We start from the raw sequence: 57,995 nt of genomic DNA, 5'->3' as shown, positions 1-57,995 counted from the left end.
AACTTTCCCAACAGAAAAGTTAAAATTGTGTGGTGTGTGGCGCCACGTTTTGAAATTTTATTTTAAAAATTTTTTATACTTTCAATTATTATAAAATGGCAAAAATCTTCATTTTGTGCGTAGATATCGGTTTCATAAAAAATTATAAATGCTAATAACCAGTAAAATCATTTCGTTCGACTCTACTCGACACGCGATTGATGATCTCCCTCTATCCCCCTTGATCTTCATCTTTAACCACCAAAAATTTAATCTCCTAATACCAGGGCTTTGGAGCGACCAGTTTTTGAGTTGCTCCGCTCCAGCTCTGCTCCGGTATCAAAGTATTTGCTCCAGCTCCGCTCCATGCTCCGGTTAAAATATTCTTATAGGAATTACACTAATTTTGTCTTTGGTATATAAGTACGCATAAAAAAACTTGTTTATTTACAACTAATTTATTATTAAAAAATTAACATATAACCTCATTGATTTTAACAAATAAACTGGGGAGTCATGAAGGGGAAGGAATAGCTTGGTCAGGGGATAGTGGAGACTGGAGAAAGAGGTTCCCACCTTTCACATGGGACATATGTGGAATGGATATAAAATTAATCTGTTCTTGTGATCACCTTTCTTTTTAGTTCAATTATTGTATTTTTAACATTTGTAAATATTACAACTTATGCGACTTCCATTCTCATTGTCTCAAATATTAAATAAATATATATATTGGAGCAGTGGAGCACTACAAATTTCCGTGCTCTGGCTCCACTCCTGCTCCGAGTAAAATCCATTGCTCCACCTGCTCCATGCTCCAGCTCCAGCTCCGCTCCAAAGCCCTGCCTAATACATATATCTCCGTGCAAAATTTCACAAATTTTCGAGAAAAAGGCACGGGAGTTATTAGCCTGGAGGATAAAAAAAATCGTACCTCACATATATACAATTTAACATCCACACATAAAGCAAAAATCTCTTAAATAGTAAATAAATAATAAAACAATGGAATCGGTTATTCTAAATATTAAAATAATATATTCTAAACAATTTTTCTTTAAAAAAATCTTTAAAGAAATAACAAGCGAAAATTACTTTCTTTTTCTTTTTCTTTTTTTCCCTAAGTCTGGACAAAAAAGGAAAAATAAAAATAAAGTGAGAAATACAAAATAAGTTTCTAGTCCATCTCTGTTTTTAATTCTATGGAAATCGGATTTAAAAAAGTGACACGCAACTTTTTGTCTTTTTAAAATTTACTATGTTAATTCTCATTCTAAGAAAATAACTCGTGGATTATAAGAAAAGATAAAATCATATACGTTCGATAAATATTACAAAATTATACACTTGGTATATACCGACTACTACCACTAGTTTTCTTGTTCAGTTTATACCCGCTTTTCGTCACCAGTGGTCCACGGACCCCTAGCGATCCGCGGAACTCCGCAAATGTCCGTTGTTCATCGTGTGCGGGAGTTTTAGTGGTCCCTGTCTCGAGAAACGTTGAGAATCACTGGTTTATACAGTGTATATACTTACAAAATGGCAAGCTATAAATGATAGAGAACAAATCCGCTTCTCTTATCGAATCAAGGTTGTTAGGAATTATATCTATCTGCGGAATGGTCGTTCTATTTTTACCGAATTGACTAACATTTGGTGCATTTCTTATCGGAGGCTGCAACTATCCTCATTCCAGAAGCCAGAGAGTTTCCTCTCCCGCTACTGGGCATGGCGTTTGACTAGAATTTAGCCATCGGGAAGAAGCCCTTACATATGTGTATCAAATTTACATAAGTGACAAACGAAATACTAAATTTACAAACATTCTATTGCCAATTTGCCATCACTGTCCTTCACGAAGTGGGGACTTCTGGCAAATTTAGATAATAGTCGTAACTTTCGTTATAGGTTCTTATTTCAATCGACCGAGTTCACAAAGAAGCGATGTATTTAAGAAATGAGCTCATTATATATATTTGAAATGATTAAATCAAACGATAATGATATGATAAAAAAAACTCCGACAGCAGGAAATGTATGTAACCTACTTAATAGGGAAAAAACAGAAAAAGTTTAACACGTAGTGCGGTAGTATACAATAGATAAGGTTTCTCATAATAATTCAGCAGAGTACTTAAATACTTGGCTTCTAGTTTTGTTCTTACTCAATTCTTTGCTGGCAATCTGAATTAACGAATTATAGCAAATTCTTAAGAAATTACAATTAACTTACAGTTAAAGCTATCTTCTTTACTTAGTCTCATCTGTGCCATATTTTCACATAATGAAACGAAGATAAATCCTAATTAAGATACGGTTATTGTATAACTGGTGTATCTAGAACAATGCGCTAAAATTCTTCGAACAAAAATGGTAGCCGAAATTGATGTTTCCATGTTTCTAGTTTAGAGTACGGCACGCACGTCTTTAGATTATGTAATCGTGTAAATGAGCTAATGCATAATAGGATGGTAGATTAATTGTTTTCCATGTTCTGTTCTTCTATAGAATAATGTCATTTTTTACGTCGTCAGTCAACTTTTTAATTTCGTGTCGTATTTTAATTTGGGATTAAGATTTAAATCTTCCTTCTAAATAAAAATAAAATGTAAAAATATTATTATGTTAATGGAATATTAATGAAAATTAATATTCCATAAGAAACTTTGACTTCACATTTCCTCTTATCTTTAATAATTAATTTTATAATACATTGTAGAAAAGTATTTTTGTTTATAATTCTTAACAAATTTTATATTTATGTTTAGTTTGACGTTACTCTCAACCACGGTGTGAGATCATGCTCTTAACGTGTTACTTTTGTATTAAAAGGGATATCGGTTTATATCGTGCAGCTTCCTCCGTATTCATTTCAATTGCGGCCAGGAGCAACGTGCTTATGCCTTATAAAAACAGATACTGTACTGTGAAAAATGACGCTTATATTATCGATATGAAAATTATTAACTTACTTTTTTAATTATAATATAAATCTTATAATTATTTGTATAAAGCGAATGCCATGACCGAAAGTGTTTCAAAAATTATTTATTACAAATTGCATTTTTAATTAAAAACTAAGGTTTATATCAGATAATACTAGAATATATAATTAAATTTTTGACACTCAGCTTAGAAAATTGTTCTCTTTTCGTTCATATTTATCACGAATGAAGGTAATACAATGCAATAACAGATTTTTCCGCTTTTAATAAATTTACGTTTTCTTCTAGAAATAGCCAAGACTTTATCTTCTTCCATCAAATTTAATCAATAACTGCCAACAATAAATAAATTTTAAAGATAAATAATATGAAAACGTTTTATTTTTGCATTATTCTCGCTACATTAGGTATTGTCTAGCGATGTAATTGGGGTATACAAAAACCATTTCATCTCTTACTGTATTCGGTACGCGCCACAAAACGAGTATTATATTCTAATTGTCGAATGGAAGAATTACGATAACGTGTGTAACGTGAGCGTGCAATTAGATACAGTATATCACTCTATAGACATTGGTGCCGTTAACACCGGCATTAAACACTTATTGTTAGTAGATTGACAAGAAATCGTCAAAGAAAAATGCAGGATCAAATTTATATTTTCTATCGAGTGGATTTCATCTAAAATGGTTGTCTTCGGCCAGCTCGTGTTTACATAAAACGAGTTTAAGAACGCAGTTTGTGTCCTCTCGACTGAACTTTAAAAAATAAAATTTGAATAATAAGTCATTCGTGTAGTTTTTGCCCGATATATTACTCGGACTATCTTATCTGTTTTTATAGAATATAGCTGCGTGTCCGGTTTATGACCCAATGTCGAAAAATGCAAAATATCGCGAAGATTCTAAGTGAACACGGCTTCTGGTAGAGGTTAATGCGCTTTTTCCTACCCTTAAAGCACACCCATGGCAAAGTGCAACGAAGGAGCTTCAAATAAAGCCAGTTTAAAGTTAACGAACTCTAAATCGCTTCGAGATAGTTTTATAGGATTTTCAAAATTATAGAGTAGATTGCAATTGTACTTAAGTGGCACGTATTGATACGCATAGCACGTATCAATTACGTATCAATTACGTATAGAAGTATTTATTCATAACACGTAACACAGTGAAACAGAGATAGAATTGTTTTCACTATTATTTACCGAGACAAGAATCAATAATATCAATTTCAATCTGAAACTCAATAATTCAGTCCGTTATCCCGTATTTCTAACGATCTACTACCGTACAGTACGCGCTAAAGGGAGAAGTTGTAAACCCGCAGGCTTACTTATATAGGGAAAAAAGCCCTGACAGGAGTATCGATGGCGATACGATAAGATAACTCGAACAGATAATTATCCCGTCATACCGAGGGTTGCCGACATTACTGGTCCAAACCGATTGAACTTCGGATGAGAAAAGATGACCTGGCACCAGAGTTATAATTATTATCATTAAGATTTGTGACCCCAATTCTTTTAATTAACTTTTTTAAATATATGAATTCGAAACACCCTTAACTGATAACTTTGATATACAGTTTTATTAAGAGCGTCGTAGTTGATGAATAAAATAATTCAAATATTTTTCCAATCGGAAGAAAATTTCCAATTTGTTATTAACGTGTAATTAATATGGTATAATAAACAATACATTATCTATTTTTATAACGCGTGACAGACAGATATTTGTAAAATCTATCTTATACTTCAAAATGTATAAACTAAGTAGAAATGCAATGTTAATGTCATCTTTTGTAAGTCCGACACGAGCAACTTCGGGCTCAAAACTATGCAGTAAAATTGTCAAATTTTTACTTTTGAATCTCAAATATTCATTACGATTGATTTTCACGCAATTTAATTAACACGATTTTTACTCCGAACCGAAAGAGTAATTAAACCATTAATTTTGCCGATTCAATTTAACCACCAGCAGCCCAGCGAATAAAATCACTAAACACTAGTAGTTGGGTGCCTGACCAGCGGGCTGGGTTTACTGTAACTGTCTAACCCTTAAATTAAGATCAATTATCCTTAGGAAGTATGCCCTCGGCACATGGACTGAATGTTGGGTCGTCCTTTTTCCATCAATCCAGTAGATGTAGAGGTATTCCCCGCTGGTCGATACAAAGTTTTTGCAAAATAGAAATTATAATAAACTATGGTTGTAAAAGGAAAAATCTTTGGAATGAATGTCCCAAATTTACATTTTGATATTGAAACTGCTTTTGTTTATCGCGCATTGTTGTCAGTCTAAGCACGTTTTATTGCATTTTGCCAAGACGTCGTTACAGAATTGCAAGATTAGAATCACTCAAAAGTATAACGAGATGGCTTTTTATACACCGCAATTACATTGCCAGACAAGAATCTTAGATACTTGTCTAGCGATGTAACTATATTTAATGTAACTATTATCGATATAATTACTGCGTAAATAAAAAATATTTTTATCCGCTTTTAAGTAAGTATTTTAAAGAAATTTGTTAATTGTTTCTTGACCGATAAATTCGAAGGAAGACAAAAGCAAATTATACAGAAAATTTTACATTTTTCATATAGTTTGCCTTTAATATTTATTTATTATTGATAATTAGCCATTGAATTTGATTATTAATATTTTATTAAGAAAGTATACAGTAAAGAAACGGGAAAAACTGCAGTTTGGTCCATAGCAAATACGCATGCCACGCCAACGATCGTCACATTTACCGTGAAAATAATAATAATTTGGTTCAATTTTTAAAAAATATATATTTATCTTTCGGAGTAAAAGCTGGTTATTATATTAACTGTTAAATGAATTTAACATCGCTTTTCCTTCGGCGCACGACATTAGCGTTACACGAACAATAATAATATAAAATTTAAATGATGAAAGTATATTATTAATTTTTCATATTATATCAGTCGATAATACTTTTGTGTCCTTCCTCTCGGGCGCCCTCTCGTCCGGGCCCCTAGGCCTAAGATTATTAAGCGTAATGGTTTAAGCTACCACTAAATATAGGGCATTTGAATATTACAAAATAAGGTGGCACAAAAGTAATTCTTCCTGTTTACAGTCTTATAGAAAAACATGTAGTTCGTACAAATTTATACATTACGATTTAATAAATCAAATTATTAGTACAGCCGAGTATCTGCACGCTCGACAGACATAGAAATACGTAAATATCTTATTTATAGAGCCTAGATTACAAGCAATTCTATTGACACGTGTCTAGTTTTTAAATTTGTTGAATATAACAACTCCCTATTTTAAGCTTACCGCTGACACGCTGATTCAGTCGATGGTGTCACATCAATAGTACCGTATTTTCTCGAGTAAACCCCGGGTTGAAGAGCGTGGAAAATATGTTGAACTACTGCGCTATATATAGGGTAATGTAGTTTAGAGTGAGAGAGGTGAAGAGTTTAATTAAAATTCTACTTCTTCAAATTGTTTACAGTCGGATAGCACTTTCTATTCCAAGATTCGCGGAAACATTTTTGGAAATAAACTTATAAATATTGTCGAATATTGAGCGGGGGAAGTCGAGAGCTTATCGGACAAGAGAAAATCAGGAAAACTTTAGAAAGAGATGGTAAATTTGAACTAGAAAATGGTAGTTGAGATCTCGATTCCCTACGACAGGGAAGCAAGCACCGATGACATGAATCGGGTTTACTAGGAAAACTAATTATTTCAAATGTAGCTGTAAGTCATAAATGCATTCAATAAATGGTTTTGATAGTTGAGAACATGTGCGGGTAATTAATATATTTCTTTCAATTTTTGCCCACACGTCTCCTGTTGCACTGTAAAAGTCGCGGCCTCGAAAATACCCCGGCTCTTCAAATAAATCCAGGGAAAAGACACGTTTTAACGATTAACTCTCGGAGTTTAATTGAGGAAATACGGTAGAGAAAAAATCATCCTATGTCCTTATCTTTATTCTTGTATTTATGCTGGGATAAGACACGTACCGGTACAAGTAGTTATGATCTAAACCATTTTCATAACCTTTTCCGCTGTCCACACTCCTTGAATTTTTAAAATATGTTTTTGTATCCTTAAGAAAAGTTCAAGATCTTTAAAGTTTTTCATTTAAGATTAACATGTGTCATTTCTTCACATATAATCTTATAAGCTACTTTAGATTAACTAATTACACATTAAGCGATTAAAAAAAACCCAAAAGTTAAATAGATATAATTTTAAATAAAGGGTTTAGAAAAGGTTACAACAATCAGAATACAGTTTGAAGAATTTCCAAGTTAGTCTTTTCAAACGTTAGACCAGATGAAACTAGAGCAGTCATAGTTGCGTGTCTGGCATTTGGCCCCATCCTGTATTAACCCACTAATAGTCTATTTAAGAAATGTCTTTACATCCTTAAATACAGCAGTATACTTTGGAATAATTTTTTGGCAAAAGTATTAATGTTCACAATAATATTCTTGTCGACTATCACCACTTCTGTTTTTGAATATCGGGAGATCCCGCCTCCATCCATAATCTTTTGGTCAAAATTTGGGACTCGTACTGGTTAAAGTGATGTTGGATCAGCTGTTTACCCTGTGAATTTTGATGATTTGGAACTGGATGCAACATTACTGGCCGTCCATTAGTACAGAAACAAATTCTTTCCAGGCAAAATTTACGAGGAGAATTAAGCTCACTTGTATTCTCTTTGTTTAAAATAAAGTTTCACTCAATAAAGATTACACGAGCACAAGTTCGCTTTCTCAAAGTCCATTCATTAAAAAATTGGCCTGATCACACAAACATAGCAATAACATTGAGGAATTTATTCTTTAGTACAAAGTATCAAAAACGATGCCGTTCAGGCAGAATGCGCCTCTCCCGAGTAACAATAGAAAAGCACCCCAAATAAATGAAATAAAAACAAAACAAAGCAGGAAAACTATTAAAACACAAATGTTTCTTGCATATAAGTTACGCTTAAATACATAAAAGTCACGATGCAAGAGATGGTGGACGTTTTTGACAGAGCGCCGAATCTGTGAAGAAGTGCACTTTTGAGGGATTAAAAGGCCGAGAAGAACAGTAAAATAAGAGAAACGATACTAAATATTAAATTAAAATTTAATATACGCAAGTTAAAATAAAAGGGTAGGATAAAATCATTAAAGTATTTTTGAAAGTAATAATCCTATCAATACAGGCAATTCTGTCTTCAAAACGTTCAAAAGTCCTAGACGAAGACACGCAATCTCGAAGCATTCAGTACGTGCGAGATAGCAAATTTATTTAATACAAGATAGGTTTCAGGAAATTCGGTAATGAGTTTGCTTTCCCGGGTGTTAAAGGCGGAGATCCAAATGAGTAGCCAATAATCAATAATAGATTAAAAATTGGTGAAGTTTATTATGGTGAGGCTGCGTATAATTGTAAAAGTTTGTTCTGAATAACGGAGTTGTGAAATGTCTAAGTAAATTACGTAAGTATGTAAGGTACCGTACTGTACTTGTAGAGCAATTGTCATAAGACCGCTGCCGTAGTTTAGAATCTATATTAAGTTCTAAACTATGATCACACATTAATGGTGTGAAAATCGAACATCTCTTTATATATGAAACCGAACTTTGAAAAGGCAATAAAAATTGCTAATCTACCAGAAACTTTTGTTATACCTTGTATTTGCGATACATAAAACATATCATTAACAACGAAGATACATAAGTATATATAGATTTTCTGCGTGATAATTGAGTATCGGCCTACATTTATGGGATATATTTATGTATTTCTGTACAGTTAACTATAGTATATTAGCGGCTGTGTACATGAACTCAAGGGAATAAGATACAGCAAATTTTTATTTGATATATTATACACATCGTTACACTTCGTACAATGCATCATAAATCTCCCCGCACGAATGTTACGATGTGGTTCTTTTTCCATTTTTTACCCGTTTTTTGAACTAGTAGACAAATCCTGTCTTGGCAATAAACAAACTACTAACACCGAAACACCATCAAACTCGTAACTTCCAGGAAGTGCAAGCAACCGATTTTTTTAATATCCTGTAATTATTCTGCGGGCATTAAACATGCGAAAAAATGTCAAAATTTATCATGAACGAGGAACTAACTACTCAAAATTCGATTTAAGCAAACATGTAATAATTAAACTTATAGATTACTTACTCGCTACCCTATATAAGATCATCACGTGCATCCTGTTAGCATTTTGTAAAAGAATTATGCCATGTATAAAAGATTCTTAACAATTTTCATATAGAACACGAAGATTACTTTATAAACAAGTGGATTTCTTAGTAAAAGACTTGTAACGCATTGTTACTTATACAATTTTGAAATAACGAAAAGCAGAAATATCATAAAAATAAGCAACTAAACGCGTGTGGCATCATTAATAAAATGAATACATTTATAAAAATAAAAACGTAACGCTGTTGTTACGCTGACAATTTAATAAGTCGGACGTTCAACCTTACAAGAGAAGCGCAATTATTCTTCCTACGCTCGTCATCCTTTGAAATCCTGTCGTTAATAACTTTATTTTTAATGTGTAGGAAGTGACGGCAAATAATTGCACCTTCAAAAGTACAAAAATAAGCAACTTCTTGACTAAATTGCCGGTTTTTTGGATCATCGTCTTCGTAAATAACTGGAGAAAAAAATGCGTAATGATGCGAAAAGTGCTTTGAATATGTTGATGGTGTCCTTCGTCAAGTATTTGCTTTTGTATATTTAAATACGCTTTATACCAGTATAGATGGGTATTTGTACGTTTATCTGTAGATATACACGTTATAATTCATATAGTTCAATATAACGTTTATACGGATCGTGTTTTAAAAATGGTTGAGTGCTTCTCTCTGTTAAAATATTCTTTCTCGAATGCTTATCTTGCTGGATAACACGTTGCTTGATATATATGTTTATTGTTTCCGTAATAATTAAATGCGTGCATGTACAGCACAGTAGCTAATTACGTTCTTTTGAGGCCCCGGGCACCCTTTTTTTAATTAAAAAACCAATAAACTCCTTAAATAATAACAAGTTTTTGTAATATACACTTTTTAAACGTTCAGTAAATTTTGAAGGATATTATCTTTTTGCTATGTAATTTTTGAGACGACGAGGCCTATTTGGTAATCCGCCACTGTGCGTGTGTGACATAACGTACAAATTTCTGACTGAGTTTACAGTATTTCACGTGATCACGTGAATTGAGCTTATGGTTTCATTTCTCATAATAGATCGCTATTACCTCATTCGTAACATTTTAACACGAGGTAACTTTCACATAACACTATGAAGGTTACGTTATCCTTGGCCTCTCTCGGCAGGCGAATTGTATACTGTTGTTACACCACCGGATAAACTGCATAACCCACTATTCACCGTATTAATTCGAGAGTGTGCGACAGGTACACACGTTCCACATTTAAGAAAATACGGTTTGCATTGTTATTCTAACCCAAATTTTAAATTCCTTTTAGTTCCCAACATTAAAATTGGGCTTTAAAGTATCTTTAGTTCGAAATATAAATCTGATCTGGTTTTGTTCCACTGAAAAGTTTCGTGTTTCATATCGCTATTCGAGTTGAGATGTACACTTGAAGGCCCTACGTAAAATAAGTGAGCACTTTTAAAGAACGAATTTCATAAAATCTTTGCACACGAAACAACGACAAGTAAATTGGCAGGAATATGAAAGAACTAAAGAAAAGAAGAAAGGTGCATCATAATTATTGATATTAAAATGTCATTTTTGAATGTTTGATTGGATGAATCGGAATTTGTAACAGTGCCTCGAGCTTCTCAAAGAGTTAGTCAAGAATTAAAGCGTTTAACCTCGCATCCTCTTCACGCAGTGGGAGATGGCCCCACTTCATTGGAACACTTAATGAGTTCCAAATTAATATTTTGGTCAAAAAACCGGATTTCCAATGGAATTCGGTCCGGGTTACGGTGCTTTTGAAAGTTGCAGTTTATCATAAATTACTTGTTCCGGAGGATGGATTTTCGACCTCTTTCCTCTTAAAAATCTCCCAATTTACCTATTAGTAGCATCGCTCTGTAGAAAGTAAAAAAGACAAGGGGATATACGACAATGGGATAATAATTCTTTTTTATACAGAAATTGTATTTAGTGCTTAACAACGTCGCATTTCGTGTAACTAACAAAAGCAGAAGTGAGGTCATTACAACTACACGCGGACCACACCCTTGGATTACGTATTGTTCGATATGCGATTCAAATTGTGTAATAAACGTCCGTGTAACTACAGAAAAATTACAAAACAATTTCTCTTTTGTAAAGAAGAGGAAAGCCGTGTTTCTAGTTTAAAAGATTTACATTTTCCCATAGAATATTCTTGCCGTTCTATAAGTAGAAATCTTATGTTTAATTGCAGAAGCAACACGTATGTCCTGGTATAAAATTGCGTTTTTAGCTATATTTTTAGCGATACAATGCAAAATAAATCTAAAATTTTAGTAAAGGGCTCCAAAACTTGTGTTGAAGTATGCTTTTCGTGAAGACAAATCAGACATCCCGTTGAAGACTTTTAACAGGATCTTTCAATCACATTTTCACAATTTTATTTCAAGACATTACAGCCATTATTGAGAAATTATAGGTTTTATATGGCTATAAACTTTTGCTAACTGCACTTTATTCCAGGACGAAGCATCCAATACGATGGGTGTTGAAATTCAATTAAAATTCCAAAAAAGGAAAAAAAATGGCATCGTTGTCACGCTATTACGTCCGGTTACTTCGATTGTTTAACGAGGAAAAGTTGGTCAAAAGGCCAAATTACCAAGGTCCTTCTCATAACCTGTGGCCCACTTTCACACGTAAGTAAAGAAAGTGCAGGTAGGTGGAGTCTCTAATCGTTATCGTTTGTAATGGTCACGATTTGGCACACTGCCTTGTGCCACGTTTGTTTAACATCCAATTCATCTGTCATTTTCTCCGGATAACCGCGATAATCAATGTCATATGGATTTCAAATTAATTATCCCCAAAAATTTCCCATTCATATTGTGTTTAAACGGGAAAATCCCCGACCCGACTTTCGTAATTGCATAATTGGTTTATAGAAAAATCCCTAGAACCCCTCGATTAGATTCCAGCAGATTTTTTAATGCTGCCAGCAAAGTAATTAAGTTAGTACTCCCTATTACGTGTCAATACTCCTTTCATTCTATCAAAAGCATCGATGTCAACACCTCCTTCATGCTATTAGCGAAGTGGTAGCAAGCACCCCGAATTGAACCTCAATGAGGTGAGGGGCCGTCCGGGTATGAATTTTGATGAACTTAAATCTCGTAACTTATTCTCAACAGGAACACACGTGTATTTTTTTCTAAACTGAGGAGTGAAATAGGTCAAATCTGGAGCCAACAATGTTGAATGGAACAGAGAACAGAGACGAATTGACTACCGATAAACACTAATTGTTCGCTCGGCGTGTCGGAGCAACTAGTCATTTTTGACCCTGAAAGTCCGCGAAGTTTCCTTCGTAACCGGGTCACCGGTCCGTCCACACTAGGTGCACGTGACTACTAACGTCCAAAGAGAAAGAGGCAAGCGACGGTCGTTGCTCCAAAGAGGAGGTAAAGCAGCGCATTACGGAAGAAGCGCTCAGAAGGCCGAACGAATTGGAAATGATACATCGCACCTTTCTGTTGCTCGTCTTCTGTATCTTAGGTAAGATCACCATTTTGCACTTAAGTTCTCCTCCATTAACCACTTACTTAATGGTAAACTAGTAAAATAATTCATTGTTTATGGAGTTATTTCGATTTGAAATATATTTTGATGCGCAAAAATTAAAATAAGACAATCCTTTCCTTTAATTTTATCTAGAATTTTATAATTTGCAATAATTCAAAATGACGCTAATTAAATTGTTACACATATTTAAATATTAAAGATTATTTCACTAATAGTTTATTAAAATATTTCTAAATTTAATATAAATATTTTATGATTAAAATGATTATTATTCAAGACCGCTTCTCGGTTGTTTAGATTCATAGAAAATGTGGACGTTAAGTCATTTAATAGTCATGAAATAATAAAAATTAGCGTTTGAATTTTATTATTTAATCGAATTTTAAATGTTGTGTGCATAAAATGCGTTGCAATTTTTCCTCATAACTAAAAAACTTACACGCTTTATAATCAGGTGGAAAATTTGTATTTGTATATGAGTGACTGTCGAGTTGAAAATTCCACTGGAAGACTCTTTAAGAGGGGCAAAATGCGAATTGCGTGAGGCAAAAGGACATATATTTTACGTGGGGATCATACTAAGCAGTTATTACAGCTCATTTAAATGCAATTTTCATACTAAACTTGACTAAAAGAGAGGTAGAGGAAAGCTTTAAGAAGTAGTTATCATTACTCTAAGAGAATTCCGCAAAACTTCTCTAATATCGAGTTAACAAAGCCGGAGGGAGAGTCGAAAAGTCAGGTAATGTTCAAGTAAAAAATAAGAAAAATGTTCAAGTAAATAGTAGGAAGCACGAGTCATCGGTCATGCGTTAAAAAGTATTTTGTACTCTTTTCTTAAACGGATACTTTCAAAACACGCGGCTCTAAGAACCATTGTTGCTGTAATAAATGGATAGATTAACAGTAAATGGACCAAATTCTCTGGCAGACTATAAATTAGGTTAAAGGTAATATTTATTATCCACTCAAATATTAACTAACGTGGCCCCTTTACGTCATTCTAGGGCTACGCCGTTAACGAAGGTAACTCGGTCCCTAACGCCATTACAACAGAATAGTGGCGAGAAATTCGTGTAAAATTTAAGAAAAGAAAGATAAATGGGTACATTTATTTCAAAAAAACGTCATTACGCAAACGTAACAGAACACAATCTCTGTATAGTTTCTAACTGGTTACTTAATTAATTGCCAAGTTAAATTTAACAAAGAAGAAAAATCTTTAATTGCAGGGTTAAATCAGATAAGAAAATGTTTAAGTTAAATAACCTGTTGTATTTAAACAATTCGTTAATGTTCCAGTCGAACGTGTAACGACGTCGTTTCCTTTTCTATACCAGCCACTTTTTTCCTGTAACACTTAATCGTCTTACTATCTTTCTCTCAGGCAACATTCCACTATGGTTTTCTACATGGAAACTTATAGCTCTACATCATGAATATTATTGAGACTTGGTCCGTTTGTATCATACTTACGCGTACTCGAAGACCCTTTCGTAGCTGCACAGTTCTAACATTCCATCAAGCAATTTCTATTGTACCAGTTCGGTATGTCTCATTACTTAAAATTCCACTCTCTCCAGTCTGTTTAAGTATGAAGAACAAGGATTATTATCGGATCAATTATGTATCAACGCTGACAATCATCAATAACTACTGTTAAAGATACGATCTGCTTGCATTTTCACCCCAATTTTTACTCTCAATTTGTTGCGAGTCTCTTTAAATTTCATTGTAACGATGGGAAACCGCAAATTCTACTCCAACAAGATTAAGGAAGATTTTTTTGTCTGCATAATTTCTAATAAGGTGCCTTTTTTTATCGCGAAACTGTCCTATATTTTTTTTCGATCACGCGCTAGTGAACTTATAGCCTGAGGGGTGAACAGTAAGTAAACAAACGACTACAACTGACTTGTGAATAATTGAACTGTGGATATCGTCTGTAAACGTTTCCGTAGGAACTGTATATTGTATATGCCAGAGATTTCCAAAGAGGGCTCTGGAAGGAAAAGCTGATAGTTCAAAGGGGAGAGAAATTAATTTTGAAACAAAGAAACGTGCGTAAGAAATATACATATTAAAATGGAGTAATAGTCTGAAAAGTTTGATAAACACCGGCATACGTTACTACAATAACAACGCATAGAGAAGTAACCGAAGATGTCACCGATGCAGTATAGGCTATATCCGGTTTATACATATATATTTATATACACTGTACTCGGTAGGAAACAAGAAAGGTAAACGGAAACATAAATTTCTCACTGGTGACGATCTAATAGCAGTACCTTATAAAAAGGATAGATTATTGCCTATTGTTTCATTCGTGACGAAATTATTGTTAGAAACAATGAAATAAATGGAGTTACTTTTTTCATTTAGATGTCGTAATTTTCATTCTAAGTTCAACCTTGGCACGATTATATTTTAAAGAAAGGAAGGACGACAAATATTTTGTTGTTTACACTATCCTCTATCCACCATATGTAACTTTCTTGACGAATCCCACGCGTTGAGTCATAAGCCGAGAATTAACTTGACAACTTTTACGTATTTCCGTGTTAGAAATTAAATAATTTATTAAAACTATAGCTAACAGGAATCAGAAGTATAAAATTAGATAAAGGAAATTAATAAAAATATAAAATAGTTTATGTAAATTCTTTTGAATATAAAGAAGCATAGGTAACCTACTTTCTCTGTTATGTAAACAATAGTTTTGTTTTACTTGTGCAAAGGAACAATTTACAAGTATTAGCTGTAAATTGTCGGTTTATCTACATCTTTTTATCGATAACAAAGCGTGTCTAACAACTAAGAAGACAAACTTCTGAAAAAACACCGCCATATTGTTGCAGAAAAGGTCGAAGGTATTCGTATCAGTTCGAGGAACTGCGAGAACGTTTTTCTCACGTCAAATTCGTGAGATACAGCTGTTTTGAGGTTAAAAACTATTTTTGAAGTTTACCCTCCGTACGATTTATTTTCATCGTTAAAATGACCCTCTTTACAATAGGAAAGTAAGTTTAATACCCTCAAAGTTTGAATTTTAATACTTTTAGTGTTACTTTTTCCCTACTCATAATAATTTTATAATACATTCTTAGCCATATTTCATATGGAAATCATGGATATGCAGTTTAATCCACAGAGTGGAGCATAAAATATGGGAAATTTGCATTAAAAAAGCTACTTTAGCTAGATTTCCATACTAGCTGGCACAAATATATGGGAAATTTACATGAAAAACGACCGTTTTAGTTGGCTTTCCACGCTATTTTGTATAACAATATTGAAGAAAACAAGAAAATCAGAACATTTCTTATCTAAGCTATCAAATTTTACCAGTTTTCTCCTAATTAACCTATTAAACTCGTCCGAATCGATAACCTGACACAAACGAAATTTCTCGTTGTAATGCGAAGGCTTTTTAAATTTTATTTTTGACTTTTATTTGTCCGTTTAATGCAAAAAAGAAAAATAATCTTTACAATATGACGATACGAAAACAATGGACGATCCTAGCTTCCTTATTCTTATCTCGACCCCCAGCGTACGAATTTAGGGCAAAATTTTGTCCAGGATGCCTCCAGAGAAAGATCTTTAGGGAGGATAACGACATCGAGTTGGGATTTTGCACGCAGTTTATTTTGCTATTAATAATGATATGTAATTAAATGTTTAACCTAGTAACATCGGTGGCTATACGTAATATTGCTTGGTCTGCCAATAGAAGGACTGAAAAGTAAGTCGGTGTCTCTGTCTGTTCAGAGTTAAAATTTCGGCTAAATTAGAGAGAAATTAAAACAGAAAGTAAAAATAGCAGGGGAGCTTTTGTTTTTTTTCAGGTAATTGAAATAAAGCCATTAGTTGCAGAAAGCGAGAGAGCAAATCTTAGAAAAATAAAGAAAAAGTAAAGTTTGTTGAATTCAAATTTTGTTCTACTTTACTGAAATGACTGAAGTCGCTAGCCTTCCCTTCCGTTCTACATTTCTTCTCATTACGGGCACTTTGATTTACTGGCAATTTCGCTATTCGAAAATTAAAACTCTGATACGTTCAGGAAATTGTTTCTAATATCATTTGAAATGAAAACAATTTAAATGTTACGATGCATTTATCCGCTTTTATGCCAAGTACTGAAGAAAAATAAACACTTTAGAATTGTAAAATTGATTATAGAATGAGCAAATGCTTGGCCAAGCATTAAAACTTTTGCAAAAGCAGACACGCCCGCTAAATCGGGGTGGATGCTCAAAATTTGACATTAATGTTAACAATCCGTTAACCGACTACACTTTCAGTTTTTAATTTAAAAAAATAAAGAAGTTGAATGAATAGGAAGCCCAAAGATTCTCTTTTATCTTCAATCTTTATCGGGTTATTAATAAATCTACAAGCGATGAAAATAATTTCAATGGTTGTCACTCATTTTTATGTATAAGTTTATTCATCTTCTCGTATATTAAATGAAAATGCTATGCCGTTAGAAATTGCATTAGTTTTAATGGTGGCGGCGAGACAACGATGCGTAACGTTTCAATATAATTTTAATTATTTTGCCACTAAACATTTTCGACTTGAAAAATCTATCGTATTTAAGTAATATTTCAAGACGCTTAAGGGATTTCTTTAATCCTCTCCTTCGTAAATAAATTTACAGCCACGTTAAATAACTTAATTATAGATAATGTCGCTCTTAGTAGAAACTCACTTTTTATATAATTTTGTTCTAGTTAAGATTTATACGTAAAAAAGAAGTCATGAGAGAAGCCGATTAACTGAAATCCCACACTCGTTGAATGGGGGTCGTTGACGCTCGAATCTTCTCCCTATTTAGCGCGGAGACGAAATTTAATTAAACTTAGCTTTAGGGCCCTACTAAATATAAACGCTTTATATAGCTTAGCATTGTTTTGTCTCTCTTTAGATGCCCTAGAACCGAGTTGGCGTATTCTCTTCTTCCTCCTTACGTCACGTTGGCAATAGAAGGGTTAAGTGTTTTACAAGTGGACTAAACTGTTCTCTATTAGTAAATCGTGCTGCGCGTAATCGCTTCCATCTCGTGTAAGGTTGGAAAATAATTAAAACACGTTCGAATGGCGGAACTTTTCTCAACGGGAAAACCCGAATGAAATGCTGCCGGAGAACAAAGAAATTGCGGGAACAAAAAGTGGCCTCGAATGAGTTTCGACGGCAAATATAAAAAGCCGAGATGCGAATAAGGACAAGGTTATGTTCGAACGAGGAACATTTTGTCGTCTGATGGCTTTTTTCTTTTTGTCAAACAGTCAGAAATAATTTTCTTGGCTCGTTCGTTAACCTCTACCGAATAAAACTATTTTATTATTACGTGATTCGTGCATTGAAAATCGTTTATGCGAAACGAAAAGCCAGTAAAATTGCAGTTGTCGCCACGTTTCTTCTCAATGTTTTAAACTATTTCGCGCTGTAAAATGAAATCGCTTACATCGAAAACGTGGCCACGAGTCAACGGTTGATATTCGTTTATTTATTTCATTGTAATATTAATTTAAACGATTAGAAAGCAACTTCCACTAACTTATTCAAGCGTTATTTACGATTTTGCTCACTAATTACATAATTTGTATTGAAGTTTTTATCTTGTATGATTGTTTACACTAAAGTGCGACCAATTCTAAATCCTGTTTCCTTTATAAAAAAAAGAAGACAAAGTCTTGAAACCTAAAAACTTGAAAAAATACTCTGTCAAATGCCGTATTATACAATTTTTAATTGGGAATTTATTCCGAAGAACTTACCTTTCCTCATTCTTTTTATTGATAAACCACCGAACGCAGAAGTTGACCCGGAAAAAGTAGCCTCTCGTCCTTGATTTAGAACTCGATTATCAAGTTGCATCGACACGAGCAAAGCTTCCGTTATAGACGGTCCTTTTTTGTCACGTAAAAAGCTATCGGACGAATATTTCAACTCTTATCTTCTGAAACTCTCAAACGAAATTTAATGTCAATTTTCTCCGTGTAGATCTTTGAGTTTCTTCTATCACGACTCGCAAGACTTTTTCAATGCTCAGAAAAACAAGTTTCAAACTACATAACTGCATTGGTCGTAACTGAAAACATAAGGCTGCGTACACACTAGGCGTTTTTAAGCGCGAGTTAGCTCGGCGTTCGACGAGCGTTTTTGGAGCGTACGCACTGACTCAGTTTGGAAATGGACGTGAAAGTAACTGCTTGCGTGCCCCTCCTCCATCGTCGCTATAAAAGACGATGGCAGAGGCAAAGAGAATTTTGGGTGCACCCAATATTACGAGATAGACTGACGCATGGAATGTTTGCGACGTTGTATCCAAAACTAAGGCCCTGTATACACTAGGCGTTTTTCAACGCGCGTTAAACGCGCGTTTAACGCCGAGCTAACGCGCGTTAGCTCGGCGTTCGACGAGCGTTAGTTCGGCGTTTAGCACTGGCTCAGTTTGGAAATGGACGAGAAAGTAATTGATTGTGTGTGCTCCTCCATCGTCGCTATAAGGCAGCACATATATCTCAAAGCGCCCGCAAAGTGCCCGCAAAACGCGCGTTTTAACAAAAATCTATAATCGCGCGTTTGAGTGTGTACGCCTATATAGAACTCTTGGTTCTTTGAAACGCGCGTTTAAAAACGCTTAGTGTGTACACAGCCTAATTCATATATTATAGATTACTCAATTATATTTTCATATATTTTATGGCATATCGATAACTCGAAGAACTGTTCTAAATTTTGTCTACAATCTTCTTCCGAAATTATGGAAATACCCTTAAAAAGCAGTTTTCGAGTTACCATTTATAAACTTAAATTACTTTTTCCTTCTAGGATTCACTATTGCAGCCCCTTATTATGGAACAAAAATAGGCAAATTCAACACCCATTTTCATGACGTAACTGGAGATGTTTACGCTGTCGATGACAAGAGAATATTCGTCAAAGGGTTTACTTACGATGGAGCTGGACCAGGTAAACTAGTATTTTATATAAAGAACTTACGTGATCGAACCAAAGTACAATTTAAAATTTCTATTTCAGATGCTTTCTTCTGGGCTGGAAAGACCTCCAGACCGGATGCCACCGGTTTCATAATCCCAGACGAAAAAGGAGGGTAAGTCTACAAAAAATGTAGTCCGTACGTTGCTAGATTCTTCTAAGTAAACACGTTTTCGTTTGTCTGATAGAACCAAACCTCTGAAAGCTTACCGCAATAAAGATTTGCTCTTGAAATTACCAGAAGGTAAAACACTGAAAGACATCAAATGGCTAGCCGTTTGGTGCAGAAAATTTCACGTAAGTTCATACGAAAATTAATTTTGAATCGTGTATTTGATTGTAGTTACATATTCTTAATTATGACTTTCTTCAGGCCAACTTTGCCGATCTGCCAATTCCTAGAAACTTACAAATACCCAGACCCACTAATATTGGCAAGATGTCATCCTTACAGCACGGCGTTTCTTCCGGCAAGGTCATGGTCCTAGATTCGCAAACATTTTTGGTGCCAGATTTTACCTACGATGGACAAGGACCCGGTAAAACTCCATCTTTGATAGTTCGTGGACCAACGCGAAACGGTTGGCGTGTTACACCAACCCCTTTTATCCCACGAAATCGCCATTTTGTTTCCCATCGACGGGTTATTCCTAATAGAAATTTGGGAATAACTCGATACAATCAGCGCCATTTTTAAATATAATACAGCGCCGTATAGCTTCTACTAACAACGCACATAAATTTTAAAAATTAACGAAATTGATGTTAACAGAGGCCAGTATATTGTATTTCTACGCCATTATTTCGATAATAAAGTGAAATTTGCGTCTTGGTGCCAAAAGTAATTTGTGATTTATCAAATTTATTTATTATGAATTGATTAGAGAACGTGGCATTGCAATAAGCGTGTTTCTGTAAAAAAGTATAAACGAATATGTCGTTTATAACTGTCCTATTGTCTAGTGTAGCACTGATTGCGAGATCATTTATTCCAAAACAGAAAATTTTAGTCGAAATTAGGCTCATAATGGCCAAACAATGGCCACCATAGCCATACGCTTACAACTTTTAAAAAATAAGTATTGCAAGTGACACAGTAGAAAATATTTCATATTATTGTTTCAATACACATAATACACTAATAACATGATAATATACACTTTATTATTGTCACTATATTTTACAATAATTCTTGGTATAATTAGAAGTACAGTGCATCAGTGTACGAATGAATGCAGTAATTGAACTTACTCTTAAACGATGGTGATTTTTCCTCGTCCCTCCTACCATTTTTGCTGTCTTTCAATATATATTTTTATTAACTTAGGTGTATGGATGCAGTTATCTGCTCCATGCAGAAAATGCTTTTAAATTTTAATATCGAATCCTTCTTTAAACGATGATAGTAACACTAATACTGAAATTACGAGCCACAAATGCCTTGAAAAGATTGTTCAAATTCAAACTCTTATTTCAGATGATAATTATCGTCACGAAATCTCCCAACCATTCTAAACCATTGTCAAATAATCGAGTTGTCAATTATTTTTCATACCAATATTCAAACTGCACGTAATTGCTTATGTATTTTACTTTCAGAAGTACAGTACATTCATAGAATATCTTGTCAAAGATACTTAGTATTTTATTCATGTCTTTCGTAAGTATGATGTCTCGAAAACCTATATCTATATATGATTGCAAGTCATAAAATATTAGTAATCGTTGCATTCTTCATCGTGTTTTCCTCGTCTATCTCAAACAGATATTTGCATCAGCCCTTTCATTTTCAGAGTCATAAATGAAGAAAGTTTACCTTCGATTCATAAAAATGGAAAGAAATGCAATTTTGTGTATCTATAAAGACATTTCTAAACCTTTTGTTTTTTAATTTTAAGAAACTTTCAAAAGTTTAGATCTTAATCGGAATACAGATAAGGTGCTTGCGTTAGTTTTATGGGAAGAGGAGGATGAATTTTTTGGAGTCTACGTGAGTATATATTATGCAGTTTAATACAAAATAATAATTATTTATTTTCGATGCTTTGCGAATTCGATGCATCATTACAATTACTAATCTCCCTTATCATTTAGCACGAATTGACATAACTGACGAGTTCGTATTTGAAATTAGGCTCGAAAAGATAAATAGCAAATTTCAGAAAAATCACTCATTCCATATTTAGACGTTCGTAGTTCCTACAATACTAAGTGAAAGTACAGGATGGCTCAAAAGTCAGTTAACCGTTGCGAAGACATAATTTCCGTCTTGTTCGATAACCAGTTGTACCAAAATGAATGCAATTCCGTGCTAAGTTTTTAAAAGAAAGCCAATGTTTTAAACCCAGATTACTATTTATATTTACAATTGTGCCACGAACACACGAAACAAAACACGGTTAACTGACTTTTGGGCCATTCTGTAAACATTTGCTATTTAAGTTCCATATCAGTTGTGATTTACAAATTAACAATAGCTTTTATTGTTACTAATGCGTTTAACTTAATATCTAGTCGGTAGCGGAGTTCTCGACACTCAATGTATAATTCATTCAGAAAATTACAAAATTTTGTTTGCTTAAAATCTAACAAACTACAGCTTAAACCTCGAGAAGGGTGCAGTTCGTAGCGTCACGCTTTAAAATTTGTACTTAATTTTTAAAATTATGCTTTCGGTACTAACTTGAGAGGAAATATTGCGAGATTATCGAGATTGTCTTGATGAACTTTCAGCATTTTATTAAGACAGGCTTGGTGAACTTTCAGTATTGCATTCTGTTGTTCTAAGTTAGAGTTAAATTACTTGTTACGTAGAATTAAGTTACTCATTATTTTAATTTTTCAGCTGCTTATTGGTGGGTATCTAAAGGGGCCAGACAGAACGAACGTGGATTGAGATTGAAAGATGAAAATGGAAGGTGAGTTTGAAACGCTCCCGTGTTCTTTGCTGTGCGTGAAAACTCACAATAGCTGTTTCGTTTAGCCCCGCTCCACTTCCTCAATATACTGGCAAAACTGTAGTGATATCCCTACCTGATATCAAAAGTATTTACGATTATGACTGGTTGGGTGTGTGGTGCGAAGAATTTAATGTCGATTTCGGAAACGTCAAGATACCTCATCATATTGCGGTTCCTCCATCTTTGAATAGTTTAGGAGTTAAGACTGAGGTAATTTCTCTCTGCCTCCACCTGTCGTGTTCAATTTCCCGAATGGCGCATTGTCACCACTAGAAAGCACATTTCTCTAATTTAAATTTGGTTGTAATAATGAATTTCTGCAATTTTAGAACAAGTTGAACTGCGAAGTCCTCCTCGACGATTTAGGTTTCGAGTTAAGATGGGTGGTAGAAGAAAATGACGTCATTATGCAGCTGGTTGCAAAAATAGGTAAAAATTGCTAGAAAATTAAAAAACGATTGTTTAAACGCTTTAAAATTAACAATATTTTTTTGCAGATAAAGAAGAATATATGGCTTTTGGATTTAGCAAGAACGATACTTTCACTCAGATGGTAGATGCTGATGCTATAATTACGTGGATAGATGGGGCCAATCGAGGTCACGCTGTTGATTATTATTTGGAGTCGAAACAACAAGTGAGTGATATTTCTAACTAATTAAAATAATAATTACGGTTCAATAAATATCTCTCTACTTATCAGTGCGTGGGGAATCGCGGTGTATGTCCAGACACTAAGTATTCTTCGGCTCAAGAAAATGTAGTGCTCATGAATGCGGCGATCGTAAATGGTTACACCATGATAACTTTCAGGCGTCCTCAGTTGGGTGGTGAGAACTTCATTTAAAAAGTATTTATTTATCGATTATTCACGTCTCACAAATCGAATTTTTTTAGTTGATGCGAAATATGATCAACATATCTACTCGGATGGTCCTCAAGCAGTTATGTGGGCAATTGGGCAGATAAACAATCGAGGAGAGGCTTCTTATCATAAGCACAAGACGAAAGGTTAGTCGGTTAATTAATTATCTGATTATTCACTTAAAATCCTAAACTTAACGATTTATAACCTTTTAGGAAACTATCTGATCGACTTCTTTCGACCACCTCTTTGGAACTGTCCCGAACCAGGTGACTATTCATCTGAGCACAAAGAAACGACCACCACTACAACTACAGAAGAACCAAAAACTGATGCTTGGGACATACAACCTATAGTATGCCCAGCGGATCAAACATTTAGGGTACAGATTGGTCCAACTGGAGGCAAGCGCGGTTATCAGGCTATTACCGGTACGATTCAAATGATTCAAACAATAAATAACAATAATTTTTTTTAATTAAAACATTCAAACATAAGTGGTCCTCTGCGCTTTAAGAAAGATGTGATCCAAACGTATTTTACGCGCGATTAATTGAAAAATGAGATATTGATAAAATGGAAGTATCTATACTTTTGAAAAGTACAGTATATCTTTAGCCAATCCTCGACCGTTTTCATATAAAAACTGCAGAGACCGCTTGTGTTAAATATTATACTTCATTTAAACTATTTACTTTTTAGGAAACGTCGGATGGGGCATTGCCTGGTATGTTAATGGAATATTGGTACCGGAACTAACAGTACAACGCGGTAAAACGTACACTTTCCTGGTAGAAGGTGGCTACGACGCACAGAATCCTTCTCGTCATCACCCTCTCTACATTACAGATGATCCGGAAGGTGGTTACGAATATAAATCGGAGGCGAATAAACGAGTAAGAAATTCATATTAAAATTCCACGCGGTGTGTATGGTTTATATTTTGAATAAATTACATTTTGAAATAAATTTTGAATAAATTACATGAATTTCGACCTGAAGATGGCCTATTAACTAGGCTGAAAACGTTTGTTTTTTCAAATTATATTTATTTCTCGGCAAAAAAAAGGTGTTTTGTTTCTTAAATTACATGAATTGGATTTCCTTGCAGAAAGTAACCATCTTTGCTGGTGTAGGTATTAATAGAAGCGGAAAAGTTGTACCAACTGCAAGTAGGTCTCATTAATAAACTAATAAAATTTATTTATTAGGTTTTATAATGTAATAATATAATATTATATTATATCAAATAAATAATATGGGCATCTCATAACTTTTAGCTGGAAGACTTTGCGAGTGGAAGATCCCCACTAATCGCACAGTTAAACCTGATGACTACGAGACTTTCGAAAATTTCCAACGACAGTTGACATTGAAATGTGAAAATGGAAAGGCAGGAGTCATGTCGTGGAAACCAGATAGAAATACACCAGATCTTGTGTACTATCAGGTAAATTTACTCCACTTCTAAAATCAGATTTTCATTCAAAGCTTATTAATTATTTTTAAATCAATTTTTAGTGCTTCACTCACCGATTTTTGGGCTGGAAGATTCACGTTGTAGACTCTTGTAAAGAAGACAGAATTTTAGAGCCATCGGCTAGTGGAAGAACAACCAATAACATTTATTACAAGACAGATAATCATTTGTTAAAAACCACAACGGCAGCACCCGTTGATTATGAAATTATATATTATGACTATGTAGACGAGCTAGATAATAAAACTTCCACCGAAATATATCCAGATATCATCAAAGTAAAGAATCAGCATTATCCTCCTACATCTTCAGTCACCAAATGGCCCGCTGCAGTATTCACACCAGAAAGAGTGACAACCAGGCCAACTCATCGACCTACTTATCGATTTACCACCACCACCACCACCACTTCAACACAAAGACCTCGAAAACAGACTGTTAGAAACAATTACCAAAGCTATCCTTACAGGGGGACAACTAGAAGACCCTTTTCCAAACCCAGTAATGTATATCAAGAAGGGTTTGTTCCCTTGATTATTCGAACCAACAGAACTCTAGAAGATTTGTTTCAAGGAAAACCACGAAGAGAACCAATATCTCGCCACGACACTGTCAGTTCATCGAACCAGCCTAAATTTGGAGAAAGGATAAGGAAACCAGGATCTGTTCCTTTGTTGGTACATAATGCAAATAATTTAAAACATAAGAATAATTTCCTTTCTTCTGTTCTACCTACCGATATTCGTTTCTCTACCCTGATACCGGATGATAAACATCCGAAACCTTCCAAAGGTCCTCTCTTGCCAATGTTGGTACCCTTACCACACGAAAATTTGAAAAATACAAGAATCAATCATAGGCATAAAGAGAAACCTAAGCCTTTAATTCCTATAGTATTGAGAAGTGGACAAGGTCCTAATGCCACTTACCCTATTTTAGATCACGTACTTTCTCTGATTGCAGAAGACCAGTATCATCCGGGGTTCGCGTCATCCAGATTTTCTCGAGTGTAACCAACGACAGCTTGTTAAAAATTAAGCCGTCTTTTATGCAGAAGGAAATTTATATATTAATGTAACACGGCTTATTCTGGACTGAGACATATTTATGATTCAAATGGAGCCACGTACAGCAAGAAAATTTTCTTGTTGCACATTATTAGCTTTTGTAGTATCGTTGTCATTAACTTCTCTAATTTTAACCTAAGTAAAGCCAAATCCTCCGCCATCTTCAATTGCAATGTACAGATGATAAAATCTGGATATACACCAGAAACTTTAAACTAATCCTTTTGATACGGTGGCTTCTATGTACAGTACAGTACAGTGCGGTACTCAGACGCAATTAGAAACGGCAGCGAAACAATAAACCAAAGTTACATCTGAAGCATTCATATATTTTTTTAAATTAACATTTTCTCTATCGTTAGCTAAACTCATTTTGTGTATTTGTTACACGTGTTAATGCCCTTATACATAATAGTATTTTAAAGAATAAGATACAGTAAATGTGTCTTGTGAATATTTGTAATTTTGTAACAATAAAACAAATTTTTATTTTCTTTTTTTCTAATTTTACGTAGAATTATCAGCAAATATTTTACACCAAAATTGTCGATGTTACTGCTGTTACTAAGGCCCACAACTGATCGTAGTTATATATGATGGTTTCTGTTAGTTGTACTAATATTTTGTATAATTAGATTGAGCCAATAGACTAACAGAAAAAGTAAACTTGGTTTTGCTGATTTTCAGTAAGCAAACAGATGCTTGGTTCGATGTGAGATCGGCCAGCATGGGAAAAAACAATATCTCAATATTATCCAATATCCCAATACTACGAAGTTCTAGACAGGATAACCAGCAACGAATTGCTTAACTTTGTCCGGAAACATGCCTGGAAAGTTAAAACTGCGTGTGGTGTCATCTGTTACGATATTTTATTTAAAAATCATTTTATATAATTAATTTAATTGTTATAAAATGGCAAAAAGCTTAATTTTGAGAATAGGGTCGGGTTTTATAAGAAATTGTAAATGATGATAACGAGTAAAATCTTCATTAAGTCCGACTCCCCTCAAGACATAACACACTCCTTCGACCTCAAACCACCAAAATTTAATAGCAACAAATTCCCCAATACGCAAACTTCCCTGCAAAATTTCAGAAATTTCCGACAAAAGACACTGAAGTTATTAAGCTTCAAAATGGATAAACAAAATCGTACCCCACAGTAACATCCATACATACAGAAAAAACCTGGAATTTTTTGCATTTCTCGACGTTTCGAGGTCCCCTAAGTCCAAAAATGTAATAATCTTACTTGTTAGTGGGGCGACTTTTTACCGATCGGCATACTTTCCCCCAGTTACACGAGTATATAACAGCCGGAAAAATAATACATACTATTTAACATTGGTATCCCGAGTAGAAGCCGGTGTAGGAGACCATTTGATTTGATACTTGGAGATTTGATTAGATAACATATAATCAAATCTCGATATACCGTTCTCCTAAATAGCACTTCTTTTTATAGCATCATTAAATTCACTTAAAGAGATCGTCTCTATCGATATTAAATAGGGAACTTTTCTGTATCTGTAAATTACGAACTCGGAGATTTTGCATCGGAAATGGCATTGTTATCACCGAATTACGTGAATTTCAAACTCGCAAACTTAATATCGAGGTCTGCACACAAGTTCATAAATAATTCTTATTATTTTAAGTACTTCGGTTAAGTGCCACAATCAAATTAGTCCCAAATTTAGGGACGAATAAATGACAACACTAAATCCAAGTTTAAATGTCAACGTTTTCAATTTTCGTTAGTAATTTCTTTATAAAATTAAAATTGATTAGAAATAACAAGAAAAATAAGTACTGTACAATCATTAAAATTATTATAGAAATAGACGATAGCTTTAAATTAATATAAAATCTAGAAATTAACAACACGAAAGAGTTTAAATCCTATAGAAAAGTTCACACGTTAGAGCGTTAGAGGGGTGTGTGCACTCCAGTTAAGAAACACTTCTTAATAGCTAGCGATGACTTTTAATACTAATAAATTTCAAAAATTCCAACATCCGACAAGAGGAGCAACAACAAAAAATGAATGTTCCAACTTCGGTTTGTATATTTAACACCCGCCGATACCAAATTTAGTTACTATGTCATTTTATATTGCTTGAACTAGCTCAGCTTTCATATTTTTCTGGCCACTGCAGTTGGAATACGAGTTGATATTGCCGCTGCCAGTTTGAGTTAGGATGTCTGACATTGCTGATGTCATCTTCGATTAGGAAGTTTCGTTCTCTGGCTCTACGAGGAACGTATTCGAAGAAAACGTACGAAGCGAACGGGGGGATGATAACAGACTAAAACCCGAGCAGAGAACGGTCTGAGAAAGGCACTGCGACCTCGAGATGCGAATTTTTATAGAATTTATCTCTGGATCAAACGATCCAATTGGTCCCGAATCTTCCTCGGGTCACCCCGGTTGGTTTCTTTCTGTATTTGAGGAGAACTGCAACCCAATCGCGTTACGGTGAAGGTCGAGCCGCCACGCTTAACCCGATACCGCATCTCGATCTCCCGGGGATGTTTAAATGAACTTGGCAACTTTTGTTCGTATTTTAATAAGTTTCTTCTTGTCTCTTAAGAACTTCTATTAGGTTTTTCACGACGTTTTTATTAAACGAAACATTTTGTTCGAGTTAGAATTATCTATTATTTTCGAAAGGATAATTTAGCGTAGTTTAGTGGGTATTCGGATCTTGTCCGGAACCTCCCAAACCTAAAATTTCTCAACTAAGCTTTAGACAAGTTTAACTCGCAGATAAATACTGTATTTAAAAACCGAAATAACCTCGAAGACATGACAATTAAGAAACTGATGTTATCTCAGAGGTGTGTACAGTACAATAAATTTCATCCTTTTAATATTTTCCCTAACTAAGCCAGCCGTGGACAGTTCTACACATAATTAACAATAATCAGTAACAGAATGCTTTAGGCATTAAATTACAAAGACAATGGACATAATACTCAGAATTGAGGTCTCTGAAGGATTGACTGAAACATTACATCAAATAAACTATAGTGTACACCAGGGGTGGCCAACCTTTTGCATACCATGCGCCAATTTTTTGATAGACGAGTTCAGATGCGTAGTGGCGTACCGTGGGTGTTAGCCGCCCGGGGCGGAGAAAAATTTCGGCCACCTTTTAATTAGGTATTTCAATTTAAAAGATCAAAATTCAGTTGTGTGAAAAAAAAATTAATAAAAAATGCGGTGGTGGTGTAGTTACCCGTACAAAATAGTCCCGTATGACATTAGTGGCATACACGATTGCGAATGTATCGTGAATCGTAGAAGCAAAAAAAAAAAAAAAAGGTCAACAGGTGTAGCAGTCCAACCGACTCGTGGACTGTCCGGACGGTAGCACTGTCATTCAGACGCCTATGCGCTGATCGAAAATAAACATACATGCATACACTGTCATTTAGACGCCTATGCACTGATCGAAAATAAACATACATGCATACACTGTAATTTACTATGTGGAGAACACTCATTTTATCTGTAAAGTTGATTGCAACGAATTGTGCAACAAATGAACTTGCCAAGACAGACTATAAATAATTAATTTTCTATGTAATATTCTTAATTGCAAAGAAGCCAAATCTGGCAATGTTGCTCAGAACTGACTAAAGCGCCACTTGTAATCGTCCAATGCGCCAAGTTTGGCGCATGCGCCACGGTTTGGCCACCCCTGGTGTACACCTTTACAATCAAATTCCGAGGAAATACTCCATTTTAAATCATGAATTTACTTTTACTAATGTAATCGCATCAACCTTCATCTATTTTTAAACCTAGATTATCATTAATTCTTTTCTCTTTTTTATCCTTTTAAAATTTCAATACGTTCGTAATATAAGTATGTTTATTTGCACCTTTTATACGTACTAAGCAGAAATGATTGCTTTTAAAGGGCGTATCAAAATATGCAGATAAGACGCTGCCAATTTTCAAATAAATCCGAGCATTAGAATACAAAATATAAATTTTAATCCATATCAATGAATATAAAATATTCAAACAATATTTTTGCCATAAACTTAACAGTAAATTAAGGCTGTAGAGTTTGCAGCCTTATTCTTTTGCATTTCAGGAACTGATGAAAGGTGACGACTCAATTTATACAGGCCCGAGTAGGGTAAACTTGCCTAATTCGTACTCCGCTTAGGCTATATCTCGACTCCGATAACAGTTATTAGTGTCTCTAGTAGGAAAAAAAGTAAATAACAAGCGGTCATATTACCATCTGACAGGCAATACGCTGTTACTCTGCTCCCGACAAAAATATTGAAAAGGAAAGTTTTTTCAACTTTTTCTGTAATATTTTTGCACATTTCGTAAGAAATTTCTTCAAATTGGATCGTGTGTAAGTTTTTTAACTATCTGTGATGTATTAGTGCGTATTTTTGTAATTTCGTCTGAAGTGATGAAACACGCGTATCTGTTGTCAACTTTTTTGGGGACTAATGTAAAGTTTGTTCGACTCTTGCGCCTATTTCGTACTCGAGGCATGTTCTTAAAACGTACTGGTACGATTTAGGAAAACTATTTTAGATGGATGTCACAATAAGCTATTACCGATTCGTAAACTTATTTTTTTTCTAAGTTTCTGATTTGAAAAATAACCGAAAAAGTTCGAAACAAATTAAAACTTAATTATATTTACTTTTAGAACAACGTGTCAAAAAGAAAATATAATTCTTGGAGTATAGAAAATATGAAAGAAGCGATTAAAAAATATAATGACGGAACCTTATAATTTAACGTAGTTTGTAGTGTATATAATGTACCGAAATTGACATTTAGACGACAGTTACAAGGACTGAATACGCATCAAAGAATAGACTAGATAGGTCATTTTTTCAAATCACTAAAACTGATTTTAGTGCCGCTTGCGCTTCGTGGATGCAAACCATCCTGGTTCCTTAAAGCGTATCCTCGAGCCGTTTGTATGGACACAGGCACGCGTGGCTTCGAATCTTGTGGATTGTGGCCTGGCAATCGCTTTAAGATCGGGGATGAGGAATATGTTGTTCTTGACGAAGATGCTAATCTAAGTGAATCGGCGGAAGTCTCCCGGAATCTGGCAACCGAAAGGCGGCAAGAACAAACAGATATTTTAACGTGTGTGGCATAATCCAATCAGTCTACTGAGCGAGAACAGACTGAAGAAGTTAAGTACCCACAACTTCCTGAGGTACCGACAACTCACCCTTTGGAAAAACAGCGAGATCAATGTCTAGAAGAGAAAGCGAAGGAATGTTCTTTAGGTATGAAAGTAAACATTTCTAATACATAGACAGTTCGAGCGACATTTGAAATAATATCTCCACTACGTGGTATTCTTGGAATTGCAAGAAGAAAAACGTATCAAGGAATCTTGGTGCGAAGAAAAGCAAAACTACAAAAATATCACAAAAGGAAAATAAAAAATAAAAAAACAGGAAGATGAGAATAACAGTTGGTACTGTAAATTATGACAAGAAGACGTAAAAGAAAATATGATCAAACGCACACAATGTGAGATATGGGTACATGAACTTTGCGCAGGAACCAATAAAAAAACAACGGATTACAACTGCGATGACTGCCAAAAATTGGCGAAGACCATCTGCCGAATTTGTTAACAGTTAATATACACACGTATTAATACATTATTGATTAAGATTTTTATTCTTAAGACTGAAAACCAATGATAGGATCTCAAAGTACGATTTAAGAATATATCAGTACGATTTAAGACGAATGTTCCTAAATCGTACTTTTTTAGTGTTTTTTTTAAATTGTTTATTTCTCAGAAGTTTATAAGATTTATGCTAAATTTTATTATGGTAGTAATAAAATATTTCCCAAATAAAAGTTTCTTAAAATAAAAAATAACTTGTGTTTATTAATTTCGATAATATGGTGGTTTTTCCTTAAGGGGTACGAATTAGGCAAGTTTCCCCTAACCTATATTTTATGAAAGAAGAAATATTTATGCTAGTCATAAAAAATAAAATGCCTTTTAAATTAGAATAACCGGATCCACCCGTTACTAGAGCAGTCTTGCCAGAGAAATTGTGTCCATTGTGTCCATACCAAGTTATTATCAAAATTACTATGTTTTTATAACGTGTAAAGTAAGAAGCGATTTTAATCCGAGTTCTTACGATAAATAACTCAGTTAGATTTAAGCATAAATAGTTTCCCTACATACCTATTGGTAGTTTCGGTCGTTCCGTTCACCTAAACAACCAATCGGCAACTTTCCTTTAAGGTGGAGTTATTGCGCGCAGTTGTATCTTATGAAATGATCCTTAAAATATCACGTAATGGAGCGTGTATTAATGATCCTTAGTAATATAATTATTTCTGATAAACTGAGGAAGTTAAAAAGTTATTAAATATAAATAGTATAAGGCAGACAGTTCAGACTGGCCCTTCTTACGTTACGTTATGTCTGGCCGATCGAAGAAGGCGTTATTTAAGGTCTTACAAATAATGCCTTCTTTGATCGGCAGGAGTAATCTAACGTAATGTAAGGACGGACCTGTCTGCACGCAGCCTAAAACTTAATCGTATCTCAGATATAATTAGAATTCTGCCCAATCAGTATCCCGAGTTCAAAATTTGAAAATGACGGAAGACTGGACGGACGAAGGTCCACCAGTGCTAAACGAACGAAACCACCGAACACTTGTAGTTAGCGGGGATTGGCGTATCGGTCACGTCGAGTCTTCTGGTTTTATTCAAGTTTGTAACGTGTAAAGTTTCCCGTGGAAATACTTTCAGCAGATGGCGTTGCTGCAAACGAACTGAATGAAACTGAACGGGACAGACAAAATTTCCATCTAATGAAAATTTGATACGCTATAAATCGAAGAAGATGAAGATGGCGAAACAAACGTTCACCTTTCTGCCGGACGGCCGAGGCAGTTATGACAGTCGCCTTCCGTTCCGAGGGTCCCGGAATCGAATCTAAGAGAGCGATTCCTCAAAAATCATCGTTTCCAGAACATTTCGTTCCGAAGTACCGGATGAGGTACACCCGGCACTTCGATATCAAACACCCTTTATATTAAAGATGATTCATTGCGTTTGCCAATTCGTTTATTTACAAATAACATACTACACTTCATAATTTGTTGACGTAAAGCCGGACAATGGGGAACTTTTCTCGCCAATTCTTAACGGTCGATTACTCTTACGAGTTTCTCCGAATTCGGATTTGCAAATAATCATCCGTTTTCACGTGGGAATGAATTAAAACTTACGTCGGGCTCCCGCGTAATTTTGGAATTCAATTGAAAAGCCTTCACTGCCGACAATTCGCAATAACGATTGAAACGACCCAGATAAAATACTTTTGTTTTTAAACACCGGAGGTGAGAATCCGGTAAAAAATGAGAATACGCGGTTGACAAAAATAATTGGAAAAACGAAAAGAATCTTTCGCTGGCGCCTGTAGGACGTCCGAGGTTTTTGAAGCAGTGAAAAACGAATAAACACCTGGTCTTGTATGCGAGTAAATACGATAAATTAATTTTGATAAGATGAATTTTTTCCAATAGAAACATTAGAATTATCTAATCAACTTAATTAACCTATTACAATAAAAATTACACACACGAGGAAGCGTATGCAATTGGTTTTTAAGTCAACAGATGGCGTAATGTCAGAAATTTTATATTCAAATGCTTTCTCGAAATATTTTAAAACTTTTATTTTATTTTTATGTGTAAAAACTCTTTTCTTTTCTATTATAACTTGAAAATGTTTTATATATTTTTAAGAAGATTTTTAAAATATTTTCTTTTTTATATTTAATATCGACAGATGGCGACACATTTTGTGTAGTGAATTGTGTTTAATAGAATTAACATTACAGTATTTTCATCACTCGATGAACCACGAGTACATATAAATACAAATAAACTTTATTGATTAAATAATTACTCAATTAATTAGCAAATAGCGAAACATTTCCTAGGGCCAGAGTGGCCGTGTGTTATTGCTGTCGGTTTACTGATAAAAGGCTCATTTAAATTTAATGCATTTACGTCTATAAGAAACATTATTTTATGCATGGATGATAGACAAGTAGTGAAAAACCTGTTTAAGTGTAATGTCGAAGTCATCGGTTTGGGTAAAAATCTAGAAAATATAGATAAATTGAAGGAGGGGAACCGAACTATTTGTTCTTGTTTTCATTGCCAAATATGGTGGTAAAATTTCAATTTCTTTCTGTTAGTGTGTGTAGATATATCCAACCGGGGTAAAACGGAAGATTGCCGAACCGTAATCACGACAGGAGCCTCGTATCGCCTCTCAGAAATATGCCAGAACAGCATACTTTATTTGAACGGTTTTTATATTGTATATACGGTAGTTAAAATACTACAGTTTTCGCTTTTCTGTAGTAGATATTACTGTTCTACTAGTAAATATTACTGTTACTTTACTTTATCGGTATTTTATGCCAAGTTAAACAAACATTCATTTAAATCCTTAGACTTTTCAAAGATGCCTTTTGCTTTCAGACCATGTTCCAGGTTAATTAATGAGAGTGTTTTGCTTATAAACCATGTTTATCATTTTAATCGCTACTTTCTAACAATGTAATAATCGGCAAACGTACAAAAATATTGCTTATGTTTATGTAGTATGTACAAAGTTTATAAATGGAAGTTGTATAAGAATACGGAAGCTGCAGAAGGATGACCAATATGAAACATAACGGAGCACCCGCTTACAGCTCTGGTATAGCCGGTCTTGATTGCTTAACGAAAAATATGGCGATGGTTTTTGTGCCTTTCCAAGTAAATAGTACAAGTACAGTAAATATTCATCTAAAACCCTGCGGATTTCATTATATTCATCACATTGTTCCAAATTCGAGTCAGAAACCTAAATTCTACGTATTGGATACAAATAAGTCCAGGATATATGCGGGACAAGCGTGTTTCTGATTTGACAAGTTGACACCGTTAGAAGGAATACGCAGTTAGTAGAAAACTTATTAGTATTAAAACGTAAGAAAATTTTCAGTTTAAAATATTTATTTTTCAGAAGCGAAAGACGTAACTCTAGCACAGTATTGTTTCTGCTGAGCCTTGTCAGGCTAGCACGATTACCGGAGTTAATCTTTTTCGTTCGATGGTAGTAATTACTGCACCTAAACACAGCATCCTCCACGAGTTAAAACCTAATTATTATGTTTAAAATAAAAAAGATTTTATTGGATAAACTAAAACAATGATTATATTCTGATACTGTACTTTATAGAAACGGTCTTAGGAGTCCTATATTTACGTGCTAATTCTTGTTGAATTATGTTACATTGAGCAATTGCGCATAAATTACTTTAGAGCAGTGATTCTCAAACTTTTTCGATCCACCGCCCCCTTTGTTCCATAAAGTTATACCCAACGCCCCCTAACCCATTTTCTCTTGTGTGAGAAAAGGATTGGAAATATTCTTAGGAAAACTTTTTTTATGAATCTCACACTTTGTGCCCTTACTGTACATTGTTCTCATCATCTGGAAACCATTAAACGCAATATTTCCTCTTATCAGCCCCAATTTTGCCTTTGGTCACCGTTCAATATCCTGCCTCTATCATAGATCTATTCATCGCGCCAGAAGGGGGCTTTATTGCTTACTTTGAGAAACGCTGAGCTAAAATAAAAGTCAATGTGTTAGAAATATTCAAGTTGTGACCTTCAATAAAAAATAAAAAATATATAAAATGCCAACATTTTATATATATTCCGTCGAATTTTTATATATAGAATTTGTCTGCCGTCGCCCCTCTATATTTCCTTAACGCCCCCCAATTCTCTTTGAGTCTTCTACTGCCCCCTGAAAGCCTCCAGTGCCCACAAGGGGGCGTTATCGCCCACTTTGAGAAACGCTGCTTTAGAGTAGTTAACATATTCAGTTACTTTTGAAACAATTATACAATAAAAACATATTGATAATACTATAAAATTCTTTTTATGTATCTTGTATAGGATCTGGTAAAATAAAACCTTACAGATACATATTGATAGACTATAATGTAATGTTCTGTTACACCTCACATTTATAACGGAAAGAAAATTAGAGATACAAAAATACATAACTCTAATTATGCTTTTAAGAATAAGTATACTATTGTTTGAACAACATTTGCATAGGCACGGCATGGCGAAGAAATGACGGTGCTCACTATCTAATAACAAACATACCTTATTCTTATAATGATAATTTAATTTAAATATTAATATATATTTTCTCACTTAATTTTGGCGAGTGTTTACGTTTGTCCCATAGGAAACAATGTGTAAAATATTTTTTTAATTTTTATAATTTTAAAATACTTTAAATGTCCACATTTCACACGAGATGGCATTATTTCGACTTTCCTCCTCGCTACCTACGCAATCATCAATCCGGCAATAAAGTATAGAAAGAATGTCGAGACGATAATCTGATAGAATCAGTGGGATACGGAAGTTTGGGTGTAATTAATTAACGGCGCAACAGGAGAAAACAAACTGAAAGAAAAGATAAATGAAGATGTGGCACTAATAGACTAGGAGCGGTTAACGAAGAGTCTATGTTGCCACGTTCGTTTTCGAGTTGGGTGTGGCTCTGACAAGTTGTTATGCCCCACCCTGTTACCGCTTTTCGAAGATCGACCACGAAACAATTGAAAGATGTGGTTTTTGCAGAATAATCCGCTCGTGTCAATATTCCCAGGTGTTTAACCTTTCCAGAATATCCACATTTGCCTTCCAAAGTCTTCACTCGTCTAACTGCAAAGTCTGCTTTCTTTCATAGTTCCGAACGCAAGCGAGGAAGAGGTGATTTACAGGGCATCTTCTCCCTATTTTTATCTAGATAATCGAAAGAATGCCAAATTTCAACCGAAGGATTTTTACCATTTCTGAATAACGACACAAAAATTTATATTATCATGGTATAAATTGTGGAGCATGGAAAAAAGTTTCAGTAAGATGCCATAAGTTAACGAAGGATAGCGATTTAATTTGCGTAGTGAGTAACTCGCTAATCCATTTTTATCTTTTTTTCAATAAAACAAAAATACTACGTACTTGAGAGGAATTGTGTTAAATCTTCGCTCAATCTCATCAGTACTTGAGAAAGAGAAAACTTGGATTTTCAGAAACGAATTTTTCATTATTGATTTCCTTTACTGAGAAATTGTTATCTCCTTCACTTCTTTGTTTTTCTATGCAATTTTTTTTATCCTTTTATCTTTTCTTATCTTAATTTTTTTAACTAAGTATATTTTTACGTTGCTTCGATTGTTAGTTCTGTCCGTAACCATCTCATTCAGATGTGTTTATATGCACCGATTTTTTCTTTTTTATTTCTTTTCTTCTAACTTGGATTCTGAATGCGGTTTCTTAACCTCTCCTATTGGGACTTTCTTCCACTTTTTTTCTTTTGTTTAGTGCCTTTTCTCTTATTTTTTTAATTCTCTGGTTCCGTGGTAGAATTTTTTCAACGTCTCTAGACATTTCTTTCATACCTTCTTATCACTTTCTCTCACAATACGAAGAGTCTTGTTTTTAAGAACTTAAACACACGTTTTTAGTTGTTCTTAACGTGCTTTAGCGATTTACTACTATTATTCTATTTGACTCAATTTTATTTATCAAAAATAGTAGAGAACTTTTAAAAACTTGGAAAGAAACACAAAATATGAAAAATCAAAGCGTTATTGATACTACTATTATTCAAATGATTATATCTTATCGTGGCCCGAGTTGTACGGTGTAATCTTTGTAACTTTTTTACTTCTTTAATTTGATTTATTCTTTATTTTATTACTTCTTTTTTCTAGAGAAACTTTTCTCTAATTAATAATTCATAAAAAATAAGTTACATGAATAATTAACATTCGCAACAAGAGATATATCTTACAAATTATAATCGAACTAATTACATAATGGAACAGACGTAAAATTCATCTAATCATAAATATTTTATGAATGATAACGAAGAGATTATTAAAGATGATAATTACTATTCGCCTGGATTTTTCAATTTTTGGGTTTCATTCAATTTTATTCAATTATTTTGAAAGGTTTTGTGTGTTAACGAGTGGAGACAACAAGTGTTTTTAGTCATTGTCAAAAATTATTTGTCAAGTCGTGTGAAATTTATCCGTAATGACGATCGCTTATTAAAGTATAATAATATATAAAATTGTATTTATTTTAAATTTGAAAAATTGCCATTCTTCACAGCTTTTTTCCTAGAAACCAGCGATACAATCTGAAAAGTAGTGTTTTTCTTTAATATCCTGTACTTTTTCTTCTTATGTGGGTCGGTTTTTTCTTACTTTTTTACGTCTTAACTATCATAAAGCACTTTTGGCAGCATATTTTTATTGTTACACTACTCTTTTTGTTAAAATCTCTCCAATAATTTCGTTGTCTATCTTATTGGTTTCTGGTGAAACTCGTAACTGGTTCAGAAAAACGGTAAATGCTACGCAAGATTAGAATTACGAAGCCCAAAAAGTCCTGGTAACTACTTTGAAAGTATACTTTATCAAAAAAAAACATTTTTGAGGAAATTTCGAACCCAAAAACCATTGTAGAAAATGATGCCACGATACTATTTTGAGGTACATTTGACTAGAAGTATCGATTTCTTTGTGGGAAGTGCTACTAAAAGAAATAATATTTGTACTCGACTGGCGATCCGATCCCAGAGAATTTGTTACTTATACAGTAAGGACGGCGTTTAAAGTTCTTTGCGATAAGTAAATGCTGACACCACTAAATCTTTGTCTGACTCCTCATCTTCCTTTTTATCTTCTTTCAGCACACAATCAAATACTCTCTTCTGCGATCGATATTAAACTGCTCGCTCCTCTTCCAGTGTACTTCTTTATTTATACTTGTTGTATGCAGAATAAATTGCCTTTCTAGAGCCCTCTTACATCCTAAATGAGCCTGTTTTACGTAATCCCTATCGCTTAATCGCGCTCTCGACTTGTAAGTTGACTGCGGATAAAGAAAATGTTGTAAAAACACGAGTAGAAATGTTACTGTAGTAATAAATTCGCCAACAAGAGCTTTGCGTGTAAACTTATGGAAGAAAAGCTAACATACTCCCTCTAATTACAGGTAAAGGTGCTACTTTAATTACAATTATCACCTTTACGGGCGCGCCGACCACCTACACGATTGGCAAAAATGCTACTATAATAAAGATAGCGACTTTTGTTACGACGTCGAAGGGTGTGCTTCGAATATTCCAAGAATTAATTAAACTTTTTGGGAAATCTGATGAGTCAATTGCACGATAACCGAATCTACTGCCACCTGCCATATTGGTTCTTCTCGTTACACGATTCTTGCGGCGTTAAACGCAAACTTTATTCTCGTTTTCTAATTTAAAAAGAAATTCATAAGTAGGTTCATTTAGAATATTTAGCGGATCGACCTGTCATAACAATTATTATTATTTTTTTAATGATTATGCTAGATTTTCTTCATAGTAGAGTGATTAAATATGGCGTTTGTCGCTTTAAAATTACTGACTTACGAATTGTTAGCTTATATTAAAATTCTAATTTTTTAAAGTGCAAATTACGAAAGTTTTACCACATTTCTCAAGTATTTATATAATTACGTGTCCTCTTGTACTGTACTGTACATTGTCCTAGTGGTATTAATATTCGACAGTAATTCTTCTAGTTATCGTCATTTAAATTCGGTTGCAGTTACGAGTGTAAATTTCTCTAAATTTATATAAAATATGCCACTTTATGCTTATAAATTTACATAAATGTGGTACAAACTTCGTTTAATTTAGCACAAAGGTAAGAAATTTTTCGGAGTTTTAGATGTGCCAATTCATCGGTGCCAGTGCAGAAATGTACCAAGAAATCTCTACGAATTCCCATTCAAATTTCATGAAATATTCTAAAACTTTACATGGATAACAGCCATTTTTTGAATTTTATCAATTCTAATTACGTTCTAAAAGAATTCGACATTTCAACCCTTTCAAAAACCAAAATTTGAGCCACAAATTCTAACAAAATGTGGAATAATTAACCTTGGGTACCACAATCTGATTATTATAGACACGAGCAAATTACACGATAATGATGCTATTTGAATAGCAATTTGCTTGTTAATTTTTATTTAAAAATTCCATTTCGACGTTTTCAATCAATAAATCATCGTGACGGCTTCTATTACAGCGAGAGAGCTCCGGCAACGTGTCTCCCAGCCATAAATTTGCAACGTAGGCGGCCATGTTTGTGCTAATTGGCTTACAAAGACTGTAATTCGTGACGATAATTATCCAATAACGCAATTAAAGCTCCTGAATTGCTTACTTCTTGGTAAACAATGCGGTATTTTATTACGATAATGGTACGAACTCGTTGGAATTTCGAAGGGATCTTCGTGATAATGAGTGGCATCGACTAAACAAATTGGAAATTTGGATGCGTGACGATGTTACTGGTGATAATTTATAACCGGAGAGGGAAGTGATTATCTGAAAAATACGCAAATTGACGCTAACTAGTACGATAACTCAACAAGGGATGCAAAAGCCGATCGTTTAGCGAAGAAGCCATCCTTCAGGAGCAGGAATTTATTATCCTATCTGCTCGCTATGTTATCCGATGACTAATGAGCGTTTGGCCAAGTTACGCCCAACATGTCGAGACGTAACGATGTTGTTCGAGTTAAAGTCACTCGTTTCTCTACCAACAATCGTAACGGCACGTATAATATCTCGAGTGGCATCCATTTTTCAACTCTCAGCACTAAAAATATTACTGTCTCGTTCCTACAAATCTTTTACTACTATGATAACAACAATGGGGGATTTTCTTCCTGTAGTAGCGCCACAAATATGCAAGAACTAGCGAGAACTAATCTGTTCGTTATTGTTATTGTAGTAGCTTCAACGATAATAATAATAATTATTATATAAAGATAAATACGGCTGCATATTTAAAGGTTTTCTTGAGTGTATTTAGTTATAAAGATAAATCTTAGAACAGTTGAAGACCACTGTAGTAATAAGCAGGACCACTTGCTGCAATATGCTTTAATTAGAATTTTTGTTTCCAAATATATTCAGCACGTTGAACATATCAAATCTTTGAAAGCATCCAGAACATAAAACAACTTACACCAGTAAAATTACACTATAAAAGAAATGATGTATAAAGACAAGTTCAGTAACTGGACCTTGAGGCATAATAGGCCTAAGAGAATTTATTCTATTTCATAAGTTTTGATAAAAACAGAAGCTACCTCGGGCGAACTTACTTCTTGTCCCTCTTGTTTATCATCATACGAAGCAGATAATGCACTTCAAATATAAGATTTTTGAAGCGGGAGTCGCGCTCCGGGGCATTTCGAAACACAATTGTTTGAAATGTAGGAGTACTCTCCGCTCTATGCCCCGGAACTTGTAGCATATTCTAACTATCCATCACCGAAACATAATAAATAGAATATCTACATTTATTTTTAACGCCATGTATACTGGCACGATAACTGCTATAATAATAAAGCCTTATCATGAAATATTAAATGTCACTCACTACATATATACATATATATATATATACACCTAAGTAGCTAGAAACGAAAGTAGTATTTGCTATCTTGTCAATTAAATTACTAGCGTAGTAGCAAGCACGCAATTGTATTTGTTACATTCCAAGAAATATTGTTACTTAAGGTGCAACTTTCGCAATATAAACAACTCTACTTGACTAAAGCTCTTTCTATTATTATTGTAATAATATAAATCCTGAAATTTACACTTTAAAATAACAAAATATCTTTTGAAATCACCAGTTTTGTTAGTATTGCAGCGTTGTTCTATACGAAGAGACATTACTGCTGGTCTTCTCCATGTAATCGTTACTGTTGAAGTATCCATGCTACAGAATAGTTTATTCTAAAAGCATAAATCCTTACTACATTACAACATCAGTCATCGATATTATCATTTGTCAATGGAGTCAGTAGTATGTCTTGTAAGATAGACATTACTCACTGTACTACTTTATACTCGTTACTATAACAGCATTACTTCTATCGAACCATCCTAGTTAGTAGTCAAAGTTTGGCAAGTTGTTCAAAAATGTTACTGTAGAAGTGTAGAAGGTAACCATTTTCCAGTGTAATTTATAGAGAAGAGTCTATTCAAAGAAGTAGGTCGATAAGAACCATTTAGTATAATTGATGATTTTCACCAATCCTTACAGTAGGAATGAGGTAAGCAATCTGTTATTGACAAACTTTTCGCTTTTTGGTGATAAAAGAGTTATCGAGTTTGTCGTAACCGTCCGTTTGTCATCGAAATAAACATCTCACTAAACGTAACTCATTGTGATATTAATGGTACCGTATTTCGATTTCTGATGGCACGCGCGCCATGTTACGCAGATTACATAGATACTTTGATGCTTTATTAATCATCTAGATCGGTATCGATTGCACATTCTAGCAAATATTGATCGATCTGTTGATCGCTCGCACTAAACGCGATCGATCTGAACTTGTTACAACGTGGTGCTCATATCGACTCATTACTTTCTGCCACACTTAATTATCTAAAATTTTGTTTTGACGTTCATCACCCCACCAAAACTATCGACTTAGGCAAGGTTACAGTAACAGTATCATGGATAAATAATTTTTTAGTAACATATATAAATATTATAACGATTATAGGCAAAAATTTTGTGTTTACGCGTGAAGGCCTGCTCATTGCAACTGCCAAAATTTTCAGCAGAAATTCAAAACGTTAGTTTGTGGTGATGATTTTGACAACTTCAAACTTTTCAGGCAGCACTCCTAGTGTTTAGTCAGCGGGTGGTAGAACAGACGGCAAAATATTTGACGTTGGAAGTGTCACATACTCCGTCGTCAGCAGTCACTTCTCAAATTTGGAGAGGAGCCAGAAGAGGGAGAGTCAATCGATCGCTATCTATGAGACTTACGCTTATGCTCTGACGATTTTAATGTATTATCCCGTAGATTTCTTTCGTTGCAAGGACATGTTCGCAATCGAAATACAAAATTTTGTAGATAATATGGCGCGTCGTAGTCTGGTCAATGACGAATGGATCGGTTTAGCAAAGGTGACGCCTTGTGGCTGGTTCCTAAAACAATTATCGTTGCCACGGTCGAGGTGGTGGCTGCATTATCTGGTCGATGGCTCATTACTTCGAGATTGGGTCAGCAACTTTAATTCGAAACACTCCCGTTCGCTTACTTTAACGATTCTCTATGTGTATTTTTCTCACTCGCTGGTCGGTTATCTTCACAAATTGCTCCATACACTCGCGTAGACGTCGCGCTCTCGTGGAACCACCACCAAGTCACGTGTGCCCAGCCGAACGGCGTGACAAACTACCTAATTAGTACGCCGAACAGCGTATAGATTTATCTTACACCAGTCGAAACACGTGATCGGCATTCTAATTAACACTCGTCCACATTACTCACACGTGACTCGATCGATAATGTTCTGACTAGTTAATGGAATGTAACAGATTATCTAAATAAAAATACGCTAATTTTCGGTAGAAGATAACCGAATCATGAGTAAATTCTTCTTATTCTGTGGATTTCCCGCAGCTGCCAGAAAAAGCGTGTCGAATTCCATTGTTGTGACGTTCGTGTTGGAAGCATTACGCGTAATTTTGTTGATGTCTACATCGACTTTCTATAAAATATAACATCAAATAGACAGACAGAGGAAAAAAAATGATAATTTTTTTAATCAGAAGAGGGTGCTACAAGTATACTAAGACATATCAAACAATTGATTCTTATCGAGAGGGTGTCAAAATTATTTTTTTCTCGTGTACCTTAACTAAATTACTGTTCTAAATTGCTTTTACGCAGTAATTTCAGCAATCAATAGCAAATTTTTCTTAATCTAGTTTGATGTTTTAGCATCATCTCCTTTTCAACTGTCAATTATACTAATCCTGAATGTAATCTGTCACGTCTTATAGTCGCCACATCGTTTTTTGCTGATTTCTGATAATCAGTAGCAGAAAACACCTAAAACTATTGCAGTACAGTCGACCCCCCCTATAACACTGTTGATTTTTCAGTTTTATATGAATTCCATGTTGTACGAGTCACTTAGATTTTACAAATACGTGAGCTGTTCATAGCCCAGCACACGTATTTGTAAAATCTAAGTGACTCGTACAACATGGAATTCATATAAAACTGAAAAATCAACAGTGTTATAGGGGGTCGACTGTAATATTAATTAGTGATAATCAAATTTCAGGATTTTTATCTTTAAATCTCGGCCACTGCAAATTCTATCAGTTTTGTGAAAAAGTGAAGAACGAATCAGAGAAGATTCTGTTTATTTGTGTGCATTTGTTTACAGATTTTAGGTGATATATAGAAAATAAATACAGAAAAGTGGATGCGGAACACTAACAAGAACATAAATGGTGGTGAAACTGAAAGAAGATGAACAGGAGCTTCACATAAGTGAGATTAGCATAAAATGTAGGCTTACATCAATGGGAAGTATATGTAAGAAGCACTGCTTATAGCTAACAGACTATACAGGGGTTACGTGAGATATGTGCACATAAGGGAGAGAGATGAGATTTGAGATAACTAATTTATGCACGAAACCTATAAATGTCAGTTGTCTTCACTATCTCTTATCTACACTTATCTATCTTTTACTTCTCTAAAAATAATTGAGAGAAGTAAAGATAGATAACTATAAAAGGTGACTAAGATGACTGAGACTAGAAATGTAGTAGATAACTAAGAGATGAATAGACCTTTAGGAGAACCTATTCATGTAAGTAAGGGACGAACATAAAGATAGAATCGAAAGAGATGCAGTATAGAAACAAATGAGAGCAGTAGCAAAGAGTTCTTCCGGTGGAAAGCATTCAATTTGATTTATAAGAAGACATTACGTCCGCGCGACACGAATTTATTCTCTTCCAGAATCTTAACTGCAAGGACAAGATAGGAATTTTTATAGCAGGTTCCGACCCGGAGCCAAAACACTCGATAGAGGGGATAGTAAAATGCTATCCTGCAACGTATGAGAACAAATACATAAAGAGAGGGCTAATTTTAATTGTGGAAATGTATTTCTGGTGTTTAACTTGAGTATCGCATCACTGACGAACCAAAACTAAGATTGCCACTTTGCGAGTCGTCTTCTTTAATAAAATAACCCACTTTTTGATTAGGAAACCAATTAAAATGCCACTTTCTCGGTAAAAAATTCCTAAATTAGCCCTATATTCACTGAAAAAATACTAGAAAAAAATTTCTTCTTTGTAACCTTAATGGAATAAAATCGGCTAGATGCTGCAGCAACCTTTTTGCAAATACGCAGGAAATTTTAGTTTTTCTGCATAAAAATTCGATCCATTGAAAGCCAAACGTTATGAAACACAAGTAAAAATCGACTAAAATTCAATTTTCTTCCCTCCTACTCTTTTCGCATGAATTCCTCCACTAGAAAGTATATAAATGAAAATAACATTGTTCCAACTTTTTCTAAACTGCACGGTAAAGTAAGGAAGCATTTTTCTTTAAGTTATAGCCAGTTGTGTCGACATAGGTGGACTAGACGGGGAGACAAAGGTGCGACTAGACGAGATGAAGCGACAGCGAGACGACATCGCGAGTCATCTATCTTATGGCGTCTAGAAATGATACCACTGGCTTCGGAGCGCAAATCGTTCTCGCTTTGTGTGCCCGTCTGTTCGCATCTTATGTATTTAACCTATTCTTCATCTATCGTTCTTTGTACTAAAATCCTCTCTCTGAAATTTTCTCTTGTTATTTTTTCATTATAATGTTTCTCTCCATACGATCCTCGTCCAAACTCTCCTTCTTATCCTTCAGTTTTTAGTACATCGTGTGAATTTACGGGCTTTTTCGTCTGTTGTAACTTTGTAGCCTGATTTTTTGTTTGTGTTTCCACTCTTAACAGCATTCCCTTTCTCAATTCCCTAAACGTTTCTGTTACTAAATTGACTTATTCTCTTCACGTTACTTTTTTTCATCTTCCATGTCAATCTCGGTTTTTCTTTCGAATCTGATCTCTTTGTTTATCTTTTTTATGTTATATCTATTTTCTCCGATAGTTTCTTTTATTTTCATTCCATTTTTATCTATCTTGTCAGATTCGTTTCTCGTTTACATCTATTTCCTTGATTTTTGATCTTCTACACAAACCTGCACGAACCTAGTAATATCTGAATCTTCTATCGTTATAAGTAAAAAAACCCATCAAAACCTCCTAAAATAACTCAGAATTGTTCATAAAATTGAAAATTTAATAATAAATTTAAATATTCAAACAATAACCAGGAATGCAATCCGTTTAGATCTTCAGAGCAATCTTCAAGAAGAAATATGGAGATTAAATCATTTCAAATCCAAATATTCTTCCTTTTTCTTGCAGAAGATTGTTTAATCTCTTCATTTTACTTATTTACCGACCGTTATTTGAGTTCGTTTTGAAACGAGAGGAGTGAAGAGAGCAATAAATGTCGTTGGGATCCATCTACATCAAACAGAAAGTGACGTGGAAGATGGTTGAGCAAAGACAGATATTGTCATTTCGGAGCCATTAATTAACACCTTTCTAGAGCGAAGCGCAAACATTAACATAAACAGCAAGATTTATTGCAGGGTAGGTTATAAGGACGGAATAAACATCAGTTTTTAATGGTCCCGAGGGAAGCGCGCGCCTGCAAGTACCCCGTGTAAACACTACTTCCGGCAAATAAAACAAGTCGGGGACTAGTTAAAAATATTTCCGGACGGTCGAACGCATTTTTCTGATTTATGAGTTGTTGACAGAAAGGGTTATTAATCATCGCCAAAGTCTTTTTTGCCAATATCCAGATCCATTCATAACGTTTAAGAGTCTCGATCGTGATTCATCAAAAGTTCTGTGGAAATTGGGCGGAGATTGTTATTTTGCCTTCTTCGCTAACGATTCGCCTTTTGCTTCATTTGTTATCGTTACCTCTTTCGGCTTCTCCACCCAATTTCGTGAGGGTTTTTCTCTATACCATGCGAGAAATCGTGAAATTCTCTTGTCAATCCACAATGAAGTGAGTTAAACTTGTTTTCAAGAATTTAAGCAACGTTTGTGCACTTTAAATTCTTCAAAACTTTTCTTCGTTACCAAATTCCTCAAAAAGCCTCATTTGAAGACGTTGGTGGTTAAGAATCATAATAGTACCTCCTTTTGTACCTTCTCCGCTCTTCAAAACAATCCTCAAGTAAGCTAGCTAATCACTAAACTTTTCAAAACAGAAAATCTTTGATCCTAATAAAGTTTCGATTCGTAAAATCTTCAAAAAGGAAACTTTTTAATGTTCTTATCGCTATATCTTTTAAATTACTGTTTCTTTAAGTCTACGATTGTTTAACAATCTTTGAAAATCAATTCTCGTAAAATTATACCATAGTTTAATTTTAAAAATAGCTACAAGTTACTCCAACTTGCCAAAAATAAAGACTCTAGTTAATTCTTTACTGTCAAACATCTATCGATCGGGACTTAAAACGTAGCCTATATTAGTGAAAGATCTTAGAAACTTTGTAAGTATTTTTTACAAGATTGAGATCCAAGACATTAAGACAATGAAGAATTAAGATTGCGAAGAAAGACTTATTCTGAACTCTTAGAAAGCAAGAAAACACTAAAGATAACTGGAAAAAATTCGGGTGATATGTCATATATTAACCCCATATTATAAATACATAACAGATTTTCTAATGACGACAAATTTTTTAAAGATCTTTAAACTTTAGCGAGGTTTACAAAAATCCAAATTAGCCCAATTATAAATAGATCTTCTCCTCTAGAAGAGCCTGAAGGAAAAGAACGGAGGTTTTAATCCGAAAATCGCACTTTAATTGACAACTCTAACAAAGGGCAACGAGGAAATTTCTTTTATTTTTCTGAATTTCCGAGAAATTGAAGGAAACTATAATCATATATCACGCTCCAACTGAGAGCAATTAGCAATCTGGATCCTCTTCTTCTTTCTTCTCGCGGCCAAAAAACCAAGTCTAGCAATTAGCTAAGAGAAATTGCTGAAACATTTCTAATTTTTTGTTTCTTTTTCTTTGTCTATTGATGTTTTTACAAGAAACATCCATCGATAATTAATTTGAGCGCGTTGAAAAATTTATCTACTCTTACTCTTCCATCTAAATCGATGTACAGTACTTGGTGTTCTATCTTAAACTTAACCTTTAACCTTATCTTCGTTCTAGAATCGTTTTGGATCTTTATTCATAACGTCTTTAGCATTATTTTAAGTATTTTTATAGATAACCAACACGTCCAAATTGGCTGACTCTCCATTTTGATGCTTCAACTACTTTAACTTCTAAATTACTTTATTTTGTAGTTAAGTCTAAATATAAATTCGAGAAATTCAGCTATTGTAATTTAATTTCTGGCATTATCTTTGGTATATTAATCACTTGGACAACGAGAACCATTCTTAAATGTAGTCCGGTATTTAAAAACCCATTCGAGTAGTATCTAGAAACGATAAACTCTTTCTTTTTCCTTGTCTACTGACTTTATAAACTGTACGTTGCCCTCCATTCCTTGCAAGGTTAAAGAATCGATCGAGGAGAAGTGTAGAATCTCAATGAAAAGAGTTTTGGAGATCAATCTGGTGGGCAAATTGTTCTCGTTTCCCGTCTTTCCGTTCGATTGAATCCTCTGATAACAGAATAAAATCGCTTCGTTATGCGGCAATTTATAAGAATAAGCCATTCGCAAGTACGTTTACAATGCTATATTAATCCCTTCTACAGAAATTCATCATGCTCAATGAAAATTACTAACATTAGTTGGCTACTTATTTTTTCTTTTACCCACTTTATACCTTCTGTTGTATACTAAACATGGTTGAAACTATAAAAATAACTCGTAGATTTATCTTCTGGACCGTTCATACTCATAACCCGGCGCCATTTTTGATAATAGACTCCATTTTGGATCGTTCGAAATGTTAGAACATCTATAGAAAGTTTGAACTTTCTCTTATATTCCCGGTTATATATCGTGATTTCGATCTTCGTATAGCGTACAGACGGGCATAACTCACTCTGTTAACTTTTTTCCACAAGAAAAAACATCAGATAAAAATTCAAATCACTTTATGAATCATGCTAATGTCTTTACCCGAAGGACCCAATTTTGTTTGACATTCCGAATGGGTTTTATCGATCGAAATCTCTTCTTTACTGACTCTTCCTACCTTTGGATTCTCTTATCGAGGCATTAATCGCTAGGAGTGGGGCCAAGGTGGGCATTGTCTATTTACTGAATTCGTTCCGAGTGATTAAGTCGTAATTAAGCCATTATGTCGAAGTAGATCAGGGCCTCAGTAATTAAAGTGTGGGGTTCTCAGGTAAAAAGGGAACTTGTTCGACATGCAAATCTGCCCTTATCTTAATAACCAAACATTATTTTCTTTACTTACTTATGTCTCGATCGTTAAGAGACTCGAGTTCTAGAAGAAAGTACCAAAATTCTTAACTTAAAACTTTATCAAACGTATAAGAAGAGAAATTTTAATACTAAAAGCTCGAAAATAGATAAATGAAAGAATTATTTCAAGTTTAAATCTTCCAAATGAAATTCGGAAGCTTTAAACACATACCCTTATCATCCAGAAGATAACTTTTTCCTTATCTTACAAGAAGATAACTTTGTTTTCCTTGGAAGAAAAGCTTGGATTGAATTATATTTATCTTAGATTTTAAAAAAAGAAATGGAGATAAAATTCTAAATTTAAGCTTAGTTTCTCGTTTTAATTTCGTAAAATTAAAGTTGAACATTAATCAACCGAAAATTTGCTGAATGAAGCGTGAATCAACAAACAATCGTGATGCGTGTTTCAAGTTTATTTAATTAAACACAGACTGAAATTTGAAAAAAAAAATCACGTAATAATATTTAAATTATAAAAATTCCTAGACCTAATAAAATATTTAATTAATTAAATGAATCTACCGCTTTCTTCTCGTCGCATCTTCTTTCTTAAAAGTAATTATCCGTTCATAAATTACCCCAGTTTACACGGATTGTTAATGCTTTTTTAAGAGGTTTATTTCTTTTTCAAATAGGAGGAAAAAGATGGAACCGAATCAAGAGCAGAAAGAACATAAAAAGGACAACGACGTTAGCGATGTCTCGGTCGCATCTGTCATCGCGAGTCATGCAAAGAGACACGAATTTTCAAAATTACCTCTAGTACTCTACTTCTTCCCTACACCCCTCTATGCCGCGTGGGCGTTTACCGTTTCCTAGATACGGAGATGGATCTCCTTAAGCGAACGAGCATGCTCCGTATATTCGTTTCGTTCCCCCTCCCTATAAATTGTTTCTTTACATGGGGGACAGTGGCCCGATTTAACTTTTTTTCTGCCATTTTGCATTTTGCCGAGTTGCTTCCCGGGTTAGTTTAAGAACATTAGTTGCAGAGAATTTGTTAACATTTTTTTTCCGATAATGGAAATTTGTAAATAATGGCAAAGAAATTTGAATAGGCCAAAGAACTATGCAGTGAAGATGAGGCATTGCAGAAATATGAGTGGAAAATAAGAGCCTTTAAACCCGAAAATGAATGCAAAGGATGAAAGAAGCTTCATTAAATTGAGTATATAGGAAGCTGTACTTCTTACTACATCGGGTCATTTAGAGAGAAAGCGATGCTATGACACTCGGAGAAGAGTAGCGATTGCGGGTCCAAGATGTACTTTTGTCTTGACTTTAATTATTGTTCTACTTAGGTTTCTTCCTTTAGAAAACATGTTGTGAAAGAAAATACAACACACGTATTAAAGATAATACAAAAACTTGAAAATATGGATAAATCACGAGGAAAATGAGTAAAAGAAGCAATACAAACAAATTATAAAAGTATGTCTAAAATAATGATAAAAGTTACCGTATTTAAATTTTCGAGTGAAGTTACTCGAATATCTTGAAACAAATGTGGCATAGAGAAGGGTGTGGAGAAGGAGCAACGTCAATAATGTCAAAAAACTGCAGCATCATTAAAGGTCGGCATTATCCTATTATATAATAGGAAAAAGCAGTAAGATGGCAAAATTATATTCAACAATCGATAAGAATTTAAGAACTATCGAGGAATAAAATGGCACTATATATACGAAACAATCGCAGTTATACGAAGCAACTGAAGAGCAATCTCAGCTAATAACTGTTGCAGCTGCAGAGTAGCCGTTACAGATGGAAATGATCTAGAATCGAAAACGGTTATTAACAGCAGATGGTTTGTAAGTCGTGCATCCATATGCCACTAGGACCTTATTGTGAAGCTGCCAGCGAGGAACCGGATCGGAAACTGTTCTCTTTATCCAGGCTACGTCACTGTTAGTTGGGTGTTTCCATTTTTTTTTGTTCTCACTCGACGTGTGATCGAACCGCCGACACCGCGTGTATCATCGACCCCGCCCAAATGGTTCTTTACAGGATGGAGAAGTTAACTTTCTACAAATTTTTGAAGGAATTTTTACATTTAATTGTCATAATTAATAATTTAAAGTCTTACGTTGATTTTTAAACTGGATTTATCGTCGAGGACCCGCAAGCATCGGCGTGATGATAAAGTCAAGTTTTGTACATTAAAGTTGTTCTAAGTTGTTCAGAAATTTAAGTAAACAGTTATATTTTTCTTTCGGTAATTAACGCAAAAATCTATTTTATTTTATCAAAACTTCATCACCTCCATTATTAAAATGCGCGATAAAACAAACAATTTTTCAAGGGAAAAAATGTTAGATGGCGCTGGTTAATAATTTATATTCGCTTATACGATATTTCTTTCATTCAGCGCCACCTAAAATTTTTAAAAGAAACGAAAAAATCAAAGCGCAACTTTTGAAAACTTTATAAGCTCTTATTCTATAAATTTTCCGGAGGAAAAAGGAAGTTTTAAATTTACGTGCAGTCCGAGCCGACATTTGGCGAGAAGTAAATCTTCCAGAAAAGGTAAAAGTAGAGTTCACGCGTCGTTTTTCTTTCTCCCTCTTCCGACGTCATTCGGGTCGGGGTCACGTGATACAGCCTAACGCGGACGAAATTGCCCCGCGGGTCAACAGCTGCTTTGTCAGCACGTGATAAATGCATTATAACTGGCGAAGAATAAAAAATCTTACTTAATCTTCGTTTAATATCTATGATTTTTGTCGACCTGAAAGAATTACATCATTTCTTTACACTCGAACTCTGTATAATTGAAGATAATAGAAATTTACTTAATGACTTATTTTCAAATTTCTATCGAAATTCGCTCGTTTTGCGTTATAAACTCGTTATTAGTTTATAATACGTCACCGCCAGCGCCCGTTACGTCTTATGGTTAGCGCGCGCCATTAAGGTAGGCGGAAGAAAATTTGTTAAAAGCGGTAAACATCAGTAATAAATTATTTAAATTTTAAAGAATTTCACGTAAACGCGATTAAAATATCTTTAAATTCTAAATTTATAAATTCTATGAATAAGTAAAATCGTTTTGGAAACCGAAATCCGATATTTTTATCGCCGGAAGTTGGATGACGTCGGCGATTAGCTTTTAAATTTGCAATAATGATACTTTTCTAATGTTTTTACTTATTACGAGCTAACGAGGTTTAATTATAATCTTTTAATTTCATTAAATCTCTAATTACTAATTTATAAACCCGCCGCTAGTCGAAGCGCTATGGCCAACAAGCGAAAGACATTTTCAATGTTTAAAGATAAATTTCTTATTTAAAACGCAATCTTCTTCATTCAAAGAGACTTTATAACAATTTGAAAATTTTTTTCCCGTCACCACAACCGTAAACGTAAACCTGACGTAATTATCGTACTTAAAACCTCAATCAATATTAAATATTGAAAATGATTGGAATCGATTGCAAGATTTCATATTTATATGGAAAGATGCTGCTTTTGTGTTAATTATAGCGGTTTGATGGTTACATTTAAGCTAGGAAGATTAATCATTTATGACAATTCTAATCATTTAAACTTTACAATCATTTTCTATGAAATTTTACCTTATTTTATTAGTTAAACGATAAACTCGATAGATATTCTCTTATAATATTCAAAACGCGTTAATAAATATTTAAATTTTAAATATTGAAACGGGATTTTTAATCTTTTATTTCGTCATTATAGAAAATTCTGGATAAAAATCTTTCCGATTAAAGTAATAAACTTTTATCAAATAATAATCGGCCTAGATTAAACTTAACTATAATTAAATGAAACTGTAAAAATATTTATAACTACAAAAAGCGGACGATGAACTAATTATCTTAAACAATAAACATGGAAATGTTTTAAAATCCTAATTAATACCAAATTAATTAACTTAAAGTTTTTAATACGTAGCTCATTAATAGCGAAAGTAATGTAAATATTTTCATCAAAGATTATTTTCCAAAATACTATAATAATTTGAAATAAAATAATCGAGTCGCGAAACGTAATTGTCCTTTTGAATAGTCGCGGAACGGGGTAAAGTTATTGCACTCGAGCCTTCGACTAATCAAAACATTGTATAATTTAATCTCGTTGGACGGTAAGAGTATTATTTGATAGGATTCGGTCGGGATCATCCATATTTAACAGAACGACCGAGCCAAGTCTGAAAGGGAGAACCCCACACACATAGACGCTAGCGCCCTCTACCACTCGACACGCCAACTCGGAGGCGCGTATTTAGAGTCGATGCTCTAGCGCAACGGGACAAGTAAAGCGCTGCTGCGCCCTCGGGAGCCGTCCGTGTAACGTGATAAACTACTCCCAATTCGAATCAACGCCAGGGATAACATAATCACGTGAGTATATTTTAAGTTTTTCTTGGAGCAATTCTAATTTCAAACCACACAAACTTCGTACATCTCTACCATTAATACTCTAGTAACAGTTTTTTTTTTTCAAATATTCAAAACTGGAGCGCCGCCAGGTAATTAATTAAAAACTTATTCGATTCTTGTAATTGTTTCTCAAAGTAGTCTCTTTTTTATTCTTTCTTAAAACTTTTGAAGCGGAAAAAAATTGGTGAAATTCACTCTGCCATGTTCTGCGGAGGGAATTAAATATTCAGACGATGTTTATGTCATTCGGTGAAGCATTTATGGCCTCCATACTCGTTATATGTTTCGTTTTAGTATGTAATTTCCCATTTATCGTCCATTTTCTGGAAGTTTTATAGAATTTTAGTACGTTAATTTCTCTAGTTTATCGAAAACGTCCATTTGTAATGAGAGAAAAAAGTTTTCTTCGTCTCTCTCCCCCAATCATCCCGACTTCGGGATACGCAACTTTCTCGAATTTTTACTTTGATCTATTCTGGGATTCGGGAGGGAGAACACGCGCCCCCTTCAATAAAGATTCTATTCTTCCCCTACTCTGGGGGTGCTGGAGTTTTAATAAAGGGCCACGGGAGTTGAAAACATCGCTTTAATAGCAAACGACAATGGTAGTAATAAAGCCTTTCAGAGCCGGTTGCGAGGCCTCTATGTTATTAAATGCAATGTAAAACACGACTTTGATAGTCGCTGGCGAAGAGGATGGACGTCACCACGTCACCCATTTAAAAAAATAACACACATTTTGCAGTAAATAATTTTAATCCAGGAGGCGCAATTATGTTCACATTTATTTTCAATCTCATTCCATTTGCTATTATCGTGGTATTGAGAAGGTATTTGGTTGTAAATTTTTCGTCTTTGTCAAAATTTTCTCGGAGGAGAAAGTAGACGCTTCCGCATACAACTGCGATGCTAAAATTTAATGCGCAGAAAATACAATCAAACGAATCCTCTCGGTTGTGACACCCGAGTGTGGAAGACATTTTTAAGTCGTTGCTCGTTGGTGACGTCACTCGAAAGGCCGTTTTCTCAATTTACTAGCTTACCACAAAACAACAAACGATATATCTGTTTTAGGGACAGAGACTTCCGCGACAATTATTCTCCTGCGGCAAACGAGTTAAACATGAAAGAAGAAAATTTTAATCGCTGGTCTCCAACTCCCAAAGCGGAAGCATAATTAGCGTAGACGAGTTCTATCTGGGTAACAAAATCTGTTAAAGGAAAACCGAATTTATCTAATTACAAATTAATTATTTATAGATAAGTAGAAAGTTTTCTATAAAATCGAGTTAAACTGTAGTTCTTCTGGCTCAAAATTATAAAATCAATAAAGCGTGAGCGGCTGCAAAATTTGCTAATTATCTTCACTCCATCTTTGAATATTCTCTCAAGATAATCAAGGCAGGTTTTATATAGGCTATCTGTATATAACTTATATAACATTTGCAGATTTATCAAGAAAAAATTATGTTTTCTGACTCGTTATCAATCTTATGATGGATGGATGAAGCTGTAGTTTTTTCTTAGAGTCTCTTTTAAAAGATATGTCAAATCTATCAGATGGATGTATGAAAAGATCAAAGCTGTGTAGGACTACGAATATAACTAGGTTAGATTTTTTAAATACCCCCAAAATTTTCTGCTAATTACTCGTTTAACTCGATAAATTTTGATTTATTCGCCGATATGGCGCAAATTATGAATTTAAAACTAAGTTAGTTAGAGCGAGACGTGGCATATTCGTGACAACTGCGCTAAACAACCGTTTAGAGAATTACCACTCTCACGGTTCTGTACAGTTGAAAGGTATACGGTCGAATCGTGTTACATTCAACGGTTTTTTGCCACTCAAACTGGAAAGGAAGACGACTTAAATCTCAAATTTCTCGATTTTTATGGGACATCGGACAACTTGTAAGTGACAGGTGTGGCGAGTAAAACCGTTCCCACAACAGAGTATTAGTTACTCTTCCATTTCTAGCGGGGAGGAGGAAGTGTCTACAATTAATTTCTGCTTTCTTTTTTCATTTCTAGATCGTTTTTCTCTATTAAAAAAAGATACGGCACAGATTTTTAGCACGTGTTTTTAAACAAATTGCTATTTGATTCGCTGCAAACTGGTACTAAGAATGGTGTCTGGGAAGGTGATCCCGTTACTATTCATTAATACGGATGACTAATGGTTATTTTGATACAGAGTATTCCCAGAATTAGATTTCGAGGCATGTGCTCCAATTATTTTGCGTGTTGCGAGCAGAAATTATCGGTTATAGAAGGGTTAAGATCGTAAAAATCTTAACTAGGTATTAAATTTTTGTGGCTTAGATTATCTTATAACAGTTAAAGATAAGATAACAAAGGAAGATTTGTGCAGGAAAGGAAAAAACAGATGCGTTACTTCCTGTCTTTAGTCACTTTCTGCAGCAGATGTGAAGCATAAGTCATTGACTTTATTTCTTCCCGTGTTTATTTGCCAAAAGATTAACAGAATTGACAGATTACATCTTCGACATTGTCGACTTCACCAAGGGTAATTCGATAAATTCAACATAAAGGATGCTGTATACACTTATTTTCATACCCAGTTTTTTAATATCGCTACAGTTTAAACGTAACAGAAACGTCCGTTTATCTTTCTTAGTAATAAAACTTTAGTTTTGACCCCTCTGGGTTTAAAAAGTACAGAATATCACAGAGGAAGTCAGTTAGTTTAATTTAACGGGTTATAAATTTCACTTTAAAATTTAAGGCTAATTTAGTAGACAAGACGTAGACGTTCAAAATTACAGAAACTAGTTTAAATGATCCGTTAACTACCCGGACTTTTGTGTAATTATTGTTACAAAAGTAGCGATAATTTTTAATGTTTGGCATCGTAATTTGTTGTAAAATAGTTTACATAAAAGTATTAATGACATTAAGTTCACGCTGCTTTCTTAGAATAGTTAAGAAATCCTTTAAAGTTAAACTGTAAAATAATTTTTTATATCACTTTAAATATAACCGAGCAACAATTTTTAAATTAAAAATTTGAAAATATTACGTTATACGAAGATATATAAAGCATTAAAGTTATTTTTATGAAGTAAAATAACTTCTCAATAAAAGTAAGGGAACTTATTACAATTATCGACATTTTTAACACTTGTCGTGTTATCATCTTATAACGCAAAGCAAGTAGTGAGAATAAGTTAGAATGCATAAAAGTTTCTCAGTAGGCCTATTATAAGAAAATTCTATAAATTTGCCCCATAAAACATTTATTTTGTGTTAAAATTGGTAGCTTTAGAAGCTCATTAACATACTTAAGATACGGATCGAAAAATAATCAGGTATACAAGATCACATTCTAATATATAAAATATCCAATTAATTTATTAAAATCAAGATATGTAACATATTTAGATCATATATCTGAGTATTCTGATTTCTGCCTCTTTATTTATGTTTTTTTAAATCGTTTTCTTCAAACGAAATAGCCTGAAAGCCAGAAAAATTTGGAATGAATCATTCTTTAGCAGCTGCAAAGATCCAGCATGAAAAGGGTGCTTGACCAGATGGCATGTGACATATCCTATTCCCTTCCTGGTCTACACCACATTTAGTAGCCCAGATTAGCAGAACGACTCTCACTTTTTTCAGAAAAATTTTGTAACCATAGATTTTAATGGTAGTTAACTCATCTCGTTTAAAGGCTAACATCTTAGTTTAACTGAAAACATGACAAACTTTAAATAAACTTCAACGTCACGAAGCGCAGCATCCGAGTAACCTGATTGAAATTCATAATATTCAAAGGATGCCAGAGAGAGTACATAGTTCTAATGACGTCAGCAGTGTAGCCGCTAAGATTTGATACCAAAGTTTTTAAATTTCAAGTTTCTAACTCCAATATATTTTAAGTTGCAGAGTTTTGAAAATTGCTTATATTTGAAGGAAAATGGATGACCTT

General features: G+C 34.2%; 2 protein-coding genes across 2 annotated transcripts in view; both read left to right on the top strand.

Annotated features, from left to right (window-relative positions):
* The first annotated feature begins 12,607 nt into the window (after nt 1-12,607).
* On the top strand, nt 12,608-26,029 carry LOC111635590 (protein Skeletor, isoforms B/C-like). Its single transcript, XM_023380593.1, has 16 exons — nt 12,608-12,673; nt 19,544-19,684; nt 19,754-19,826; nt 19,900-20,008; nt 20,085-20,250; nt 22,557-22,629; nt 22,695-22,881; nt 23,001-23,100; nt 23,169-23,308; nt 23,375-23,501; nt 23,569-23,682; nt 23,752-23,967; nt 24,239-24,432; nt 24,648-24,708; nt 24,817-24,986; nt 25,058-26,029. Exons 1-16 carry the CDS (start codon nt 12,631-12,633, stop codon nt 26,027-26,029), a joined length of 2,886 nt encoding a protein of 961 aa, XP_023236361.1. The 5' UTR covers nt 12,608-12,630.
* Nucleotides 26,030-53,855: 27,826 nt separating this feature from the next.
* Nucleotides 53,856-57,995, top strand: part of LOC111635595 (TLR4 interactor with leucine rich repeats-like) — a 13,690-nt gene continuing 9,550 nt past the window's right edge. The window contains exon 1 of the mRNA XM_023380600.1: nt 53,856-54,004. The gene's annotated coding sequence lies outside the window, so the exon portion shown is untranslated. The remainder of the gene's footprint in view (nt 54,005-57,995) is intronic.

Source organism: Centruroides sculpturatus, unplaced genomic scaffold (assembly GCF_000671375.1).
Source record: "Centruroides sculpturatus isolate CEXI.00-Female unplaced genomic scaffold, Cexi_2.0 scaffold970, whole genome shotgun sequence".
In the NCBI taxonomy this organism is placed as follows: Eukaryota; Metazoa; Arthropoda; class Arachnida; order Scorpiones; family Buthidae; genus Centruroides; species Centruroides sculpturatus.
The sequence above is the reverse complement of the archived record's forward strand: the minus strand, read 5'-3'. Positions and strand labels throughout refer to the sequence as shown.

Excerpts from the sequence above, each read along its gene's own strand:
- LOC111635590 (XM_023380593.1), top strand. The coding sequence starts at position 12,631 with ATGATACATCGCACCTTTCTGTTGCTCGTCTTCTGTATCTTAG. Across the intron at positions 19,827-19,899 it reads ATCCCAGACGAAAAAGGAGG|AACCAAACCTCTGAAAGCTT; the intron begins GTAAGTCTACAA and ends TTTGTCTGATAG. Across the intron at positions 23,968-24,238 it reads CGGTTATCAGGCTATTACCG|GAAACGTCGGATGGGGCATT; the intron begins GTACGATTCAAA and ends TTTACTTTTTAG.